The sequence below is a fragment of the Rhipicephalus sanguineus genome, chromosome 3 (genome assembly GCF_013339695.2).
Source record: "Rhipicephalus sanguineus isolate Rsan-2018 chromosome 3, BIME_Rsan_1.4, whole genome shotgun sequence".
In the NCBI taxonomy this organism is placed as follows: Eukaryota; Metazoa; Arthropoda; class Arachnida; order Ixodida; family Ixodidae; genus Rhipicephalus; species Rhipicephalus sanguineus.
In genome coordinates this window covers 78,427,206-78,489,330 of record NC_051178.1, presented here as the reverse complement: position 1 = coordinate 78,489,330, position 62,125 = coordinate 78,427,206, and the positions used below count along the sequence as shown (strand labels likewise).

At 48.1% G+C, this 62,125-nt stretch overlaps 2 protein-coding genes across 2 annotated transcripts in view; one reads left to right on the top strand and one right to left on the bottom strand.

The window, feature by feature from the left end:
- Positions 1-5,295: 5,295 nt before the first annotated feature.
- LOC119386768 (xaa-Arg dipeptidase) lies at positions 5,296-30,421 on the bottom strand. The gene is made up of 6 exons (XM_037654042.1): positions 30,201-30,421; positions 23,629-23,798; positions 19,901-20,050; positions 16,100-16,229; positions 6,661-6,906; positions 5,296-5,669 (listed from the first exon to the last, which is right to left on the bottom strand). Exons 1-6 carry the CDS (start codon positions 30,406-30,408, stop codon positions 5,374-5,376), a joined length of 1,200 nt encoding a protein of 399 aa, XP_037509970.1. The 5' UTR covers positions 30,409-30,421; the 3' UTR covers positions 5,296-5,373.
- Positions 30,422-59,048: 28,627 nt separating this feature from the next.
- LOC119386767 (N-acetylneuraminate lyase) overlaps positions 59,049-62,125 on the top strand; it is a 26,004-nt gene continuing 22,927 nt past the window's right edge. Inside the window, exons 1-2 of the mRNA XM_037654041.2 lie at positions 59,049-59,289; positions 60,692-60,747. Of these exons, the coding sequence (XP_037509969.1) occupies positions 59,269-59,289; positions 60,692-60,747 (77 nt within the window). The 5' untranslated portion in view covers positions 59,049-59,268. The remainder of the gene's footprint in view (positions 59,290-60,691; positions 60,748-62,125) is intronic.

Here is a 62,125-nt window from a genome sequence, read left to right as displayed (position 1 = left end):
GGGCTTGTTGAAAAAACACATCCTGCGGAAAGCTGACACGGCTATGAACTGCTCAGCCAAATATTGCAGTCGTGCGCGCCGCGTAAAGGCTACAAGCGGAACGCGAAGTTGCTGTTTTCTCAGGCGCCCTCTTTTCAAACACAGGCCGGTTCTCACTCTCGTCGGTGGGCGGGGCGTCTGCCGATTGACGTCGCGATCTGCATCGCCGCGTCGCAAAAGACATAGCATCCTCATTGGCCGATAGTCGACGTAAATCGAGAGCGGTGTTCGGATCAGATGCGCTTCTTGCCACGGGGTGCCGCCACTTGCCGGCGCCGCACTCCTCAATACACGGTAGCCGCGCTCGCGCACGCGAATCACAGCGGGAGAGCGATCTCGTTTCATGACGCGTGCTGACGTAACTTCTTTCCACCGTGCCATCCCTCCCCGTGTAGCTTCCAGTGCGCTCGTCGGCACGAGCAAAGACAGAAAGCGCTCAGAGCGTGCGCGCAAACCCCTTAACTCGGCTCATTCTTGACGGATTCGAGAAATTTTTGTGGCAATCGATTCGGGAGGCAGTAAAATTCGATACGGAGCTCATTAGATTATTACTCGGAAAAGTGATCATGACCCCTTTAACGGTTGCCTTGGGTTGCAGTGTCCCGTGATTTAAGACGAAATGTTTTGGCCTTGAGTGGTTTGGTTCTAGCGCACCAGAAATTCGAGGTTAAAAGAAATAAGGTCTGTGCGCAACTGGTTATAATGGTCATCTTCACTTTCACCACCTTTATCGTTGACTGTGAAACGACAACCATCATTCTAGCGCACTGCGGGCGCTTTGTCAAAGGTAGTAGCAGACGCTCTCCCCACCCGGCGCTGGCGCAAAAAACAATGAGTGTGCGCGGCATGCCGTCGCCGCCGTCGAAGATCCCAGCCGCATCACCCCTCTCCTACCTGTCTCCCTCTCCGTGCGCTGCGCGCGTCGCACTCACTCGCTCAGTTGTTCCCGCCACCGAGCGTAGCAGACGCTCTCCCCACCCTATCGCCTTCATGAAAGCAAGCAACGAGATCAGGCGCATAGTTGTTTGAGTCCCATTTTTAAGAAGCTTCGCTCATTGGTTGTATTCCTACACGAAACAACTGCTAGTTTTGCTATTGCTTCCAGTGAACTGAATTATGGGGCTATGAATATGACCAGTGAAAGTAGATCAATTCAAAATATTGACAGTTTTGCCTCATTTGCCAGGCTAACACGTTCTGTTTACAGACCAGGAAGCATTTTCACTGTAAAAACACGTCTAAAAAACTCCACCGTAGACAAATCAGCAACAAAATACCTGGAATTTTGTGGGTAAAAAATTGTCATTATGGGATTTTTTTTTAAATTTTCAACAAGCATAAATAGGTATATATAATTTATTACACGCAAAGCTCTATTTCGCTCAGCAAAAAAACAAAACATGCTAACAATAATTTTTGGAGGGCACCTTGTACACAGATGAGCGAACGTTGCGCAGGCATCACGTCACGACAAGTTTTATAGATGAGAAGCAGTTTCTTCTCGGGGCTGTGCCCGTCCTTCCAATGGCGACGGCCTGCTCGGGAACTATGTGTGCTGGCACGCGCTAGCGCGTTCGGGCCTGTGTAAGGGGCTGGGTAAGACGCTGTGGACTCTCCCCCTTAGAACCATGTGTGCTGGCACGCGCTAGCGCATTCGGGCCTGTGTAAAGGGCTGGGTAAAACGCCGTAGCCTCTCCCCCTTACACTCTCTCAGCAATCATGTGATGGCGTCGGGGAACGAGATTCTGCAGACGCGCGATGAACCAAGGCGTTATATCCTAGTCAGAACGCGCTGGCACGTGTTAGCGCGTTCGAGCCTGTGTAAGGGGCTGAGTAAGACGCTGTGGCCTCTCCCCCTTACACGTTCCCCGACGGGATGACGTCGGGGAACGATATTCTGCAGACGCGCGATGAACCCACGTGCTCCCGCGTGGCGTGGCGATGAACCCGCGTGCCGTGCTCCAACAAGAGTTCGGGACGAGAAACAGCAACTACAGTGAATTCATGGTATGCTCCCCTTGCAAGGACGCGTTAACATCGGGCAAGGTACCCGTGACGAACGGTACTTTAAGTCGACCCATGCGCTGCTTCGCATCCCTACATAGTTCCGTTTAGTGGGAGATGGTGTAATTTCCTTTCCTAGAATACACATTGAGAGATTGCACTTCGCAAGAGTGTAGACATTCTTCAAGCATATGACAGATGGTTGGTGAAAAATCTGGGACGTTTTTCGTGGAATGAATTAGCGTATATTTGTTCAATAAACGATGATAGTTATAAGACCATAATAGTCAAATTAATCAGGTCTAGGAATTTTTTATTGGTTTGTTAACAAAGTATGTTGAATACTCCAAAAACCACCGGTGCGACAGAGCCTACATCTTGACAAGGATAAGGGCAGATCATTAAGTCATCCGAATGTTCTCTGAATACGTTCTTCTATACCCTGATCCCGTAGGGCATACACACCTGCTGACATTTCGAGCAAATCTCAACTCTTTCCCGTAACCAATGAAAGCTCTTTATAGGGGATGGTTATGTTTCACGCATTTCTCTATCACTTCATTGATAGCTTGAATATGGTGTATTGTTGAGTAGGCTGTACGAAACCATGCTTCCTTCTTTGGCTGATTTATTTCTAAGGTGTTCCTAATTCTATAAGAAATTACATCTGTAAGTAGCTTGTAGGCAACGGAGCGTAAGCTGATGGCTCTAATTCTCAAGTCCTTGACGTCCCTTTTCTTGCGTATTAACATCATGCGAGCATTCTTCCAAGGTTCTTGTACGCACTCAGCCAAGACACACTTCCTATACTGGGTGGTCCATTTTTCTAGAACCGCCTATGCAGCGGCTTTCAACAGATCGTCTGTTACCTAATCCTCCCAGCGGCTTTACCTGTTTGCATTCCCTCCAAGGCTTACTTCCCTTGCCTTGTCTTCATTGGTGGGATAAAAGCAACGTGCCTTGCTGAGTTACACTGGGATCGAATTGCAAATCATGGTCACTCAATTGGACAGGGAAAGCTGAAAGGTAGGTTTGAAAATTAATACGCACAAAACCGAAGTAATCTGCAACAGTAGCGGAAGAGAACAACACTTTGCGATAGGTAGCGAGGCACTGGAATATATAAAGGAATACGTCTACTTAGCGCAGGTTGTAACCTCAGGTGTGAACCTTGGCACTGAAGTAACCTGAAGAATAAGAATGAGGTGGGGAGCATTTGGCGGGCATTCTTACATCCTGAATGGTAGTTTACCACTATCCCTCAAGAGAAAGGTATCTAAAAGCTGCACCTTACCGGTATTTATCTACGGGGCAGAAACAGGGAGGTTTACGAAAAGGGTACAACTCAGGACGACACAACAAGCCACGGGAATAAATTATAGGTGCAACAATAAGGGACAAGGAGATAGCAGAGTGGGCCAGGGAACAAACAGCTGCTAAGGACATCTTAGTCGAAGTGAGGACGAAGAAATGAGCTTAGGCAGGGCGTGTAGCGCGAAAGCAAGATAGCCACTGGTAATTAAGCGTAACAGACTGAAGTGCAAGAAAAGGTAAGTTCGCGGAGATAACTTGACTGCAGCAAGCAGAGGACTGGTTAAATGGCGTAACCATTGCCCTGCGGTGGGCGTTGTCAGGCTGATGATGATAATGATGCTATAGATATCAGAAGTATTGTGAAACCCATGTAACAGTATAGATGGTATTTGATGACCGACACATAATGGCTGTTAACGATAGTCCTGTTTGAGAGTAGGTGTCTGCTACGTCGACAATCTATGCACATTCTTTAAACATTTTTATAGGTCTGAACAGCCGACTATCTTCTAAACAAGCTTGGCTTATCCCCAGCACCGTGACACGATGGATAGAAAGACATCCATCAAGGAAAGGCAGGGAGACAAACAATGACATTGAACACGGAATCGGGATGAATACGGTCATGGTGAAAGTCTTGTTCTCAGATCACTCGAGGAACTCTTCTTAAAGGGCCCGTAAACAGGCTGCGACTTTTTTTTTTACACCCGCCAAACAAGCTCGCTAATCCGTACAGTAGACCGCGGCGATCACGTTTTCCGAATATTACAGCGCTGCGCGCCGCGCAGACCCTTCATTTCGAAAAACAATTCCCGCGCTTCTTTCCTACGCCTGACCAATCCTCCTCGTACGCGCAGTGACGTCAACTCGGCGATCGCCGAGTTGACGTAGCACCGAGCTCGTCGATTGGTCAAAACCAGGTCTCAACAAACAATTGTCATGTTAACGTCAGTTCCTGTTCCCACCCACCGCTACGAAACTGCGCCTTGTTTTTCGGCCCAGCCGTGATGCGGTTTAGGCCACGCAGTTGTCGCGCGTATATTCCTCGCACTGCATAGCACCTGCACGCACTTCGGCGAAGCGTTGTTCAGTTGCCGGCTGCAAATCGAGCGGGGAGAGGGGAATCTCCGGTAGCTCGGACGGGTCGCGCTTGCTCGCGCGGCAAGTGAGGTTCTCCAAGCTTTTCTCTCGCGCCCCTTCGACGTCTCGGAATGCAAGCACGCATTCCTGCTGCATTGTGAACTGTCACAAAGGTTTAAAAATAGTGAAGAGCCGAAAACTGCCCGTCAAGTTACGGAGCACGTGCGACAATATAAACAATAAACAACCAGGAGCCGCAGCAAGCGGAAGTGCATTGCGACTGATCGAGCTCGCCCATGACGTCAATTGTTGACGTCGTGTCACGTTGCCGAAGTGGGCGGAGTCACGACGACGGGCTACGACTTTTCCTCCATGTGGCGGAGAAGGGTGGTGAGGCCGCGCGAAAATTTGAAACCAGCTGAAACTGATATTCTAACCCCTGTGACTTCCTTATTATAGCACGTACTCGCAAAATTCTTGCGGCAGCATGTTCACATAGCAAAAGTGCGCATATTTCTTTTCATTACAATTTTTGGACATCGGGGTTGTTTACTGGCCCTTTAAAGGGCATGCACATGTATTTCTAAAAAAGATACAATATGTGATTGCCGTCCAGCTCGAAATGTTTCATACCGCCTTCTGCGATGCCACATACCTATCACGGTTCAATTGTTACAAAAAGACAGCGAGACGAATTTATTTGTTGTGGCTCCTCCTAGGCAAAGGCAGTTAAATTGCTGGTTCTTAATAAAGTTTATTCCTCCTCCTCCCCCCGGTTCACCCAGATGTCTGGAATACTCTATCCGCGCGTTGTAAAGATCTCACCAAATGAGTATTGGAAAGGTGTGGAATATGAAATCTACATATATGTCGCCATACTGCGGCCCCACAGGAAAGAAAACAATACATTCAACATGTGCATGCGTGACGCGGCATTCATACATTGTGCTTGCTACAGCTGCGTTCAAAATCTTCTCTGGCCGAATCCAGGAGTGGGCGGTCGCAAAGAAGTTCAAATGCTGTGAGCGCCAATGCCTTTCCCACCACAAGAGACGTCTCCTGCGACTGCCTGGTGCCAGCGGCCCGGCAGTATTCCGCGGTATGATTCATAGCTGCTGACTCGATGCGATACATAGGATGAATGGTGGGCATCGCGTGAGACACATTGCCAATGTCTGACGTTGCGCCGGACAGCTGTGCCCGGCATGTATGGGCGTCTTCGAATACCAATCCTGCGCAAAGGACACGGAATTTGGTGCACATGAGTTAGCACAAAAATGGGATCTGTAAACGATCACATTAGAACGACTACGAATCTGTCATCTATTCTCTGATGATGTTGCGTCAACTTTTGCAATCGTCCACTAATTATTGATATGAACACGCGTCAACAGTAGCAATGTCGCAGGACACATTGTGCAAGTGTATTTCTTCTACTATTGCCTTCAGAGAAATGAAGCTGTAGAGGACTAGCATCTGGCACTTCTAGCTCATCGATATACTTCCGGATCGTTTCAAGTTTTATCACAATTAACCGTTATCTGATCAGCCATTTTCTAAATTATCAATATTAATGTTGTAATTTAAATTGACTAAATATTAATATTGTTGGCTGCTCACTACATCGATACTTGTGTGGTATATTTTCATCATCTAGAACCGCGATCTATGGCGGGGCCTTACTAATTAGGACATAAACTCAAAGACATCAAACACGACATTGCTCTTAGTCTGAAATAAACCCTTGAAGAGCTTCAGGTTACTCTGTGTATCCATGACAAAATTGTTGCAATTTCGCAGTGTCATAGACACAGCAACCTGTAGTCAAATCACGTTAATTATGGCGAGAACTATGGTATTAGTATCGAAAACACTCAAGAAACGGATGTCCTTTTCTGCGACGAGAATTTCATCTAAACGGTCCAGCACGCGGATTTTGAGCAGAAACGTGTTCTGAGTAAGTTTTCAAGTCAAAGGCATTCGCTCATTTCCATGCCGTCAAGGTGTAAATGAACTCCATGCCTTTTTGGCAGCTTTCGTGAACCATACTTGGGAAGGTGGAAGAAGAGGTGGACAATACTGTGCACAATTGAGGTAAATCTCGAGTAAAAATTTTGGATTGTTCACCGTTTGGAATACATATACACCATCTCTAATTTAGGCTTCACGCGTACAAGAACTTGATTTTATATACACGAAATATGCGCCGCGGCGCAGGTATACCTTGCGCCTCTGCGTGCCGTTGGAAGATTCTCAGCAGTGGTTCGTTCAGGTTCATGTGCTTGCAGAAGATTTCCTTCTCAGCGATGTGGACGTTGCAGCCCGTGGCCTTGGCGGCCGCTTCCATGCAAGCCTCTAGCTCAGCGCGCACTTTCAGGAGCCTTTCGGTGCTCGGAGCCCGCACACAGAAATGTAACTGGCTGCGACGAACCTCCAGTGCAGACGTCGCCTCAGAGCGCAGGAACACGCCTGTGATGAGGATGACGCAATTTAGAGTAAGCTTAGAGCGGCATTATTGCTAAAAAATACTGCTATCTAGAGTAATTAGCATGATGACTCATAGTGGATATGCAAAAGATACAAAGAAGAATGAGGGAACAGCCTCGTGCTGTCTGTTCCCCCCTTCATCCTTGTGTTTATTGTATACCCAATAGAACGCATATTAAACACGAGTCAAACATTCTTTCAAATGGTTATACGAAACACACCAGGGAGATGTGATAGAAAATGGTTACACTTGTTGCAATTTGACGTTTAAAAAACGCCCATCGCGCAAAATAGAAATGAAATTGTTAGATGAAGCAGCACACAAAAGGACAAAATTACACACACATCATCATCAGCCTGTCTACGCCCACTGCAGGGCAAAGGCCTCTCCCATGTTCCGCCAATCAACTCGGTCCTGTGCTTTCTGCTGCCACGTTACACCTGCAAACTTCTTAATCTCATCTACCCACCTAATTTTTTGTCTCCCCCTCACGCGTTTGCCATCTCTTGGAATCCAGTCACTTACCCTTAATGACCACCGGTTATCCTGCCGACGTGCTAAGTGGCCGGCCCATATCCATTTCTTCTTCTTAATTTCAACTATGATATCCTTAACCCCCGTTTGTTCCCTGACCCACTCTGCTCTCTTCCTGTCTCTTAAGGTTACACCTATCATTTTCCTTTCCATCGCTCGCTGCGTCGTCCTCAATTTAAGTTGAACCCTCTTTGTAACATTGCATTGATGAGTAACGCGGGAGACGAATTACAGCTCATGATTACTGAACTGGATACGGAAAGTAGAAGAGTAGGTCTGAAAATTAATATGCATAAAACTAAAGTAATGTGGAACAATCTTGGCAGAGAACAGCGCTTTGCGATAGGTGGCGAGACGCTGGAAGTTGTAAAGGAGTACGTCTACTTAGGACAGGTAGTAACCGCGGAGCCGAACCATGAGAGTGAAATAACTAGGAGAATAAGGATGGGATGGGGCTCATTCGGCAAGCACTATCAAATCATGAATGGTAGTCTACCACTATCTCTCAAGAGGAAGGTATATAACAGCTGCATCTTACCGGTACTTACCTACGGAGCAGAAACCTGGAGACTTACACACACATAAAATGACACAAACGCAAGCGCTGCACTGCAACTGATGCTTTATTGGGTCACCTTATATAGAATAACACGCACATGCGCACTGAGAGCAGTGAACATGATCAAGAAACCCAAAACCACAAGAACATCAAAAACGAAAACAAACTAATTGCACAGATATGACAGGATTCACGATAACAATTGCAAACAATGTATGATTATAGATCAAGGTATAGCGCGCTTTTTAGAGAATGATAACGAAATTCTAGAAGGTTCACCAAGAAATGGGCAACAAGAATGTGGGAATGAATGCCTTTAAAGTGTATCGTCAGCGCACTCGTGCACAGTATCTCTGTTTTGTGAGGTTTCACCATATCTAATGACGCCAGACATACAGTTCGCGCAACCAGATGCTGCACAATATTCGTAATGCATATTATTGAGCTTTCTTCCTATGACCCTGAGGGGTCAAAGTAATGAAGCTCACCTCCTGATGCACTACCAGGAGTGCGGGTGTTCTGCCCTCTTCGATGATGTCATGTTAAGGGCTGGCTGGAGAAGGATACTCTTGGGGCGGATAGCATTTATGCAGCTGGAGATACGTGTATCAGTGTACCTTTTGTACATTCAAATATGAATATTGATGGCTAGATAGACTTGATGGCTTTCGGTGTTGTTACTACTTTGTCTCCCTCCTCTTAGTGTGTCCTGTTTTTATATCTCTGTTCACATCTTACGCCATCTCTACAGAAGGTTCCATGTCACTCTCAAAAGGAAGCATCTGCAGGGGCCTACATTACGAATTGTTGAGTTCACTTTTCAAAGTAATATGTCTACATGAAATCGCAGCTTTTTTTCGTTCCTTTTTCTTTTCCTCATGCTTTGCATTTTGATTTGCACGTTTGAATAACAGGCGCGGTTGTCGTCCAGAAGATTCTTCGGGCCCATCCAGCTCATTTGCTAGTAAAGCGCCTTTCTTGCCACTGCTGCGTCCCTTTCATTGGCGTAGTTATTCACCGGCACGTTTTTCGCCCTTGATCTTAGAAACGAGGGTACAACATTCTTGACGCCATTACGTTTCGCTTGCTAACGTCGCGACACTCTACTCATGCCCGTAAGTGAAACTTCAGCTGAGGCAGCAGCACAAAAATGATAGAAAATTCCTCGCGTAGTGGCTCCAAGAAAGGTCAGGTTTCACGGATTAATTCCTGAAAACCACCGAGTTTTGCACCGTATGTTTGGCCTGCATTCCTTGCACTAGTAGGCGAACAGGAAAACTTGTCACAGCGAGGTAAGTCCTCGCTGAAGCATTGAGGCGCCGGGAAGCGAAAGTAATTATCATCAACTGAGGTCACATGCGTCATAAATATTTCTGTTAGTATGTGTCAGCACCAATTTCCCGTGTTTACGGAATTAGAGGCAATAGTGTGAATTTGACCTTAGGCACGCACTGCAGAATAAGCGCCAGAAACATGAAGTCTAGTTAGATTGAATACGGCAAACAACACCACTTCTAGACCATCACCTTGTCACGAACTTTGAATAAGAAAGTGTAGAATGACCGTATAAAACGGGTGCCTATATATACATGGCGATGAAAGGTAGAAGTTCACATATAATGCTGAGTAATGTGGGAACCACGCGCGCTAGCGCCGCGTGCTGCGCAGTGAGGCTGCGCCTGGCCCACCTGCGCGGTTTCAAAGGGGGCAGCACGCGTGCAACCTGGGGAGAGGTTTCTGGGCTTCCGCGAATGATAGGCGCTGCCACCCGCGCTGACCGATGGCTGCTGCCCCAGCTCATGGACTCTGCTTCCCTGTCCCGTGTCCGTCGACCGTGCTTTCCTTATGAGCCGTATTCCTAAATAAATTATTGCTTGCTGTCCTTTGAAGCCTTCGTCGTCCTTGCTTTGTCTACGGACGGAACGCAACAAGCCCAATACTCACAGTAAGGACTGGTGACCCCAAGGGAGTGTATGGAACTAATAACAATAAGCATGACTGCAATTAAGAATAAAAGAGTGGCTTAAATGAAGATATAGAACTCATATTCATAGATAGTGTCGCGAAGCGCCAGTTTTATGCATGCCGATAGCCGCCTGCATGCGGCCTTATCATCTCGGATCGTGATGCGAGACGCGTCGCGATTATCTGGGATGACCGTGGCCTCGCGCGTTGGCGATGAGATAGGCCCATACTGCTGGCGAATGTATTAGCTGATCCGATACGCTGAAGCAAAGCCTCTACCGAACGGCACAGCAGTAGAAGTCGCCAAATTTTTCGTCGAATCAATTCTCCTCCGGCACGGCGCACCTGAGGTACTAATAACAGACAGGGGAACGGCTTTTACGGCGGATCTCACGCAGGCCATCCTACATTACAGTCATACAGATCATCGAAGGACTACGGCGTACCATCCGCAGACAAACGGCCTCACAGAACGCCTGAACAAGACCATCGCAGACATGCTCGCGATGTACGTGGACACAGAGCACAAGACCTGGGACTTAATACTACCGTACGTGGTCTTCGCCTACAACACCGCGGTGCAGGAGACCACCAAAACGACACCCTTTAAGCTTGTCCATGGAAGGGACGCCACTACTACTCTGGACGCCATGCTGCCTAATGTCACCGACGAAAACAACCTAGATGTAGCCTCATACCTTCAGCGGGCAGAAGAAGCCCGGCAGCTAGCGCGGCTACGCATAAAAGATCAGCAGCGCACCGATGCCCGCCGCTACAACCTCCGAAGGCGCGAAGTAAAATACAAGCCAGGCGACAGAGTTTGGGTTTGGACTCCCATTCGACGCCGCGGGTTAAGTGAAAAACTGGGTATGGGTATGCACAAGACCGATCCTGCAACAGCCACCGCAGAGAACAAGGACACCGAAGACACGGATACTCGAAGCAGCCGCCGTCTCCAAAACTTGCCGCCTGAGCTGGGACTGCTACCGGACCCCACGCGACCCCGAAAAGATTCTTCGACACCCACCATGAGCAGCCCGACGACACCCACTCCTGTCATTCTGCAACAGCCCCGCGTGCCTCCAACCTTCCATGGTTACCCTACTGAAGACCCGGAAGAATGGCTCGACCAATTCGAGCGGGTGGCTACCATCAACAGGTGGGATGAAGAAATGAAGTTGCGATATGTTTTCTTTTCCCTGGACGGCCCCGCTAAAACGTGGTACGAAAACCACGAGACCACACTGACCACCTGGGAATTGTTAAGGCGTGATGTGCTGAGGACGTTCACCAGCATTATGCGAAAAGAAAGGGCCCAACTACTGCTAGAATCAAGGACCCAACAACCTAACGAGACTGTGAACATGTACGTGGAAGAAATGAAACGCCTTTTTCGGCGAGCAGACGAAAACATGCCAGAAGACAAAATGGTCGGTTACCTAATGCGAGGAGTGAAAGAGTCGCTTTTCGCCGGCCTGATAAGAAATCCACCCAAAACAGTCGATGAATTCGCTCAAGAAGCGCGCACCATCGAGAGGACCCTGGATGCCCGGACTCGGCAATACAACCGCCCGCTTCAGCTCAATGCGCTCTGCTCGGAACCAATGACCACCACTAACGACTTGCGGGAAGTTATTCGTGAAGTGGTTCGAGAGGAACTACGCCGACTGCTACCGTCTGCCTCACAGCCCCCCCAAGCAGCATCTCTCTTGGACGTAGTGCGCGAAGAAGTCCAGCAGGCGCTTGGTTCTGCGTCAGCGACGACTGGAACAGAGGCCGAAGCCATGACATACGCCGCTGCAGTGCATAGCAGCCCGCTTCGACGAGACGCGCCCAGCCCCCCGCGACGGGAACCAGCAGCCCCAAACCGCCGCCCTCTATTCCCCGCCCACCCCACATACGAGCGACGCCCGAGCCTAAGAAAATGCGACGCCTGGAGGACTCCCGACGACCGTCCACTCTGCTTCCACTGCGGTGAGGCCGGCCACATCCTTCGACACTGCCCCTACAGGCGAATGGGACTGCATGGCTTCTCCTCCGGGGCACCGCGACCACGCCCTAGGCAGCGACCTCCGGCAATCGAAGATTACTTGCGCCGTACGGAGTACTTGTCCAGCCGTTCACCATCCCCTTCATCCCCACGCTTCGAGTCCCCTGGCCGCAGCCCCACCACGGCTACGCGAGGGAGGTCCCCAAGCCCCCGTAGGGGAAACTGAAACTAGCAACCTTTGGAGGCGAGGTTGCTTCAGGACGAAAAGCCAAAGACCTTCCACCGGCGACCATGCACGACGACGACACCACCTCATGTACGACGACAGCGATGGCGCGACAACGCTGGGACATTAGTGAATCGCCAATAAAAACGGAAGCGGCAAGGCACAACAATAGTCAAAGTATCCGACGAAGTCGTGACCCGAACCCAAAACCAACGCGCAACTCCAGCCCACGTGTCACCGACCTTCAAGTATCTATCGACGGCCACACGGTAACCGCCTTGATAGACACAGGCGCCGACTACTCAGTCATCAGTGGGTCATTAGCAGCGAAATTGAAGAAGGTAAAGACGACTTGGGACGGCCCACAGATCCGCACAGCGGGAGGCCACATCGTCGCCCCATCGGGACAATGTACTTCAAGAGTGACATTTGACGGACGCACATACCTTGTGACTTTCTTGGTGCTGCCGCAGTGCTCCCGTGACGTGATTCTCGGCATGGACTTCTTGACTCAAAACAGAGCGGTTATCGATCTGTGGTCTAGGTCCATCACACTTTTCTCGGATGAGGCTATAAATTCGTCCTCGCCTTTGCACAATCGTACGGCCCTCCATGTGCTCGAGGATGACGTGAGCATCCCGCCCCGATCAACTGCTCTAGTCACCGTAACCGCTGCCACTGCCGAAAACGTCCATGGCATCGTCGAAGGTAACACACAGCTTTTGCTGGACCGAGATGTTGCAATCGCAAGAGGAATTGCGGATTTCCGCAATGGACACAGCTCAGTGCTGCTAACGAATTTCAGCCAAGAGCACCGTCTCCTATCCAAAGGCACGACCATTGCCTTCCTCGAAGAAATTGTCGAAGTGAGCGACGCCCTCGTCCTTTCAGACCCGGCATCCACGACCCCACATATCCAAAACTCGGTGCCGACATTCGACATCAACCCTTCCCTGCCCCAGCACAAGCAGCAACTGCTCCAGAACCTTCTTCAAAGTTACGACGACTGCTTCGCTAGCTCTTCACAGGTCCGACCAACTTCTGTTGCAAAACATCGAATTATAACCCAAGAAGACACCCGCCCTCTCCACCAAAGTCCTTATCGTGTGTCGGCACGTGAACGCCAAGCCATCCGAGAGCAAGTTGAGGAAATGTTACACGACGATGTAATTCAGCCATCTAAAAGTCCATGGGCAGCACCGGTCGTTCTTGTCAAAAAGAAAGACGGAAGCCTCCGGTTTTGCGTCGATTACCGGCGATTAAACAGCGTCACCAAGAAGGACGTCTACCCCTTACCCCGGATCGACGATAATTTAGACCGTCTGAGCAATGCAAAGTACTTCTCGTCCATGGATCTGAAAACAGGGTATTGGCAAATCCAAGTTGATGAAAGAGATCGAGAGAAGACCGCCTTCATCACGCCGGATGGGCTGTACGAGTTCAAAGTGATGCCATTTGGACTTTGTTCCGCTCCAGCAACCTTCCAGCGTCTAATGGACACAGTACTGGCAGGCCTCAAGTGGCAAATATGTCTGGTGTACCTGGATGATGTTGTCGTCTTCGCCGCGAACTTCAGCGATCACCTCAAAAGGCTACGGACTGTATTGGAGGCAATCAAGTCATCAGGGTTGAGGCTGAAGCCAGAAAAATGTCATTTCGCCTACGAAGAGCTGCAGTCCCTTGGCCACATTATAAACAGAAATGGGGTACGACCCGATCCGCAGAAAACAACCGCTATCGCACAGTTTCCCCAGCCGGACGACAAGAGAGCGGTGCGCAGATTCTTAGGGCTGTGCGCGTATTACCGGCGGTTCGTTAAGAATTTCTCGCACATTGCGGAACCTTTGACACAGCTCACAAAATCAGACGTGCCCTTCAAATGGGAAGCTGCGCAACGCGACGCATTCAAGGAACTTCAGCAGCGTTTGCAGTCACCGCCGGTGCTGGGTCACTTTGATGAAAATGCCGAAACTGAGATACATACGGACGCCAGCAGCATTGGCTTAGGCGAGATGAGGAAGGCCGCATCTCATCCGAGATGATAAGGCCGCATGCAGGCGGCTATCGGCATGCATAAAACTGGCGCTTCGCGACAATAGGAATAATATTATCTGAAGTATGTGGCTACTTGCAGCAAGTATCATATGAACTATCATGCATAAGAGTGGCCTAATTAATGCCAAGATGAGGGGAAAGCCTCAGAGCACCGCAGGAAATTAGATGGTATGATGAAATTACCAAATGAAGCATAAATTGCCTGATGTAGACAAAAGATAGTTATAGACCTATGGGGGCGTTAGTCGCTGCGCTGTGTACACAAACTAAAATGGCAATCTACCGTCTAGACATCTGCCGCTTATATATCATCTGAATAAGTTTTCTTGCGCATACCGCAGTGCATGGGGCATTTTTGTATTCTTCAGCGAAACACTCATTTAGGTTTAAATGCTTCCCTTCTGTGGCCGAGTTGCAATACCGACAGCGTAAGAGATGGCTCATTATAAAACGCCGGCGCATGAAATAGAATTGAGTGTGACTAAAATTATTGCAAAGTGATGCCTGATGACGTCTGTGACCGCGTGTTGTGTATTTAGACGTGAAAGGAGTTATCTATTCTCTGTAGGACTTCGTAATGTACAAAGGTACCGCTTTCAGTGTGAATACGCACGGTAGAAACGCCCACGGTGTGAATCATCATTGCCAATGCGAATAGCATAAATGCGACTTGATGGCGTTCAGTGAGCGTTAGAAAATCACACCAAGCGTCCCTATGCGGTGGCTTTCCCAAAGAAAATTTGTGACGTCAGTGTTTTGCAAACGCGTAAAGGGTCTAAACACGTTTCCTTGCTCGCGGCACACTCTCTTAAAACCATGTTCTTTCACCTGATGAGGAGCGCACCTACGGCGTAGGGGTTACAGCTTCGTGTCTCCGCACTAAAAGCCCAAAGATCAAACCCATTCGTCAAAATATTGTTCCTATTTTTACTTATATTTACCTGATGTAACGTTTGCGTAGCGCTGACGTCAACCGCGCACGCGCGTGTATATGTTGAGGTTGTCGGCGTCACAACGGAAGCTGGATTGTCCACCCATCTGGCATCGATCTAACTAGGGAAATGAATGTCATTCGCATTGTGAAAATTTTTAGCATATGTAATGTGTCTCGCTACAATCTTCATACAACGAAACTCTAACAAACCAGGCACGTGCATTCGTACCTTTGGAGCTCCTGGTAGGAGGAAAGAACTATAACTAGCATTTATAACTAGCATTAACGAAATTACATAGCAAAATAATTTGTAAGCGTACGAGAATGACGGTGACAGCCAGTTGGATCCGAGCTCATTAGCTACTGGTTATGCGACGAGCACCTAACTTTATGCGCTGCAACGAGATACGGACGAAAAAAGCACACAACAAGGTACGTGATCTTTCTGCTCTTGTATCTTATCTGCAATAATTACAGAAGTTTAATGAACGTGCTCACGTGGCTGCCAGAGAGCTCGCTTTGCGCGGTGTAATGCACGCTTTTCACTATCCTTACTTTGAAAACCACGCAAAACCGGAGTTACATCCGACGCCACGAGATGGCGTGACGTGTCTGTCTGAATGAGGGTGCCTCGAAGTCAGTGCGGTGACGTGATAAGTCATATTTAAGGCGTCTGCCATAGCACGCGTCTGCCTGCTCCGACACAGAATGACGGTTCTGTCGTTGTTGCCACCCTAATTCTCGCCTACGCGAGTACTTCTTGATACTAGCACTAGGACGGCTTGCTGTAACGAGGCACGGCATTCGAGTTGCTTAGCAAACTGCTTTACAAATACATCCTGAGTTTGGGGGGAGTCGTTCCCTTATCGTACACATTGAAAGCGACGTATTCTGAGCCATTTTTATCTCACCATGCATTCTACACTCCGGGTCCATGCGAGCGCGTATAAGTGACAAGCCCGAGTAGGCGAGTACAGCGGCGTCCAAAGCGCTGGATTGCACGTCATGTTCTTCTCCAGCGCACTCAAAGAGAGCTGTAACCTGCACGCGAAGCAGATACGTTAAAAAGCAGAACCTTTCGATGAACTCCCACTTCTGTACCAAAATACATATTCAAAATACTGAACTGCTGTCATAAATCTATTGTGGAACTGATTAGAATGACATTTGTCGCATTTCATAAAGGGTAAGTTGAGCAATATTTTTTGAAAGTAGAAGTTGTAATCTCCTATTTGACAAAAATAGGCGAAAGTTCGTAAGCATGGAGCAGTCAGTACAAGTATTACGTGTCTATAACTCAGCATCAGAGTCACATGTGCAGCTTTGAAGACTGCGTGACAATAGCACTTAAAGCACAAGCAGAAGAAATTGTCATCTTAGTGAATGGCTTTCTTGCAAGTGCTTCTATCAACAGGAAACCTTCTCAAGGTTGTACTGATGAGTAAGTTGCCCGTCTGCAGTGAGAGTGAAATATAATACCGGAGTTTCGGACTGTGTAGAGTTAACAGACGTTAATTTTATAAAACGTAACATCGCCTGTTAATGATTACTTGCGAATTTTGAATCTTTCTTGTTGATCTTTTTAATTTCGAGAAATCATAAACTTATTGCTGATCAACATAACGGCATAAATGTTTCATGTGTTTTGTGAGGTTACTGAAATTGAATTCTGTTTATATCTCAAGAGATATTACACTATAGGTACAATAGTTGCCGGAAAAAACAAGGCATTCGTTCCCACATATTTACGAACGTTCATTGGCCGAATTCGTTTATACGAACTCTTCTAATATGGCGAGGCTATTGCTTTCAGTATTGAGTGTTTGGCTAGTCAGAAGTCGTTCGCAGTGGTAAATCCGCTCAAAAAGTAATACAATACGCCAATCAACCGCCGAACAGGTGTTTTTATCTAGTCAATGTGATATTATATACACAGTTCAAAAGTATCACATGAAAGAGCAAAAATTACACACAGAAGAGACCATGACCTCGCAAACGCGATGTTGCTCTTATTTACACAGCTCTGCTGAGGGTATTTCCCAATATCGTTTACAATAGTTCCTGTCAAGCTTAGGACGTACAGTCAATAATTTTGTACCTGACTTCACTAAAACACCTCACCTAGTCACAGGTACGTCTACTCAGTGTGACTTCAATATATAATATCCCACCTGTATCGCTAGCCGAAAATGCATATTGTAATATATTCCAATATTTGGCTTTTGAAACAAATGTTGTGTGCATAAGTGCAAGGATCCTCTCTAGATTATCAAGGAAAGTATCGCTGCCCATTTCCATCCCTTCTTTTTACTCCACAGTACACAAGTTAACGCTAGTGGTTATTTCTGCTGACCTTCGTTGTCTGCTCGTGGTCATGAAAAGCAAGCCCTGCCTTATTGATGCGTCTTGATATATTTCTTGGGTAAAGAAGAATTGTCACCGCAGTTAATTGGTCAGCAAAGTGCATAACCTCCTTGAGCAGCTTAGGCATTTGAGTGTTAAAGCATTATGGCAAGTATCCTTGTATCCAGAAATGTACGACAAAAAGACATGAAAGACCAAGAAATAAATAACACAAGCCAACGTGTGCCATAAGAAGTCATAAGTACCGGTTATATATTGCCACGGGCGTTTCGTATTATCACTTTTGCTTTATTCGGTTTTCGCCCACAAAGACTGTCAGCAACGCTCAGCGCCAACCGCGCCTCATTGTTCGAGAAGCTTCCCGATCATAGTAGATCGTTTTGTTAAGATTGCGCGCAAGACGCGCACACTCGAGCTTATTCTAGAATTTGCGCGACAGCCAGCGATAACGCTGGAATATTCGACGGCACATGTTTAAATGCCGACGCGCTTCACCGCTTGTCAGTTGATCGACGGTCGACGCTCTGTCCGCCGCTATCAGTGTATTGCTGTAGTTTGACTTTCAGTTTCTCGGCCACAAGTTCGGCCAAATATACCGTTTCATCTCGGAAGTGCTGACTGCTATCTTCGTCGACGTCACGACCAGGTGACAATATAAGGACAGCAGGCTTCCAACAGCGCGTTCCTGTTTTCAAGTTTTAAATGCGAAGCATTTCTTAGCGAACCTCTGGCACTTTGAGCGTTTCTATCTACGTATCTATCTATCTATCTATCTAGCCGCCTACGTCTGGGTGCTCTCACGGTCGCCTCCTTAACTTGGTGTAGACAAAAATCGGCATGGGAGGGTAAGAGGATTTGACGAATATGATTGTCGGGTCATGACATGAATAACGTGAAAATTCTGTCGCGTACGTCAACAAACCCTTTCCACTAGACAGGTGTGGCACATACCCGTTTGCCACGGGCCGCGGTGTACGGGTATGCGCCACAGGTGATTGACAGTTTATATCTACCCAGGAGCGGCGAGAACAGACATTGGTAACTTAAATGCTAGAGCGTTAAGGAAAACCAACATCGGCAGCATTGACTCGATGAATGGAAAAAATGAAAATTAGGATCCCAGCACGAATCGAACCCAAGCATTCTGCGTTGCAATCAGGTATTCTACCACTGAGCCACGCCAGGTCTATAAAATGGTTTGGAAAAACAGCCTACGCAGGCGTAACAGCGGTGCAACGTCAATTGTGGTTGTGGTGCTTGCTATCTAATTTTACAAGAAAGCAATAAACACTGCATGATACTCCTACGGTATGTACTCCTACGATACAGGCGTCATATCAGATTAACGTCTGTGGTTCTAGTGTTGGGTCCGCTTTTATAGAAGTCTAATAAACATTATGTTTTTATTCCTATGATTCAGCAAGGTATATTGAAGCATTGCTCGACACCCGAGGAGCACATTAACGAAAGTTATATATGATATCCACATCACCGCACCGTAAAGTGCACTTCGTCCGCAGAACGACGCAGTGTCCCCTTCATTTCTTACGAGGCTGGGCGATGGCCTCGTGCTGTCCGAGGATGATGCCATATTGATTGACAGCCGCTTTGTAGACTAGACTACGTAGGCGACATACGCCCAGGTAGTCTTCGAATACGGCAAGCACCATCCACTGATGTTGGACTACGTAGCACTATCCAGGCCTACCAGCCTCGACGGCCTATACCTCACCAAAGCGAAGGGTGGCTTCAGGTTGCGACATCTTACCGGCTCTATCGACAGACAGTTTGTCGACGAAATGACCAAGGCATCCACGAATTCCAACAGCTCTACTATACCACACACCTCACTACACATGGACCCCTCGTCACCACCATCACGGCCGGATCCTATAACAAGTCATGACCAGCTGCTGGTGCTCAGTGATCACGGTGATGATGCCCTTGTTCAAGAACTGTCAAGAACGTCTGCCACACATGAACACTGGTTCGTGAAACGTGCGTGCGTTCCCGGGACACGTATAAGCACTACATATCAGCTTACCGCTTCTGGTGTTGGTAATTCCCACGTTGTCATTGGCAGCGTTACCCAACCGCAAACAACTGGTTATACAACACATATGCGGCTCTTCAACATATATGTGTGCGTATAAAGTTTATACAAATCTTTAGCGTCATTTTGTAACGTGTCGCTCAGTAAAAAAAGTTACGCCAGTCACCTTCCCGCCACATGCTTCACATAACATGACTCCCACGGTACGTGGGATCTGCCGAATTTTTATCAAAACGATTGCTTTAGTTGCTACAATGCACTATGGTCATCCGAACACTTGAGCGCATGTACTTACTCCACATCGCGCAGACAGGATTACACGCAATGCGGTCCCTTTCTCTGGATGCGCCATCAGGGCCGCATCGACGCCGTCAAGGGCACCGGCTCGTAGCAGCAGTTCTTTGCCCATACCGCCTTCTTCAGCGGGTGTGCCCAGCACCACAACCTGTAATCGCGGCGACAGAAACAGTGTTATCTCCGCATATAAGGCCACTGTCGTACGGAACTTATTTCAGCGCTCTAGGGTATTATTATGGCTAACGGTAAAGGTCGTTACAAGATGAATCTGTTTGATCAAAGAATCCCACGCCATAGTCTTCGCATTGTAGTGTCTGACATCGGGTAATCAATTGGTATTGCCATCTAGAAGGCTGCACGAAAAACTGGGAAAAGCGAGGGAGATAAGAACACTGTCAGTCCCATTTTCTTCTGATTTTAGCGAAGTTTGCAAGAAGTGAAAGACTCAGGCGTATAGCAGAAAAGTGTGCCTTGAAACCCTTCTTCTTGTACTCTTTCGAGACGCTTCATCTGAGTGTGATTGAGCTGATAGCAATGGTAGTCAGAAAAACACAAAGAGCGGCTTTTCCCAAGGCTCATACGGTATTTTGATGTTGTGTTTTTACCCACTGTGTCCCCATGTGGAGAATATTGCAAGTCTCAACTTCTGAAAAGTAAAGCTGGTGTAGAACACGGGTGCAGAAAAATTTTACAGTTTACGCCTCTTTCCGGTTTGTGCGTGTGTGTGGCGGGGGGGGGGGGGTGGCCTGCCTGTTGCCGGGAAGTTGTGCAGCTCGGCGAAGACCAGGCCCCATCGAGCCTCACTTACTTTCTTAAAAAATACCGATTTGGCCTGGTGCTTATGGACATTTTTCTATGTGACCACTTACTTGTGTTTACGTCTGTGTTATTTGTTTTGTTTTCTTTTCTTTCCTATTTTCTTTCATCTTTCTTTCCCCCTATCTTCCTTTTCTCTATGTTTCCCCTTTCCCAAATGAGCAGGCAGGCGTTTTGTCCCTTTAAGTGGCAGTTGTCAGCCTGTTCCCTCCGTATTTCCTCTGTCTTCGTGTTTTCTATGTATTCAAACCAATTAAATAAATAAATCAATAAATGTGGAAATATACACTGGCGGCCGCTATTAAGTGCAAGTGTGTTTGAGCGTGGCCGAAACGGCTCCTTGCAACAAATGTCTTTTATACATCAGTTCATACACCGATCTACGCTCGTTAAATTTGTCGAGGCGAAATATAAGATGTGCGACTATCATATATATTTGTTCCCACAAGCCGATCAGCATGAAGAAAAATAACCAATGAAATCAAGAATCCATTTTTTTCTATGGTATTGCATCTGTGTTCTCCTGTGGCGGATAAGGCATCATACCGAGCGCGCAGAATGGAGTGAGTGAACAACTTTATTGGCGCCAGCGGATTGAGGCCTGGGCCTAAGTCGCTCCAGGGGTGATGGACAGACCCTACACCCCGCCTCCCAACCGCCTGCCGTGCTTGCTGGATGCCCATATTTGATGTTGCCGATCTGAGCTGAGCAGCGCGGCTTGCCACCGCGCCCCAAGCTCTTCTCAGGAGACTGCATTTTCATCCGGGGTATGCGCGCATTCTCATATAATGTGTCCTTGCGTGGCGTGCTTTATGCTACATAGTTTACAAAAGTGATCTGGGTGTAGCTCGGGGTAGATGCGATTTAGGTGAACTGCGTTGGGAAACGTCCCTGTTTGAAGTAAGTCACCTCCATTCAACCGCCTAAGATCTGTCTAATTCAGAGCTGGGTGGTGGAAATCTGCGCCTGGAGTTTGCGTAGAATTGGATGACGACACAAGAATTTAAAGATTCTGTCCCTCTCCGTCCATCTCCTCCCGTTACCTCGAGGGAATCTTCTGCGCGAGCACGGTAAACGAGACCTCGCGCGATGACGTTGGCTTCTTCGTTGAGGTTGGGAAGGGGGTACTTACAGGAGGTGTGGGCTGGGAACCATATGATGTATCTTTCTTCCAATTCCTCAGATCAGACGATATGAGCTTGGCCTTCCCGAGGAGTATGTTAGTGTCCTCGGACGATATTCTTCCTCGCGCGTAGTTCCTGGTGGCCGACTGCGAGTCGCGTTGACGTATCTACATCTGGGGGAAATTATGGCCTTGGCGATAGGCGCTTCTGTAATTTCAGAGTTATTAGAGTGTATTGAGCACGCGCCCATGCACTAGCGTCATGGAAGAAACTTTGAGTTATTATATAATGCTTCTCCCACGGATCAAACATGGCTTCTTGTTTTATTGCGATAGCAATTATATGGACAGCCTCGGCTGATTTTTGCCGCCGCCGTCGTCATGCTGCGGATATGTATAAATATGTATATATACATCAATATACCAAAGAAAAATAAATCAGAAAAATGCTTTCGAAGCGCGGAATCGAACCAGCGACCTCTGAATTCGCAGCGCGGTGCGCTAAGCACTACTCCACAAAGCGTACGTCCCTCAGGTAGCTAACGGCGAGGGTTATATACACACCCTTTACCATTTGCAGTCCTCCGAGACGGAGGCGCTTATAAGCGTTTCTTCGTTACCAGCGAGATGGCGCTAGGAGCGCGACGGGCGCACTTAAAGGCGTCGGCCAGCTCTCTCGCCTCTTATATTTACGCAGGGAGAACCTTGCCCTTCCGCTGTCTGCTCGCGCGGGCGCTCGAACAAGCTACCGCAGTGTTCATGATTCTCAGCAGATGGAGCTACGTGGTAGCTCTCACCGCGCGACGCCTATGTGTAGCTAAAAGCGTTTCAGATGTCGTGCACGTAACGTAGCTGTACTTTTCACGGTTGCGTATGAGAAGTCCCTACGTACGTGAAATTAAAACTGTCTAGTAGCTGCCGAGTAGTGATGGACGCACGGTAGTCGCAGTTCGTCCATCACGGGCCGCTTTTCTTGCTATCGCATTCATTGCTTCGCCCTTGCGGCGAAACTGTCACATTTTTCAGTTATTAATCTTTTCTTTAACGTTGTACATTGCGTTTTCAAGGTCTTGAGAATTATTAGCGTGAAAAATTTGGCAAGCGGACACGCAAAATTGTTTTCTTTTTCTGTGTTCTTCTTTGCGTTTGTTTGTGAACGACTGCACTTAGGCTTAAGCATCATGCGCGCAATGATATTCTGCTTGTTATTTATAGTCCTATGACTGCCGGTTTCCTAAAAGGGCACAGTTCGCGGACCGTTCAGCAACAGTAGCCTCGCTGCACGACCAAAACCATGCTGTGTTGGTGTTGTATCAGGGGTGCTCCAAAGTCTTCAATGAAAGTCAACTACTGAATACATTATGCCAATAAAACTATTACTTTAATTCGATCACGTCCAACCGGATCCTGCATGCTGAAATTGTGATTTGAATCATGTGAACACTATCGGTCATGGCCCTTTTTCACACCAACACAGGCCCAGGTCCAGTAGGGTTGGTGCTACTACACTGTCGCGCCGACGTGCCACTCTCGCGCGAATATATTAAATTTATAAGCCTTTGTGCGTCATTGCGAAGGAGAAATATTCCATTCGTCTGTCCTTTTGTTCCTCCATCACGTAAGACGCGACAGAAGTATTCGAAGAAGTTGTCGACAAAGGAATGTCGACAGGGGCAACGTTTCGACCTTCTTCCTAGCAACAACTGACATTTGGCGAAATATTGTAACACATTTTGATCACCAGCTCATCTGCTATAGTCTAACGCTGATCATATGTTATTACTTACCTTTCCTTGTAGCGGCACTCCACACAACTGTTCGTGTGTTTTCATTAGCTCACGCACTACCACTGCCGCGGCTAGAGCACTCTGGGCAATCAGGTTGTGTCCGCATGCATGGCCGATTCCTGGTAGAGCGTCATACTCGCACAGGAGGGCCACAACGGGGGACGAACCTTCTGCGATTCAATAACGGGAAACGATGCATTCAACTTACTTCTTGCCTTCAGCTTCAGCTCTTGATATCAGCTTAATGCGCGCATGCATCAACGCGTGAATTTAATCGCGAGATTTCAAGGGTATAAGAGCAGGCGTCTGCAGAAGTTTGATCTGATTCACAGCTGATAAACACAAAACAACTAGGGGGGACATAACCGAGAAGGGGTGAACGGCATTAATCATAGTGTTATTAAACATGGTTTGCATTTCATCCCCTGAGTTGCATTTCAAGGTAATGTCACAAGTGAATCGAAGGTTACTAAGACATTCAGTGCTTCCTCGCATCCACATGTGTTCCTAATCCAGGACTTTGAATACCTCCACAAAAACTTGGAGGACACTAGAGCTTCGCCTACAAGAGGAGAACGCGAAAGCGTAATCGGGCCCCGTGTGCATCGCCTTCTCAATTTCTTGCCTGGCTTCGGTTTTCGGCGCATGCCTCAACCGTGCCGTAAGTAAACGAACGACTGTGCGTGTAACAGTGGCCGTTTCAAACTATCCTGGAAGGCCTACTGCAAGTACAGTAGTTAAGTGTCCACCACGACATAATTATTCGCTTCGCGAATCAGCGAAGGGCCCACAACGCGGTGTGCGGGAGGTATGGCGTAGACCGGAGTGCGGGAGGTATGGCGTAGTTAAAGAGCTTCGGTGACCTATGTTTAATGATGAAAACTCCATGACCTGCCCCCTTACCTTGTTGGAATACAAAGCAATTCTTATCGAACATCTGCCACTTTAAATCTATCTATCTATCTATCTATCTATCTATCTATCTATCTATCTATCTATCTATCTATCTATCTATCTATCTATCTATCTATCTATCTATCTATCTATCTATCTATCTATCTATCTATCTATCTATCTCTAGCCGCCTACGGCTTTGTGCTCTCGTGGCTGTTTGGTTCACTGAGTGTACGAGTGCATTCGTTAATGAGTATATGACAAACGTAAATGACAGGTCGTAATATGAAAATCATGGCATCATGTCATGTGCGTCATGATTTACATGACACGCTATTGATGGTCTTGCGGACGTGTCATTAACATGATACCAGAGTGGCCAGTTCAGCTTATTATAAGCGCATTTGGGCTTCTTTTTTGGCTGAGTCGTTTGGAAATTCTTAGTGTCGCTTGTCGCGTTTTTTAGATGTGAAGCATCTTATAGCGGAGTCAATACGGTGGTGGTTGTGGTGGTGGTGTGCGGCGTCTTACTTCGCATGCGCAAACCCTCTCCCCTTCCCCCCTTCCCTTTACCTCTCCCCTCCCCCCTATCCATTTCCCCTCTCCTATCCCCTCACCACTTCCCCTCTCCCCTTTACCCCTCCCCAACCCCTCTGAAACGCGGGCTCTACATGCCGAAACACTGCTTCGCATCGCCTCATGGTCCCCTTTAGTGGGAGATGGTCTGACTTTGGGCTTACTCGCGCTTTTTCAAGAAATACTACGATTTTAGTGCCAGCACGTGTATTTGTCGTCAAATACATGATGGCTTGAGTCAAAATATATGAACCCCCTTACCTAAGCACTCATCTAGTGCTCCTAGACCCTTCTTTTCCTCCTGGCGACATATATAGAGGTGCTACAACATGGAGCAAGAAAAACTCAGGAGAGGCCCTGACGTCACTTTCAGTGAAGCCTCGCGAAATCGCCGCGTGTCGAGGCGATTTCGAAATCAACGGAACGGAACACATCACGCCGGGCCACCGCGATACCGTTGGCGAATTTATTTCGTCCGAGTATTCTGCTCTTGCGCTGAGAGAATTGTGTACGAACATTCTAAATCATACTGTCAATTCTTGTTTGTATTAGCTGATATGAAATTAAAGACGCATGTATGGATCCGCAGAACTGGATGACATGGATGACATGGAACTGGATGACATGGATGACATGGATGTATTGGAAAGCAGTGACGATGACTCTGTCTAGTGTGCGGTTCTGAAGTGCAAGAGATAATCTTCAGTGCTTTCAGTCACTGAAGCGCGTATTTTTATTATGTGAAATGGATAAACAATAACGAAAACCGTAATATAAATAAACTTTTTCACCTTCCATATGTGCTTGTAGAATTTTTTCCACACTATACAATATTTTTCAAGAAAGAGAACATTTTTTTGAACTTCCGCTTGTTTTGGGCTTATTCACAGGAGTGCCGCCGCGTTTTTGGCTTCTTTTGCGGTGATTATTAGCTTGTTTAGTCGGCGGCATCTGGCAACACTGCTTGATACATACTGAAATCGGCATGGCATGATATGAGTATATGGCGCAGATAAATGACAGGTCGTAACAAGGCAGTCGTGATATTGCCACACACGCTCCTTGCTTTCTGTTTTCTGTTACCGGCCCATTGCACGTGTAGCTGCTGCCTTGCGCAAAGCGCGCCAGAATGTCAGAGAAGATTTCAGATTGTGGTAGATCATTTTGTTAAGATTGCGCACATGACGCTAATAGTGAAGATTATTCCAGAGCTTGCGCGACCACCAGTGATAAGGCTGAAAAGTTTGATGCGTGACGTATTAAAGACGGCGCATCCCAGCGATGTTCAGTTTTTGACGGTCGACGCTCTGTTCGCCGCGATCAGTGTGTAGCGTGTATTGCTGTAGTTTGACTTTCAGTTTCCCGGCCACAAGTTCGGCCAAATAAAGAGTTTCATCTTGCACACGCCGACTGCTGCCTTCGTCCACGTCACGGCCTCGTGACAATATGTAAGACATTATTTACATGATATGACCTTACTGATCTCGCAACAGTTTCACTAATGGCATATTGTAAAATTGGCATGATGATGTCATAAGTACATAAAGAACATAAATGACAAGTCATATCACGCAAATCATATCTTGCAAGTCATGTAGAACATGATTTACATGAGACGGTCTCCGTGCTCTCGCAGTGCTTCTCTAGCTTGATATATACAATAACTAGCATAGCAGAACATGAGTGTATGGCGAACATAAATGAGCGGCCAGGACATGAATATCATAAATGCACACTGCATGACACGTTCATCGCGCAAGTGCTCTTCTTTAGCTTGATGCATACCAAAATCCGCATGAGGTGACATGAGCATATGACGAACGTGATTGATGCGTCATAAACGCACGAGGGTAATGACTGTATATCTGACCCGTCTGTCTACTAGATTGCGAGGTACGAAAGATCAACCATTTCTTTGAGGTGACCTAAGTTTTCTGCGCAGGCTTGTGTTGGTTTTCGTCGAGTTCTCTTTTTGCTTCATTAAAACTTGATGTCCGCGTAAGGACATGACGGACCGGTGACAACATCAAAGCTGTACGCATACATGTCGTCTACATCATAACGTGAGTAGCGCAAATGTCATGACAGAAACGGTGTGGAACAGTCGGGATCGTTTGAGTAGCACGGTATCTGCTAGAATGCACATGCAAGTATGGCAGACATGTGATAGCGAATATAATGACGTGTCATAGCGAATGACGTGTCATTCAAATAATACCTTGTATGGATCTCCTACCTGCATCATAAAACAGCGCGCACACACGAATACCAAATTCTTATCCGACTGCTTCCCATTACATCGATTCCCATACTGTGTGAGATCTGCCTTTGTTTTGCCTTGAGCTGTTTCCTCGAAAAGCAGGTAACTTCAAAGTTTACTTAATCTAACTCTCCTTAAGGCATTTCTTCTGGCAAAACTTAGGTTCCCAAGGAGAGGCCGATCAGCCATTGACGGTGTCATCAACTTGGTCTCCGACGTTGAGCAGGAAAGATGTCGACGCAGATTAGTGGCCGCAGTTTTTCTTGATATAAAGGGCGCCTACGACAATGTCTTGCATTATGCCATCCTTGATGCGCTAGAGGATTTAGACATCGGCGGCCGAATGTATGCATGGATCGTGAGTTACCTTAGTGGCCGTACCGTGTATATGTCGACGAGCGACGGAGATACCGATCGTTATAATATTATCCGCGGAGTTCCCCAAGGGGGTGTTCTCAGTCCGACCCTCTTCAACATCACGTTGATTGGACTTGGTGCTGAACTTCCTGACACGGTGAAGGTTAGCACATATGCTGACGACATCTGCATATGGGCTTCTGGAGCTACACGTCCTCAATTGCGTGCCCGACTGCAACGTGCAGTGACCATCACAGCAAGGTACCTACGACGTCAAGGTCTCGCACTCTCAACTGAAAAATGCGCACTGCTAGCATTTACGCGCAAACAAATGACGAGGTACCCAATAATCGTGAATGGAACCGAGATTCCTGCGGTAGCACAACACAAATTCCTTGGTGTCATCATCGACCGGAATCTATCGTGGTCTAAACACGTCGCTGCTATGAAGACAAAGCTGAAAAGTTTTGTCCACGTGGTTCGGTTCTTGGCAGGAGCAAGATGGGGTCCGCCGGAGGCTGCTCTCCTACAACTGTACCAATCTTTATTCGTAGGATACTTACGATACAGCATGCCCGTGCTCTCCAACATGAAACCTAGTTGTGTGCGCACGCTAGAAAGCATCCAAGCTCAAGGTTTGCGCACATGCTTGGGACTGCCACGGTGCACATCAACCAATGGTACTATCGCCGAAGCTCGGGCTTGTCCCATGGATGTATATAGGCTCTGCGAGCCCCTTCGAGTCCATCTTCGCTTGCTGACCCGACACAGGCAACATCCCCTATCAGCACTCCCAGTTACCCACCCAGACTGCTGTTATTCTAGAGCTCTATCGCGGCACGAGAACATTATGCCATCAAGATTCTCTCCAACATCTATTCCTGTGACACCTCCGTGGGTTCTGCCTAGACCGCTTGTTAGGCTTCAGATACCTGGGATTACGAAGAAGTCCCTGGTACCATCTATCGGCCTAAAGCAACTTACCCTCCTGCACATTTATACAATGTATGGCGGTGCGGCACACGTATACACTGATGGATCTACCACCTCACGTGCTTCCGCCGCAGCCTTTGTCATTCCGCAAATGACCGTCGCTAGAAGTTTCAAGTTGGATCACAAGACCACTTCAACTGCTGCGGAACTTGTTGCTATTCGGGAAGCAATAAGATTCCTTTCCGCAGAGCCCGCTCGAAGATGGACTATATTCTGTGATGCCAAAGCTGCTCTCCAAACCATCGATTGCATCATGATCCAAGGCCCGTATTATACCTTATCGATAGAAATTGCTGAGCTTCTTGGCAATGCTATGAAAAATGGACATCATGTAGCATTCCAGTGGATACCTGCTCACTGTGGCTTGATGGGGAATGAAAAGGCTGACGCCGAAGCTAAAACAGCTTTACATAATGCCCCGGAAGTGTGCATTGCGTTTTCGCGAGCAGACACTAACGCCTTACTTCGGCAAGTACTGCGCACCTACACTTCGGAGCACTGGAACAAACCAGAACGCCGGCACAAGCGGCTTCATAAATGGGACCCAGAAATGAAGTTTCGTATGCCTCACAAGCTGAAGCGAAATATGACATGCATCATTCACCGCATTCGTCTTGGTGTGGCATTCACAAGACGCTATGCCCACTTGATCGGCTGCAGTGACACAGGTCCCGATTGTGGTCATTGTCGGATACCAGAGACACTTCAACATATATTTTGTGCCTGTCCAGCGTACGCACGAGAACGACAAAAACTGATCTCATCGATTGGGCAGTATCATAGTAGGCCTTTAACCGATGAGGTTGTGTTAGGTCCTTGGCCTGACGTCAGCAGCACAAGTGTGGTCATCGATGCAGTCGTAGCCTTCTTACAAGCCACTGGACTGGATGCACGTCTTTAGATTTGCCCCAGCGTCACGAACTATATTCTCATCTCCCTACCTTACCATCGTCATTCATCACTCTTTCGCTCCCCTGTCCCCCCTCCCCAGTGTAGAGTAGCAGGCCAGAGCAAACTATAGCTCAGGCCGACCTCTCTGCCTTTCTGTAAATAAATTCTCTCTCTCTCTAGGTTCCCAACCTTGGCCCTTACTAGACAAACCGGTCCCCAGCCGACTCCATTTTTTGTCTTGGCTTCTGAAGACAGGATCTGACCGACCCTGCTAAGCTAACAACCGCAAGCACCTACAGTCGGATCTATTTAGACACTTCTATGAAATCCCGAAATTCAGTTGCGCGCAACGTTGTCCTTATGATCTACATTCCTTGCTTTGAGAAAAACGAAAGCAGGGGTAAGAATGCGTAAATGAAATAACTACGAAAATTTATTTCGGTTGCGCTTTTTCTTATCTCGCTAGGCTGTGATTCTCATAATGAATCCTAACTGGCAACATCTTTCAAAAGTACGAACTACAGCAGCTTGTGTGAAGACAGTAGCGTTCAAAAGGTGCATTGAATGCAGCAATCCGAATTGGTGACACTGGTCATTTTACCTCCGTATTCAGCGCGGAAGGCAGTCTGTAGAACGTAGTGCCTCTTGACGTCGAAACCTTCTGTTTCAAGGAAAGTGCAAATGGTGTCGTGGGCCTTATGCTCCTCGAAACGGATCTCTGGGTTCTCCCATAGGAACCTGCCGATGGCGTGTAGCTGTTCTTTCTTTGCCGCCACCGCATTCTCTGCGATCTTCTGAGCGTCTAACATGGCCGAGACAAGGTTGGGCTGCAAAAATCCGGTTTCACAGTAAGCATAATGTAAGACAACAAATTTGTAAAACAATTGCTCTCTGAGAAATGTCAAATATTGATAGGCAATTGGGACTTGCGAATAAATAAAGAGATAGCAGCAATATGCACACTCACGCAACAATTGGGGAACTTCTGCATAGATGCAGATAGATTTTCCTTGCCTTTAGCTATAAATGCATGTTCGTTGTCATAAAAAGTGCACCTCGAAGCAATTATTACCTGCGTATCTTTTCAGTTACCTGCACATCGAAAGTAGTTACAAAGCAATACACCTTAGGCGCGAGAAAATTGCGAGGAAACTACATATTACATATTGTTACGATGACATATGTTTATTTAAAGATGGGATGATGGAAAGGGGTTTAATGGCTGCCGCGCCGACACCGACACGCTCTCGACACAAGCGCTCTTCGTTGTCCTCGTCTTCCGTCCTCCTTGTCGCTTTGGCGTAGCACTACTGTATACGTGCTTCACAGTGAAGCCCGCCAGGCGGTTAACGGCTACGCGAACACAGAGTCACGGGGATATCAGCGCTTTAGGCGGGCTACGTGAACAAGTTGCGTCCTCCTAGAACGGTTGCCGTGAGAAAGAAGATGAGCTATCGAATACGTCAGGCCACTTAGGCGATCGACAATGACGAAAGGGACGGTGTAACTTTTCGCACAGGCCGGCATTGCGAAGTGGTGTCCACAACCAAACTTTGTCGCGTTTGTACTACGAAACATCCTTGTGTCGTGCATCGCAGCTGATCTTGGAACGGTCCTGGGATGCCAACGTAGGGAGCTGAGCTACGCGACGTGCTTCCTATGCGTACCAGAGGGTCTGGGCAATAGAAGAGTTCGCATGAGCATTGAAAGGCAGAATGGTATCAAAGAAGCTGCGGGGTGGTCTAACATATAAAAGGTAGAAGGGGCTGTAACCAGTGGTTTCATGCTTTGCGGTGTTGTAGGCGTATGGAATAAAAAGGAGGATGTGATCCCAATTCTTGTGCCTTGAATTGACGTACATGGAAAGCATATTGGTCAGAGTTCTGTTGGTACGCTCGACGAGACCATTTGTCTGCGAGTGGTAGGAGGTTGCGTGGCGAAATCGACAATTTCAGAGACGTAAGAGCTATCCGACTGCGTCGGCAACAGACTGGCGACCACGATCACTCACAAAATTACGAGGCAGTCCATGACGCAGCATAACACAAGACAGGAGGAAGTTCGAAACATGGATAGCCGTGGCTGTTGGCATCGCCTTAGTCTCAGCATAACGCGTCAGATGGTCAACACATACGATGACACAACGGTTGTTGTTTGATGACGCGGAAACGGGCCGACAAGATCCATAGCCACCATTTCGAAAGGACATGAGGGTGGTGTCAAAAAATAAAGGAGCCCGACCGGAGGAGCATTAGGGCGCTTGAATCGTTGGCACATCTCACAACTGGATCCACATGCTTTTCTATGTGTGCCGTCACATACTAGGCCAGTAGAATCGTCCCTGAATGCGGTGGTATGTTTCGGCGAAACCCATGTGCCCAGCGGTCGCGTGATCATGCATAGCCTCGAAAGGCAGTCGGCGTCTGCATGCTGGCGGCCACTCTTGTGACGAACTGCGAAGTCAAATTCCTACAAGCATATTATTGATCAGGCAGCTCACGTGATACATGATTAATGTATGTAAAAAAAGTGACTTCTTTCCTTCAGTTTCTTCTAATAAAAACGTTTCCTTTTTATCGTTTAAAAACATTCAAAGATGTTTAACAAAACGCCGTGGTGTTTTCCTTTTGGTTTTTACTGCATATGCTGGTGTGCGCAGTTCACAGAAGCAGTGCATTTATCTTCCTGTAACAATAATCTATTCCTGCTGTAATATTGTTTTCAACGTTGTGATCAAAACAAAAAGAGTGTTAGAGCGGCTTCATTGTCTGTTGGATTTGGTACGCTGTGTATGACAAAGAAACGGGATGATTGCAAGTGCGCGTGATAAAATATTTATCCCCGAACATCAAGACTACGTGCGTGAACACTTTCTGCAGGACCTGTGGTTTGCTGCTCTAAATTATCGCACATATAGAAGATCTTGCGCTGTGAAAGCAAACAAACAGGAAATCAATAAGTAGGTGTTTCGACATATTCTGCACTTTGTTTTTATAGCGTATCAAGACCTCGAGCACTGTCGGCGAATCTTCTGCGTAATAAATTTGAATTGGGAAATCTTCTGTAGCACCACAAGTAAACGTTTATTGCGTGTGAAGGAGGTGTGTGGAGAGGAGGCGTGTGGAGGGGGTTTCCGCATGGGCAGTAAGGGTGGTCACGCCGCGCACCACCGGATTGAACTCCGCCATAGGCTGCTTCGCATCTAAAAACCGACTGCTTGTGCTGTCCGTTGACCGGCCACCCGTATATGTAGGCACTGGATCTTGACCTGCAATGTAGTGCCGCTGGGAGATTTCTCTTGTGCGTGTTGAACAATAAAGATTCGCAGCGTGCACGTTAGCTGAAAGTGGACATCTCTTTGTCTAATTTTTCTTCTGTCTCTCATTGCCCATTAGCAGTGACATTGGTGTGGGAAACACCGGCGCACACTGCATGCTTCGCCCCTCCACAGCGTTTACGTTAGTGCAGCTGAAAGACCCTTCCCTACATGCTTTGCCCCTCCCCAATTAATATAATCTCAAGCTTTGTATCGCTATCCGAAAACACGGTGTTTGCAGTGCCTTCCATTCTCTTTCAGCGCACTAGGAATACTGTACAGTGTGGTCAGTGTCTTGCAACGCACTGAGAGGCACACAACACATTGTGCATCGTCTGCCCGGGCACTGGGAATGCTGGCGGCGTATCAGGGAATACAAGACGCCCTGGGTGGACGCTTATAAAACTTGATATCGGGTCGCGGGATCTCAAGTTCATGATTTATTGAACATTTTGAAAATATTATTCTATTATTTGTCGGACATTTACCTACTTTAATTTTTATTTACGCGCCGGAGCATACCCTAAAACAATCATCTATAGAGCGCGCTCTGAAGTGTGCTTTCTCTGAAGTGCGTGATTAAGTATTGTGAAATTAGTTGACATAACTGTATCGAAAGAACATATCATTCGCAACACGATATGACAGTAGTGTTATGTACAGCAACTGATATGTCAATCTTGCAGAATAGACAGCGCGGCACAGCACGTTATGCAACTACTTCCTCCGCCCTCTCTCCGCGCGGTCTCTGCGCGCTTATCACTGGAACGCAAGCGGTTACCTTCAAACACGTCACCTCGTGCGCTGCCAGGCACAACCTCTCCGTGGCTTCGATTAGATTACGGTGCTACTGCTTCCTGAAGGCAAGCTCGGGTTGAAGGCCGAGGCGCGGCGACGCGCGGTCCGAATGTGAGGGGAGCGCAGGATGTCGGAACGGAACGAAAACCGAAAATGAAAAACGAAACAAACGATATTTTCGACCGGAACGAAAACGTAACCTAAACTTTATCTATTATTTCGTTCCGGAGTGAAACCGAAATTTTTTCAATCGTTTTTCGGTTCACGAGAAAACTTCGCAACCCGAAGCAACTGAGCTCATGCAATGTGAGCATATCTCAGGGTACAGTACTAGCGCGTGCCTCAGGCAGGAATCCCAAATCAAAGATATGCTGAAATTGTGCGAAAAACGAGAACAGTGGCAACCAGAGATGTTTATATTAACGCAAGTGGACTTCTGCGCGCCTGTCACGCAGACCAGCATAGAGAGGGCATTGTCGGCGCTGAAGTTTGTTACAGCGAAAGCTGTTATGAGATCACAACAGCTGATTTTGGTGCCATAGTTGTCCGCCGCCGCCGCAGCCGGTGTCCAGGACCGCTATCGCGTGATGTAAGAAAAAATTAAATGAGAAACAAATTTCTAGGATAGGATGGGATTTCCACCGGCGCCCTCTGCGTGGCAGTCGGGTCTTCCACCACAGTGCCACGCTGGTGCTTGTAACTACATCGCAAAAATACTCGATACAGGCGTCATGTCGGTCATGGAATCGTGTTAACATATGCAATATAGCGTGGCAGAAGAGTAAAATAACAACCAGTCATCATACAATGCTAATAGCGCAAAGAGTGTGTTGTTTAATGCTTCTCACCAGTGTTGCGGAGTTGCGCCACCAGAATTCGAATGACTCCGGAATCATTCCACATTTGCGCGACCCCGGAATGGAATGGGGACAACGCTTGGGGGAATGGAATGGGAATGGAATTAAGCGCCTTTTGCCCCCGAATGGAATGGGAATGGAATTACGTCTTTTTCTGAAAATAGAGCACGTTTTCATCTACGTGTTGTTTTTCAAACTTCAAATATTAGCAAGTCAGAGCCTCGAAATTAACAATAAAGCAGTATTTTTAAAATGCCTTGCCTGATTACAAGCACGGTACATTTATAAGCAGCATGCCTACTAGAAACCTAGGCGTAAGTTAGTGCACAAACAAATGAATTATATCAGCAGATACCGAAGGGAGAAACAAATTACCCCTGCGCGTTGGTTCCCATTGATACCCCCACACAAAAGTGGCGAATACACTATGCACAGCCTGATCTCTATTTCACGAGCTGTTTGGTACCTGACGCGCGTAAGTAACCTTTGCGACAAGGAAGACATTGCACACCTGCGCACAGGCGAACACAGAAAGTTCTCACCCATCCATGCTTGCGAGGCGCGCTTGACAAGCGTGAGTGCTAACTAGCAGTGCGACCCAGTGTTCCGTATTCGATACAAAGGCACAAGGTGCCCGACCGTAGCACCGTTGCAACTAATACCAGCAGATCTAGAGGGTCTGATTCCCCATTAACCAAATCTTAGTTTTCTCCATATTCACGACCGCTCCAGACGCGTGGCAGAACTGCTTAGTCTTCTTGAATACATCTTTTCTCAGCATAACACTACGCTCTGTCGTCATTTTAGCATTAACACCTTTAAGCATAAACAATATTAAAACACCACCATTCGTTCAAACATGCTGAACATGCACTACAGGTAGCAGGAGAACTGCCCCTATGGGAATTAGTTGGGTTTTTCTACTGCACGAGATACGTCACCAAGCTACTATCCCTCGACATTGGTAACGTGTTTTGCGTACTTTTGCAATTCTTAATGCATCTGATGACATCAGGTTTATGGGGCGTTCATTCTTAACTCGATAAAACTATCAAGATGCCTTTCCTACGTTGAGGAATTACAGGAGTGGAATTGAACTGCCCGGCCACTCCCAGAGTGCGAATGGGCTAAGTTTTTTCATTCCGAGGAATTGAAAAGAATAGAATTGGGGCAAGTTCTAATTCGCCGCAATAGAATTGAAATGGAATGGAGGCGCCCATTCTGCAAAACTTCTTCCGACCCACTGCAAAGTGCTCAGCCATATTTCTTTATCATCATCAGTCATAGCACAAAGTGCACATAATGCCTTACAGATGTGTAGCGTGTACCACGAGACTTCGAAGAATGACGAAAAATGGCATAGTAGGAAGTTCTCTACTTCGGAAAAATTTGGATGATTTATGGCGCAGTAGGTACCTTGCATGTTTATTTGTATTATTGCCCCAAGAGACTCTCCAACGGGCTCTACAAAGTCCGCTCTTCCAGCTTTCGTTGTGACAATACTGCGTGTTCCGCGCAGTCCTGTCGATCTTTTAGGGGCGAAGCTCCTTAAGGCAGCACCCGTTCTTCCCTCGTAGTCGTAGTAGTGCGTAACCAGTCGTAACGCTAGTACCAGATCTTGACCTCCAAGGTGGTGCCGGTGGGAGATTTTTCCTGTGCGTTGTTGAACAATAAAAAATTCGCAGCGTGCGCGTTAACTAAAAGCCGAATTCTTCTGCCTCTCATTCCCCATAAGCAGCCATTGGCATGTTCCAGTAGGAAACGTTAGTAGAAGTAGAAGTGTAAGTGTTAGCTAAAAGCCGACTTCTTCTGTCTCTCATTCCCATTAGCAGCCATTGTTTACCTCCAAGGTAGTGCCTGGTGAGATTTCTCCTGTGCGTGATTAAACAATAAAAATTTTGTTCAAAACGCCGTTGATTGATGAAATAAACCAACGAAAGACGCCAGATGTTTTCTAAAAGCAAAACGAAAGAACGCCAGATGTTTCTAAGGAAAACGAAAAGACGCCAGCTGCTTAACGAAAGACGCCAGCTGTTTTCTAAAGCAATGGTTTTCTAAACAATGAAAATTCACAGCGTACATGTAAAATTAAGGTGAGCTGCAAGTCGTCATAACTCATCGAACCTTTAGCATAAACGCGCCCGATCTCACGTCGGTGATGATGTACTGGGCAGAATTCACGGAAGATACACGGTTTACCGAAGAACCTCCGCAGCTTCGCCCACTCATCATCATTCACTCCGTGGATATGCTGTGATTTTTCCTGTGCGTTGTTGAACAATAAAAAATTCGCAGCGTGCGCGTTAACTAAAAGCCGAATTCTTCTGTCTCTCATTCCCCATTAGCAGCCATTGGCATGTTCCAGTAGGAAACGTTAGTAGAAGTAGAAGTGTAAGTGTTAGCTAAAAGCCGACTTCTTCTGTCTCTCATTCCCATTAGCAGCCATTGTTTACCTCCAAGGTAGTGCCTGGTGAGATTTCTCCTGCGCGTGATTAAACAATAAAAATTTTGTTCAAAACGCCGTTGATTGATGAAATAAACCAACGAAAGACGCCAGATGTTTTCTAAAAGCAAAACGAAAGGACGCCAGATGTTTCTAAAGAAAACGAAAAGACGCCAGCTGCTTAACAAAAGACGCCAGATGTTTTCTAAAGCAATGGTTTTCTAAACAATGAAAATTCACAGCGTACATGTAAAATTAAAGTGAGCTGCAAGTCGTCATAACTCATGGAACCTTTAGCATAAATGCGCCCGATCTCACGTCGGTGATGATGTACTGGGCAGAATTCACGGAAGATTCACGGTTTACCGATGAACCTCTGCAGCTTCGCCCACTCATTATCATTCACTCCGTGGATATGCTGTGACTTTTTTTATCAGAACAGCGGTCTCGCACATCAGATAGTACACTCAATGACGTGCTGCTTCTGAGATCGTGCTCAATCCCTTGACACAAAGCCTTGAGCCCGCTAAAAAATTCCTATTTGTCTTTTGAGAAAATGAATACTATGACTTATTAATACTGGTTTGTGCTAGTTGATAGGAATTCGTGGTACAGTTACTTCCGCTACATCACAAGTAACTACACCACAAATGCAATGTTCATTATGATTACCTTAACTTCAAATTTTTGCATACAAAAAAAAACGTTACGAACCGTTACGGAACATTTTTTTTCGTTCCGGAACAGAAACGAAACAGAACTTTTTGCGGCGGAACGAAACTGAAACCGAAACGAAAAACATTTCGTTCCGACACCCTGGGGGAGCGATTACACGCAAACACCTGTGGCTAAAGTAATGTGGAACAATCTTGGCAGAGAACAGCGCTTTGCGATAGGTGGCGAGACGCTGGAAGTTGTAAAGGAGTACGTCTACTTAGGACAGGTAGTAACCGCGGAGCCGAACCATGAGAGTGAAATAACTAGGAGAATAAGGATGGGATGGGGCTCATTCGGCAAGCACTATCAAATCATGAATGGTAGTCTACCACTATCTCTCAAGAGGAAGGTATATAACAGCTGCATCTTACCGGTACTTACCTACGGAGCAGAAACCTGGAGACTTACAAAGAGGGTTCAACTTAAATTGAGGACGACGCAGCGAGCGATGGAAAGGAAAATGATAGGTGTAACCTTAAGAGACAGGAAGAGAGCAGAGTGGGTCAGGGAACAAACGGGGGTTAAGGATATCATAGTTGAAATTAAGAAGAAGAAATGGATATGGGCCGGCCACGTAGCACGTCGGCAGGATCACCGGTGGTCATTAAGGGTAACTGACTGGATTCCAAGAGATGGCAAACGCGTGAGGGGGAGACAAAAAATTAGGTGGGTAGATGAGATTAAGAAGTTTGCAGGTATAACGTGGCAGCAGAAAGCACAGGACCGAGTTGATTGGCGGAACGTGGGAGAGGCCTTTGCCCTGCAGTGGGCGTAGACAGGCTGATGATGATGATGATGACCTGTGGCTTCTCGTAGCCGTTCGAGCGGTGAGCGGCGATCTGTTCATCACTACTTTGACTGGCACGGTGGTTCCGTCTCGCTTTGTGCGCGCCCGGGCAGACGGTGTGAAGGCGCCAGGACCACAACACCGATATATCTTGGGCGTTGTATGCGAGCTCGCTCTCTTTTCTGGTGTTCTGTGAGAGTGCTCAAAAACGTCAAAACTGATTTTAGAGACATCCACGCAGAAAGTAATCGGTAAGAGCGCGGGAGCAGAAGAGAGAGCGCCATGATGGAAAAGAGTGTCAAAACGCCTGTATAAAGTGTAAAAATACTGCTATCAAGATTAGCTACAGCCCAGTAAAGAGTGGCGTAACTTGAGTGGTAAACGGATGGGCTAAGGAAATATCGAGGTGGACCAGCAGTGGCCACCTCCCCTTTTCTTTGTTTACCGCAAGGCATTAAAGACTGTATGGAACTCACTTTCCTTCTGTCTCGACTGTAATCACTGAACTAATCAACCAGTAAGACTCCGTGCGATGTAACTTTTGTCTGGGCCATTAACCTACTGGTGGTCGCCGAGTGAGGCTCGGTTCGTGGTATGTTGTAAGTGTTATAGGCTCTGACCTAAGAAATTTAAGTAGAACAGTAAAATGCTATTTTCGTTGTTGTCTTCAGTGGACTTCGAAAAGCTGTACATCTGACTCTCTATATATTTCACTACATTATATATTCAAGTTTTGTTACCTCTAACCTGCCACCTGTTTCATCAAAGTGGGGCATCTCCTTGTCGGGACCCAATCAACTTCAAGGAGAACAAACAATAGCAACATAACTACTCCATCACATTTAGAAAAACACGTCGATCCACCTGGTAACGCTTGGCTCAAAGCCAAAAAATGCAGCTGTAGTGAAGGGAGGACGACGACCAAGCAAGCAAGCAAGCAAGCAAGCAAGCAAGCAAGCAAGCAAGCAAGCAAGCAAGCAAGCAAGCAAGCCGGAGTGTCAACAGTAGCATGGGACACGAGCTCGCGTTGACCCGGATTTTGGATTCTTGACGCCCCCGCTCCCCGACGCCGTACTCTTGACGTTTTTCGACTTTGCCTAAAGATGCGTCAATAAACCACGTCACTTTTTGTGGAGGTACGTGGATTCCCACTACCAACCTGGGTCTTCGCTCCCGGAAACTCCCTCTCTGCCCCGGTTTGTGAGCACATTGCCAACATGGCCGAAGGGACCCCTCTGCAGTCTGGACCTTCGGCAGTCCACGTCACCTGCTGCGCCATGAATCACCAGTGAGATCCCCCCATGTTCACCGGCTCAGGTGACTCGAACGTGGAAGCGTGGCTGTCAAAATACGAACGTGTCAGTGCCAACAACAAATGGGACGACCAAATGAAGCTTGGTTACATGCAGTTCTACTTTGCGGACATCGCCCAACTGTGGTATAACAATCACGAGAGCAACATTCCCACTTGGTCCGTCATTAAGACTTCCATTACGGACGTCTTGGTCGGTCATCAGCTCGCAAGCTTCGCGCAGAGCAGCGCTTGCATGAACGGGCACAGCAACCCGGCGAGAACTTCACGAGCTACATTGAGGATGTGTTGAACCTATGCAACCGCGTGAACTTTACCTTGAACGATGAGGAGAACATGAAGCACATCCCGAAGGGCATTGAGGGCGATGATTTTCAGGTGCTGCTTGCGACGAATCCCACCACAGTCGCTGGATTGGTCTCATTGTGTCAGTGTTTCTACGAGTCGCGTAGGCAGCACTCGATCGCACGCCAAGCCCTCACGACGGCCGACACACTATTGAGCTTGTACGTTACTCGCCGCCTTGCCGATCAGCAGCCGCTGCTATCCACCTTCAAGTAATTTATCAGTGAAGAGCTAGCGCGTCAGCTTTTACTACTACCTCTCACGAACGAGCCGACGCAGACTTTGGCCCCTGACGTTAAGCACGTCATTCGGACCGAAATTGCTGAGGCCCTACAATCTATGCTCCAAAAACCACCCTTCACTGCACCGCTCATTTACGCTGCTATCACTGCTCGGCGTTGCTATCGCTGCTGACGCCCGCCGTTACCTTGCTTCGTGGAGAATCTTTGGGGCACGTACAAGACGTCGACCTCCTGCGTTCCCTGAACTTCTCTGAAAGCCAACCCTACCTTCAGCTGAACGCCATGACGTCACCTGTTCCCAACTCTTCCGCCCCAGATGTTTTCCGCCCTTCAATTGCCGACGGTCTACCGCCATGGCATCGCAGCGATCTTCTCGCTCTTCTGCAAGACCTCTACTCGCCATTCGATTGCGCCCAGCCAACCTTGGGCCGCACGACAAACGCCACACACCTCATCGACAGCGGTTCCCATGCTCCCTTACGCCAACGACCCTATTGAGGTTTCGTGGCAGAACGGCAAATTATCAACGAACAAGTCGACGACATGCTTAAACTCGCAGTTATTCAGCCGTCCCAGAGCCCCTGGTCCTCTCCTGTCGTACTTGTGCGCAAGAATTGATCAATAAGGTTCTGTGCCGACTATCGCCGCCTGCCGCGCATCGATGATGTTCTCGATTGCTTACAAGGGGCAGAATATTTCTCGTCTTTAGATTTACGTCTGGGTTATTGGCAAGTACTGATGGCTGTCACCGATCGTGCGAAGAGTGCTTTCGTCACTCCTCATGGACTCTATGAGTTGGACGTCATGCCGTTCGGGTTGTGCAACGCCCGAGCTATTTTCGAACGGATGATGCACAACATCCTTCGCGGCTAGAAGTGGAACACCTGCCTTTGCTACCTTGAGAACATCATAGTTTTTCTAGAGATTGTCTTACTCACCTTGTTCACCTTCGTGAGATTTTGACGTGCCTCACCTCAGCTGCTCTTCAACTTAACATCAAAAAGTGTCACCTTGCGGCGCAACAGTTGACAATGCTGGGTCACGTCGTCTGCAAGGAAGGCGTTCTCCAGGTTCCAGTGAAACTTCGGCCCGTTGCCGAATACCGCAATCCCACTGGCATGAAGACGCTTCGAAGTTTCATTGGGCTGTATTAACATTTTCACCGATTTGTCCGCCATTTTGCTTCCATCATCGCCACTGTTACCAATTTTCTCTAACCTCTAACGGCCTTCCTGCTTGGTCAAGAGAGTGCGACACATCTTTTGAAACGGTACGGCGCCTCCTAACAGCGCCTCAAATACTTCCTCGCTTTCACCCTGATGCGTCAATGGAAATCCGTACTGACGCCAGCGGCGTCGACCTTGGTGCAGTATTGGCTCAAGAGAAACCAGGATATAAAGATTACATCGTCGCTTACACGAGTCAAACTCTCAAGAAAGCCAGTACAATTATTCAGTCGCTGAGAAAGAATGCCTTGCCATAATTTGGGTTTTGGCTAAGTTTCGTCCGTGCCTCAACGGCCGCCCTTTCGATGTCGTCACGGACCACCATGCTCTATGTTGGCTCTCATCGCTGAAACATCCGGCGCGACGCCTCGGTCATTGGGCGCTTCAGCTGCAAGAGTACAATATTCCTGTTGTGAACCGATCAGGCTGCAAGCGCTATGATGCTGATGCGCTCTCTGCTCACCGCTAGCGTGCGACACAGCTTCTCCGTCCGCTTCCTTGTCGCCAATCGACGTCGCAGATATGTCGTCGGAGCAACGCAAGGATACGCGGGTTTGCCACATGCTCGACGTTTTAGCTGATCCATCAGCTTACCCCGCATCTCGAACTCATTTCGCTATTCGAGATGGTCTCCTCTATCCGCGGAATTACGCGTCTGATAGCCGGAGGTGGCTGCTTGCGATACATCGCCACATGTGCACGCAAATTTCACACCGACCCGCAAAGTGCTCACGCCGGCGTTCTCAAGACCTACAACCGCCTGCGTCAGCGATACTATTGGCGCGGATTGTATACATTTGTGTGCAAGCATATCCGCACTTGTACAAGCATATCCGCACTGTCAGCGACGAAAGGCTCCACCTCAACGTCCAGCCGGTACACTTCAGCCTCTCCCGTGCCCGACGCGTCCATTTCACCGCGTTGGTATTGATATATGCGGCCCGTTTCCCTCGACCACTTCTGGGAACACATGGATCATTGTCGGCGTAGACCACCTCACGCGTTATGCAGAGACTGCAGCTTTGGTCACAGCAACAGCCAGAGAAGTTGAATTTTTTTTTATTCTACGCAACTTCGTCCTGCGCCACGGCGCCCCGCGCGAACTTTTGAGCGACAGAGGACGTGTTTTCCTGTTCGAAGCTATTGAAGCATTGCTCCTTCAGTGAAGCATCGTTCACCACATGACGACAGCATATCGTTAGCAAAGCAATGGCCTAACCGAAAGATTTAATCGCACTCTTGGTGATATGCTGACGATGTGCACCGCATCAGATCATACCAATTGGGACACCGTCCTTCCTTTCGTGACATATGCGTACAACACTTCTACGGAAGCGACCGCAGGATTCTCACCGTTCTTTCTTTTACACGGACGCAAGCCGTCATGCATGCCGGACACCATGCTTCCTTACACACCTGAGGCATGTGAGTACAGTCCAATTTCTGATGTTGCCAGGTACGCAGACGATCGCCAGAAGGTCGCCAGAAGCCAAGGTCGCCGGAAGCTTAGGTGCGACGATCACCGATCTCTTGATACCTTCAACACAGGTGCCCTCGTCTGGCTTTGGGTCCCACCGAACACTCCTACACTTTATTCCAAGTTAATGGCCAGATATCACGGCCCCTATCGCATTTTTGCGCGGATTTCTGCCGTCTATTACGAGGTCGAGCCCTTGACACCATCTGACGACTTGGGTCGTTGTGGCCGAGAAATTGTCCACGTGTCTCGCATCAAGCTATATTACGACCCCACTATCTTGCCAACGCCTTAAGTCGCCAGACTGGTTCCGCTATTCCCCGGGGGTCAATGTAGTGAAGAGAGGACGACGACGAAACACACCAACGAGCAAGCAAGCCGCAGTGTCAATAGTGGCATGGGACACGAGCTCGCGCTTGCAATGATTTTGGCTGCTTGACGCCCGCCGCTCTCCGACACCCTACTCTTGACGTCTCTCGACTTTCCCTGAAAACTCGTTAATAAATCACGGCACACAGCATAGAACGACTCGCTCACTGCTTCGCATGAAACCGATTCCGACAAGGCGTGAGATCTGACAAATGTATTATTTGTTTTTTTGTTCACTAGCTGCTCTCAGTTTGTGGTTAGTCAGCCGTAGAGAATAAAGCCACAACAGTAGGACACAAGCAACCACCGAAGCTCTGAACAGAATGCTTTTCGGTCTTTCACTAGCCGATGTACGCATTAAAGTCCAGCTGTCTCCAAAGCTGCACTATAACGGGTACATTAAACACAAAGTAAGCGCATACGAACGCATTTATACGAGCGAAATGCAATATTTTCGTTCAGGCCGGAATGCTGCAAAAGTACACCAATAACTTCAACTTGGCGCAGTTTAACGTCGGCGCCGCGGAGCGGATGTTTATAGAAAACGAAGGATATCCTCACTATTATCAATGCATTATCGTTTTTTCAAACTCAAATACTGATAGCAGCGCCATTATTTTAAGGAGTTGACAGCGTCAGCGTTTTTGTACTGTATGAAGGTTTAGTGGACGGCACTCGGTGACAATGCGCAATGGCGGCAGTCAAGGAGGAGCACGGAATTCTAGCACGAGCGGCGTTCTTTCTGAAAGGAGCCGAAGAGGACGACCCAGCAAAACGCGCTGGAGAGGACGACCCATTAGAAAGTTCCAGGGCTCCACTACAGTATGAGCAGTGTATGATTCGGAACTGGTCTCACAAAAACGCTTTCAGCGTAGGAGAAAATGTTGGAAGACCTACCATTTCAGAAGCCACAGACCGTGCGAGACCTTTCAACGTAGCCCCGACAAGCGTTCTTCCTATACCGAGACGCGAGGTGCTGACTTTGGCGGCAGAAATAAAACTGCGGCTACAAACTGAGATAGCTGTGGCATTACCAGCACTGCATGACTGATAACAGCAACGCGCGCTCGGCACCTCCGTGAACTTTTCGACGATGATAACATTGCCTCCTTGTGCTGCATTTCGAGCTTATTATTTTTACCCCGGTAGTGTTTGCATGCTTGCCCTTCAACTTAAACAGGCATGCGACTTCGTTAAGGGCCAACGAACTGCCTATGTCAAAACAAAGAAACGTGCGATGAAAGAATTCCCATTGTGTGGTACGAGAGCCGTGTTCCAATGAAGGCAGTATCAGTTTTTGTAACACGTCTGTGTGAGGGAGGCAAAAGCACGCAGCGAGATGTAAACCATTGGTGTGTAGTGAAAATTAAAGGCTGTCGACACAAACATAGCTACGCTTCAGAAAATTACGTAGACACTGCTGTTGCTAAAAAAAAAAGAGTCAAAAACTAATGAAGTGAACTGCACATTCGAGATGTATTAGGTACAGCAAACGACGTGAAGCCCTCATTGCAACAGATTACTAACATAGTGAAAGCACATATGACAAAACGAATATAATTCCACTGAGTCACGAGTCAGCCGCGATTCAGGAAGATCGCGCCATAGGAGCTCGGAAAAAAAGTAAAAATCAGAGTAAATACATTAAAATTCAGAAGGGAACTAATGTTGACAATGTTACGAACAGAATGGTTAAAAACCTTTCGATGAAATACTTAGGTCTCACTGATGCATAGATTCAAGAGCTCCCTTTGAAACGTTTATACCTATTGGCTGGAGCTTATAAAACTGTGAATAATATATGATTCTATATTTTCAGGCTCTTGATGATCGGAAGTTTGACTCACGTACATGAAATGTCATCGGATAAAAGTTGTGACCTGCCACGTCACGCTATAACACTACTTTCGATAATTTTGTTGCTGTGTGCGTGCGATAGCCGTTTATTCTAACATTAACAGCTTGTCTCGTTTCGCCGAAGCACTGCTTGTGACAAAGCAAACATTCGTGCATGTAATTAGGGAAAATTCTAGCCGGTATCGAATGCTGGTATCCTGCGCGACAGTCAAATATTCTAACATTGGTCCACGCCAGCGCTTGAAGCTGATTCTGAAAAATACCATATACAGTCGACATGTCGTGCAAGAAGTCACGTTAACACACGTAAAATTGCGTTGGCAGAGGCGTGCAATAGCGATTCATGGAGGCGGAGTTTGAGAAACACTGAACGGCGAACAAAAGTTTGCACACCGTTGACGAAGAAATAAAAGAAAACAAATGAGGCGCTCATATAATAATTGCTGGGATTTAACGCCTCGAAACCCCGATATGATTATGAGGGACGCCGTTGTGGAGGGCTCCGGAAATTTCGACCACAGCGGGTTCTTTAACGTGCGCCTAAATCTAAGTACGCGGGCCTCAAGCATTTTTCACCTCCATCGAAAATGCAGCCGCCGCGAGCGGGATTCGATCCCGCGACCTTCGGGTCAGCAGTCGAACACCGTAACCACTATACCACCGTGTCGAGCCATGAGGCGCTCAAAGTGCCCATTTAATGCCAAACATATCTAGTGCTCGTTGCGGCTCATCCTTCTTTCACGAGTGGAGCTATAGACTTTCGCCCTTCTTCAATGAAAAGGTTTTAACAGCTGCCAAACTTTTAAGCGAAGCGTCTATGAGCGAAGGATGTCGGTGGCGGTGGCGGCTGTGGCATAGTTCGCCAAAAACCCGGCACGGGCGAGTGTGCAGAAATGCGCGCGTACTCAAAAAAAGGTCCCCTAAGGTGAGCCGCTCACATGCGCAGCCGTATGCGAATAAACGATGCTCTCTCGATCGTGGACTTCTCGGGGACCAGCCGTTCCTGACATGGAAATGTGATCATTTTTCGAGGTGACTTGTCGTTCAGGTTGTCACATTACATTGTTACTTTTCATTCTTTCACGCATGACCGTCGCTGTTGCCTGTTGCAACAGAAGTACTGCGCAGTTAAGTACATCGGTGAAGGTCCAATTCCCGGCATGGAGAAAGAAAGAAGCTTGGAGGGAGCATTAAGCAATGTGATAGAAAGGAAGAAAAAAAGAGGGAAAGAAAGCGCCTGTGTTCCGTTTCCGCTTGGCGTCGTGAGAAAGAAACAAAGCAAGAGAGAGAGAGAGAAATAGTAGGTATTGCCCGCACGCACCAAGCATCGCTTTCCCCCATTTTCCCACCAGGGGTCAGGCTCCTAACTCATTGCGTTTAGAAAGCCGCTCTATCAGCGTTATTTATATGTTAACCTGTTAACACGAAAATGTTTTATGCCGGGGTCCACCTTGACTTTCACGACGTATTTCCGTCAGGAAGTAATTCAGCAAAATTACAGCCATCAGATGGCAAAGAAAAATAAAACTATAAGAAAAAGTTCCGACGACGGGAGTCGAAACCATGACGTGTCGGTCCGCGAAGATGCCTGGCGGACGTTTAGCTCACTGAGCTACCGCCAAACACACTACGGAAACTGCATGAACGCGCCTTATATCATTCTTCTCACAGTGCTATTGGATGGATGTATGGATGTTATTAGCGTCCCCTTTTTAACGGGGCGGTGACATCTGTGCCACCAGGCCCGAAAAAAAAAAGAACGCGCCGTTGCTATACGACCGTGCCATTCGGCGCGTTTCCAATACAAGTTTAATTTTGTCAACGCTTTGACATACCATGAGGTGGCGGCTTTATTCCAAGCCTCGCTCATAGCATCCATCCATATCGAAAAATCGCTCTCCGACACTCGCCTGGCTGTCGCACCGCGTTCTTCGCTCGCCCTGTGAGAAGTAACGGCCAGGCTAGAGGAAAGACACGACACGCGTAACGTTTCTCTTCGCATTTCAGGACTCTTTGAAAGAGTGCATATCGAGTACGAGTGTTTATTACGTGCTTGTTGATGCCATCTTTGCGCGGGATTCGCCATATGCGGTGTCGACGCATATGTGAAGAGCTTCAGCTGCCGCAAGGGTTAAATCATGATCATGGGTGTTAGTCGTCAGCACAGAGATGTGCCACAGGCGTCAACGTGAGTGCGATGCGTCCACCGGTGCTATATCTGCCAAACAACAGTAGACAATGCAGAAGGTCTCATATACCAATGCACTATAAACAATAAACCTCTTCATTGACGAAACGTTTCACGTTCGTGTTATACCGATTCCTGTGGCGGAGGGATCAGCCATCTTTTTTCTTTCGTTCTAGCATAATTGGCAAGAATTGGAGTGCATCAGGCCAGACGAGCATGCAGTTTTTTTTTAAAGGCGCAATTGATGATGCCACGTTCAGATGGTGACTGATGATTATCCTTGTACGCATGCCAGCTAATACTAATATTACGCATAACGAAATAACTCTTGACATTCGATCGATTGTTCGGACGACTAAATGGCTTCGTAAGTACTTCGGAAGTTTTTACCTGTTGTGCACTAGCGCGGCGGAACGAAATTTCAAAGGGGGCGTGGGTCGTCAGGACAACCGGATATATCCCTGTATCTTATCATTGCGGCTCTGCGCTTCTACCAACACCAGGCTATATGCATAGCAATATAAAGCGCACTTCCTTCGCAGACGTTAGAATGCAGCAATGGAACACGCCAGTGACGAGCAAGTATCATACTTTCCAATGCAAAGAAGGCTCCCATATGATTGCAAGTGACACCATTGTTCAAACCATATTCAACCACCGCTTCATCGGCCGCACCATAAGCTTTTCTTTCTGCTTACGGAAGGATTTTTTTTGTGCCGCCACACACGTTTTCCCAAACAGTCGAAAAGCAAAAAAAAATGCAGCCAAGTCACCTTTGAAGAGCATGTCTGCATATCTTTTGTATACGGTGCCGCTAACACAACTTATCTCTTTTGTCAATAACTGTGTGTGTAGCAACCTGACATCGGCAAAGCCTATTCTCCTCTGGTGCGGAATTCTTTACACCAATACACATATAATGAACATAGTTATCTCAATATTTTGTGCATAGTCTTACGCAAAGAAACACAAGAGTTCAATATATTTATATTGAAATGGAATGCATTCATTATACAAAAAAGGGGTGGATAGCTCGTACACACAACGGCAACGTCTTCTTCGTGGTCACCGCGATGGCGACAGGTCATCCTTTCGGAAAGTCAGTCTGGTTGGTAGCCGCCATGCTGGCTTCGTGGTTGCGGTGCTCGGCTGCTGACTTGAAATCCAGGGGTTCGATGCCGCCTGTGCAGGTCGAATTTCGGTTATGTCTGTATGATAATAACATGGGGAGGTTACTCCGTATACCTCCCATAGGATGCTTGAATTCATGACGTCAGCGCTGGCAGCACCAACGTCCCTTCTGTTACTGTCATGGCGGCTGGGCTTCAGAGACTCAAACTGCAGAATGGCGGCGCACACGGTATGCGTCGTCATGGCAACACTAACACCAGCCGCGCCTCCTCTCCTAGATCTCGCGCGCGCGCCGTTTGTTTTTTTTTATTTTCTTCTTTTTGTTTTGTTTGCGTGCTCGGGCTCCCTCTCGCACTCCTTTTTTTATGACCCCCTCGTCCGCGTGCTGCGCCGTGCAGCGCAGCATGCGGACGTGGGGGTCATAAAAAAGTGCTGCGCCGTGCAGTGCGCCGGGCGCTGTTTTTTTTTTTTTTTTGCGTCTGCTGCGCGTGCTGCGCCGCGCGTTAGATGCGCGTTTGAATGTACGCAATTTGCAGTCAGGCATTCTGCAAACACTGCAGTCGTGCAGCACGTGCCAGGACGCAGAAGAATGAATTGCACTCAACACAAAATAGCTTTGGTCTTGTCGCAGAAGTGTAGAAGAGCTTCTGATATATGCGCACGATATTGCACAAAATTATCATAACTAACAAAATTGAACATTCACAGCAATGCAAAAACAATGAAAGCAGTTGAAATACCTAGAATTGGAATAATACTGTAAATATCATTTTAAAGATGTCAAAATGGACTCCACATGTAACACAACTTAGTACTGACCGCACTTTATCGACTACATTTCCAAAAAACGTTGACTTTGATATAAGTGGTGATGATAAACGCGGAGAAAATGAACAGATGATATCGGAGGACTCAAGGCATCTCTACTTGAAATACGCCGATTCTGCAATTCTTCAGCTTTTCACTGGGCGCACCGATCAGCTGTGTGGCGTTCCGGAATACTTTAAAAACGCTTACACCCTGAAGAAAAGGCACAAGTTCCACTCAGATAAAGAGCGCCGTCGACTCGTACAAAAGTGAACTCGTTTGTTCGTCTCAGAGCAGCACAAGTTTTCATACATGTACTTAACGTCTCACACACGTGGTTATAGGCGATGGTGAGTAATTAAGCGGAGACAAATGCAAAGCACACACTCAAGCACGCGGTTCTGTCAGAGTTGTAAACCTGAGACTATAGTTTGTCGCATGGGCTTCATGTCCACTGCTTGTTCGTATAACAATTTAAACGCAGCATCGTGCCCTTTTCAAATCAGTCATTTTTGAAAACATTAACTATAGCCCCACTGCAGAGAACGGCTACTCGGTATGAACGTCAATTCAAATTGACACAATGAAAACCGCGACTCAAAAAGCACGCTCACCTGTCGTTCTTTTGGGGGCCGGCACATATATTCCGGGACTTGTTCTGGAAGCATTCGAGCAACAAAGCACTATGCACGAACAGCGCGAGTCGTAAAACATCGCGTCGCACAAGCACACAGCGAGCGAGCACCATCAAACGGACGAGCGACGACGGCTAACGCACGCCTTTACAACGCCAGACACGAAACTTTCTAACGGATTTCAATGTCGGCGGTGTCAGCAAGGCGGCGGAAAGCGCGCCCCCCGGAGGAGAGGGAGTTGATCCCGGCAGAAGGGGGTTGAAGAGAGTTGTGAGAAAAGAGTCAGAACGCAGATTTTAACTCTGATCCTAGTCCATATATGGCGCCCCAGTTTGCCATACCAGTCACTTGGGTTTCTTTCACTGGCCTGCTAATAACCCGTGTACGAAACCTTCAGAGACTGCTAGTCGCAGAGAACATTGACTTTGGATGGACCGTGCAAGGCCGGATTGCGCTGGCAGCCTCGGCAGCGTGTTGCTCCACGGAGGCCGTCCAACCAGTCAATGTGCTGGAGCCGGCGCCGAGCCTTTCCAACGTGTTCCGAGCCTTGTGAGAATGAGCGAGCCTCGGAATCTCGACGAAGGATTGCCAGTCGGGAGACGTCAGGCAAGCTTTTATCATTCATTGAGCTTCATCGATGGCGCTGCGAGGGGATTCTTCCTTGGAAGCCTTTCGACGGGCCTTTAAGAATAGCGAGGCATTTGCACGATGACGCCCAACCCTCCTGCGAACAAGAATCAACAACTTATACCTCTAACGAATCAGCGCAACGGTGGAAGTATCGCCGGAGATGTATGGCCTGGCTTATTATTGAAGCGCTGCCGAGAAGAGCGCTTCTGCGCTTTGAGATCTCACCACCGCGACACTCTGGCAGCAGCAAGTGACCCACGTGACAGCTGCCTGGTGCTCCTGCATGGAAACTTTCACCCACGGCAAACCTGTAATGTTGGCCGAATTATTGAAGTTTTTCCAGAGCTCGATGGACGCACCCTCTCCTGCACGATGCGCTTGCCTTGGGGAACCAGCGTGCGGCGGCCTGTTTAACTCGTCTACCCGTTAGAGGCAAGAGTTCGATGAGCTATGCTAATTCGGCGGGGAGGATGTTAAAATAATCCTTTTCGCTCGGGTTGCGATGTCTGTGGGCGACACCTGCGTTGCCACGGGGGTGTCAGGGTCGTTTGGATGCCTGTGCATGTTGTCTCTGAACGCGATTATGGCCAGGCTCGTACAGCCCCTTGCTGGACCAGACGGCGCCTAACAAGGAGTCTTGAGGCTCAGCGGCCGAGCAAGTACGTTCGAACAACGAAATACGAAGGATCCACCTTTCGCTCCTATCCAAATTGTAAATATGTAAAATAAACTTCTAGCATTAATTTAGAAATCACTGTGTCATTGAGTTATTGACATCGACCACTTTTGCATCGAAGTGTTACGGAGAGTGAAACATGCTTCACATTTGTGTTTTAATATTGAACGTCACTGATTATAAGCGGTTGATTGGCAAAGACGGTTTTGAAAGCTGCGCGAATGTTAAGGGAACCTAATATATTAAACGTTATAAGGCACATGCAAACAAATAACCAGTGCCACCCACAGGTTAATTTGTGGCATGCGAGAAAAGGAAATAGAGGATGAGAGAGAAAAGGAAGTGCATGACATCACATGTGAAGGGAGGAAATGAAATGATAAAATCTTTCATACAGAACGAAGTGAGAACATTGCGCTGAATAACACACGCTGTTTATTGAAACTCAAGAGCGTTATTTAGGAAGAGAGTTTGCGTGGACGAAAAAAACAAGACTGCGACAGAAAGGCAAGAAAATTGGAGGAGCCGGTCCACACGATCAAACTGAATTACCAGGGACGCTGTTTAGCACGCGGCACAGAGGTAGCACAAAATGTCGAGCCATAGCCGATCACACACCCTGCAACAAAGTATGAAATTTCAGTCCAATGAGTCCCGCTTGAATTTAGCATAGACTCCTGTAAAGTTTTCCATTTGAGCGTCTTTTTGCCCCGCTACATACGTCAATTTCTATGGCATGCGCCCCCGGCTAGAGCGGCCGGTGCTGCTGCTCTGTAATGCGGCTGATCTCAAGACAAACCTTGCTGCACCTTTTTGTAAACTATTTATATTTCAGCCCAATTATCAAGTAAAATGGAGTGCGATAAAACCGCGAAAATTATTTTAAAAGGCGAGTGCAGTTATTGTGAACCGAGTTTTATTGTCCCCAGTTAACTTGTTTGCAGTGTCAAGACGTTTATTAGCGGGCACTCGGCGACGACGACAGTCAAAGCGGGGCTGACTCTCTGCACGAGGGGGCGTGCTCTCAGAGAGGAGGCGACCCACTAGAAGGCGCTCGAGAGGACGACCCATTACCGACTACGAACGCTTCGCTACAATCACCCCGGGTACGAATAGGGAGCCGCCTGGCGACCTAGCAGCTTGTCAGTATGAGCGGGTCATGATAGGGCTTCAGGCGCTCCACATTGACAATGTCGCGCCCTCGACGGCGCATGTCCGAAGAAGGTTCGACGGGTTCGATCAGGTAGTTGACCGGGGATGTGCGTTCCACGACACGGTAGGGGCCTTCGTATTTGGGCAGTAGTTTTGAAGAGAGGCCAGTTGCAGTGGTCGGGACCGAGAGCCACACGAGCGCTCCAGGGAGGAACGTGGACTCAGAAGTGGTGGTTCCACCGCGAATGCTCTTCTGCCGCTCTTGTTCGTGCGTTGTAAAGGTCTTCGCAAGCTCGCGACATTCTTCAGCAAGCCTGGCTGTGTCCGAAATAGGCGCACATTCAGATTGATCTGGCTTGTAGGGAAGGATGGTGTCGATTGTGTGCGACGGGTGCCTGCCGTACAATAAGAAAAATGGTGAGAAACCAGTAGTGCTCTGAGAGGCGGTATTGTAGGCGTACGTGACGAAGGGCAGAATGGCATCCCAATTTGTGTGGTCGGCGGCGACGTACATCGAGAGCATGTCGCCGAGCGTGCGGTTAAAGCGTTCGGTGAGGCCATTCGTCTGCGGGTGGTAAGCAGTAGTTTTGCGGTGAACAACGTTGCACTCTTTGAGAATGGCTTCCACGACTTCCGACAAGAAGACACGGCCTCGATCGCTGAGAAGCTCTTGGGGTGGTCCGTGACGCAGTATGAATCGGTGAAGTAGGAAGGATGCAACATCGCGCGCTGTAGCTGCTGGGAGGGCGGCGGTTTCGGCGTATCGCGTTAGATGGTCAACAGCGACGATGGCCCAGCGGTTACCAGCCGAAGTCAGAGGGAGTGGTCCATACAAATCGATGCCTACGCGCCCAAACGGACGGTTAGGGCAAGGTAATGGTTGTAGACCTGCTGGCGACACGTGCGTTGCAGGTTTTCGGCGTTGGCAATCGAGGCAGGAGCGAACGAACTTCTGCACGTAGCGGTACATCCCTCGCCAGAAGTATCGTTGTCGAATGCGGTGGTAAGTTTTGGATACCCCAGAGTGCGCGCATTGCGGGTCAGAGTGGAAGGCCTCGCATATTTCAGAACGCAGACTGCGGGGTATCACTAGTAGCCACTGGCGGCCGTCGGCGTCGTAATTGCGTCGGTGCAGTAGGTCGTCGCGAATGGCGAAATGGTGGGCTTGACGACGCAACGCGCGAGTGGATGGTGTTGCGGACGGATCAGTGAGCAAGTCGATCAGCGAGGTGATCCATTTATCCTTGCGCTGTTCGGTAGCGATGGTGCGAACGTCGATTGAAGCAACAGCTATGTGAGATAGTGAGCAGGGGGCATCGTCGTCAGGCAAGGGAGAGCGCGAGAGGGCGTCGGCGTCAGCATGCTGGCGTCCGTTGCGGTACAGCACGCGGATGTCGTAGTCTTGCAGGCGAAGTGCCCAGCGGGCGAGACGGCCTGAGGGATCCTTCAGGGACGACAGCCAGCACAGTGCATGATGGTCGGTGACGACATCAAATGGGCGACCATACAAATAAGGTCGGAACTTTGTAAGGGCCCAGATGATCGCCAGGCACTCTTTTTCTGTGACCGTGTAATTGGTCTCGGCTCTGGTAAGCGTACGGCTTGCGTATGCCACGACATACTCGGGGAACCCTGGTTCGCGCTGCGCAAGGACAGCGCCGAGGCCTACACCGCTGGCATCCGTGTGTACCTCCGTTGGGGCCGTAGGATCGTAGTGGCGTAGTATGGGAGGAGACGTCAACAGACGACGGAGCTTTGCGAACGCGTCGTCACACTCGGACGACCACGAACTTAGGGGTCCGTTACCTCCAAGGAGCTTCGTCAGCGGCGATATGATAGTCGCGAAGTTTCGGATAAAGCGCCGAAAGTAGGAGCATAATCCTACAAAACTGCGCAGTTCCTTGACGGACGTAGGTTTGGGGAACTCTGTCACGGCCCGAAGCTTGGCTGGATCAGGGAGAGTTCCGTCCTTGGACACGACGTATCCTAGTATCGTGAGCTGCCGTGCTGCAAATCGGCACTTCTTTAGATTCAGTTGTAGCCCGGCCTCGCTCAAACGCGTCAAAACATGCCGCAGGCGTAGAAGATGCGTGGAGAAGTCCGGGGCAAAAACGACGACGTCGTCGAGGTAGCACAGACACGTGTGCCATTTCAAGTTGCGCAGAACGGTATCCATCATGCGCTCAAAGGTCGCGGGCGCATTGCACAGCCCAAACGGCATGACGTTAAATTCGTACAAGCCGTCGGGTGTGACAAACGCTGTCTTCGGTCGAGCGTCATCAGCCATGGGGACTTGCCAGTACCCTGAGCGCAAATCGAGCGATGAAAAAAATTCTGCACCTTGCAGGCTGTCGATGGCGTCGTCTATTCGAGGTAGGGGATAAACGTCCTTACGGGTGATCTTATTGAGTCGTCGGTAGTCCTCCACACAGAACCGCACAGAGCCGTCCTTCTTCGCAACGAGAACGACAGGAGAAGCCCACGGGCTGTTGGAGGGTCGAATAACATCGCGGCGAAGCATGTCTTCGACTTGCTCGTTAATTACACGACGCTCTGCTGGCGATACGCGATATGGACGTTGCCGCAGTGGTGGTTGGGTGCCAGTGTCGATGTGATGCGTGACAGCAGACGTGCGGCCGAGAGAAGTTTGCGCGACATCGAACGAAGAACGAAATTCTTCCAACAGGCATAGAAGCTGGGAACGCTCGACCGATGTAAGGTGGTCAGCAATCGAGGAACCAAATACATCAGCGGGTGACGAATCAGTTGTCGAAACAGCGCTGAGCGGACGGGAGCTGGCGCAGTGCGTGTCACCCGGTGCGTCCATAACTTGTGCATCTTCGAGGGCTTCCGCTCTACCGAGACATTCCCCACGCACCAACGTAACAATGTACGGGGATGGGTTCGTAACAAAAATGTCGGTGTCGCCCTGAGTGACTTGGACGGTCGCAAATGGCACCAGCAAGCCTTTCCTATTGAAAACGCGGTCCGAGGGAGAAAGGAGTGCAACGGTGTCAGCGAGACCGGTGCAATACACTGACACAGCCGTTGACGAGTTTGCAGGAAGTGTGGTGTCGTCTTTGACGAGTACCTTGGTCGCAGCCGGTAGGCTGTCCGCCGGCGTCAAATCTGGGAATGGTGAGAGCTCTATTTCGGCTGGTGCGCACCGAATTACGGCGTCGTGCCGTGCGAGAAAATCCCATCCCAGGATGACGTCGTGGGAGCATGAACAAATTATGATGAATTCGACGGCGTACAGAGCGTCCTGAATCATGACACGGGCTGTGCACACCGCTGTCGGGTGAATACTTTGGGCGCTGGCTGTACGGAGGGAGAGCCCGGAAAGTTGCGTCGTCACTTTTCGTAGTAGTCGGCTAAATTTAGCGTCCATAACGGATACGGCAGCTCCAGTGTCTACAAGGGCCGATGTGCGCACACCATCTACAAACACGTCTACTACGTTTGATGGGCTTTGCTGAGGGCTTTGGCAGTTCGATAGCGTCGCAGCCCTTGCCTCTTGGACTGCGACGACTAGTTTTCCTGGTCTCGTGCGACCGGACGAGGCCGCATCGGCGACAGTGATCGGCGTCGTGGGGACGGTGAACGGCGGGTAGACGAAGTTGGGTGTGACGTCGTTGACATAGGCGGCGGGTCGTAATACGGGCGGCTGGACTGGTTGGTGACGGTTGATCCGACTCGAGGCGGCTGCATGCGGTTGCAATAGCGGGCGACGTGACCGGCGCAACCGCACGCAAAGCAGATTGGGCGGTTGTCGGCAGTGCGCCATCGGCTGGCCGGGCTAGGTCCCATCCATGTCGCAGGACGCGAGGGACGGGGCGGCGGCTGATATGACTGCATGGTGGTCTGCAGTCGGGGCGTATGGATGACGTCGGCGTACGCAGCCGGCACACTCGCTTCGAAGGCCTGAGGCCTGGCGACGGCTCCGGCGTAAGTTACCGGGGGCACCACAGGGAGCGCTGGGGGCGGCCTGGCTACAACTTGCGCGTAACTGAGAGGCGCAGGCGCCGGAGGGGGCTGGTGGTATTCCGGCATGACCTCCGCGATTTCCTGCTCGATTGCCCGGCGTAGGGGAGGCAGCAGTGTGGTCGACGGCTGTTCAACGTGCTGCGGGTGAGCGAAGGCCAGTAGAGAAAACTGGCGGGCAATTTCCTCGCGCACGAAGGACTTGATCTCAGCGAGTAAGACGGAGTGGTCCGACGTGGCCGACAAGCCAGCGAGATCGGCGTCGCGTGATGGAGGTCGACGCGTCATCAGCCGTTGCCGGCGCAGCTCCTCGTAGCTTTGGCACAGTGTGATGACCTCTGCCACAGTGCGAGGGTTTTTGGCGAGCAGCATGGTGAAGGCATCGTCGTCGATGCCTTTCATAACGTTCCGGATCTTGTCGGACTCAGACATTGTCGCATTGGCTTTCTTGCACAAGTCGAGCACGTCTTCAATGTAGCTCGTGAAAGACTCGCCGGCCTGCTGGGCTCGTTCACGTAAACGCTGTTCGGCTTGCAGCTTGCGAACGGCAGGGCGGCCAAACACGTCGATGATGGCGGTCTTGAAAGCCGACCACGTAGCGAAATCAGATGCGTGGTTATTGTACCATAGTCCGGCAACACCCGCGAGGTAGAAAACGAGGTTGCTCAGTTTGCCTGCCTCGTCCCATTTATTGGGGACGCTCACACGCTCGTAGATCGCGAGCCAGTCCTCGACGTCAGTGCCATCCGCGCCGGTGAAGACAGGAGGGTCGCGGATGCGGGGGACACCTGGACATGGCGTCGGTGCAAGAGGAGGCGTTTGCTGGGTGGCGTCTTGAGTCATGGTAGCAGGCACGGTACGGGATCGAAGCTCCAAGGGCATCGAATGGGGACCGTAGTTGTTGAAAGGGCACAGCACTCTCCACCAAATTGTCAAGACGTTTATTAGCGGGCACTCGGCGACGACGACAGTCAAAGCGGGGCCGACTCTCTGCACGAGGGGGCGTGCTCTCAGAGAGGAGGCGACCCACTAGAAGGCGCTCGAGAGGACGACCCATTACCGACTACGAACGCTTCGCTACAGCAGCAATAAATTCCTGAAATGCAGGTGTTTTGTCCTGTTTTCCATGTTTGTTAACTCTTTCCTCAAAAATTCTTAGACAGTAAGAAATATAATTTAATCATAAGATTCTACTTCCACTGTTACTTAATGGGAATAAATATTGTGACCAAAAAGCGCGCCGTTTTTTCCCTGTGTGCGCTCAAATTTCAGAAATCGCGTAATTTGCGCAAAAGTGTTTTTGCGGTCAAAATGTATGGACATATTCTTTTTTAGGCGGACAAACTCTTTTTCACAAAACTAGCTTCGATACCGCTGTTCTGGGCCTAACACGTGTGTATACGGTAAATTTCCTCAAAACTGGGAGTGGTGAGCAGGACTTCGTGTTCGATCTGATCTGGACACACCCAGTCGCTCTTGATAAAGACTACTCCGCCCGCTCTCAGGAGGAGCGATGGCAATATGCCGTGAGTATATGCGCTCTGCCTGCATAACATGCTCAGTCGTACATAAAGGGAACCGCTCGGACCCATAATTTCATTTTACTTATGAACAAGGCTTCCGTGAGGGAGCCGGAAAGTACTTTTGCGTGTGTAATAAATGTTTACTTTGGTCGGCGCAGAGCCTCGGTTTTTCTGACTTCACCATTTGTTATCCCGACCGGGAGGGCTTCCATCAAAATTTAAACGTCAGAGTGTCCATGTAAGTGCTATCGCAATAAAATAATTATTGGGATCTTACGTTCCAGAGCCATTCAGCGTGTAGTGAAAACGTGTGCTAATCGGAAAGGCAGGGGGTACCACGCAGGCAAAAAGAAGATGACGTTTGGTCGGCTCGGTGCTCGTTTTGATTTCAAATTTTCTAAATTAGCATTATTAATCTATTCTAACTATTCTAGAAGTCATTAGTCATACAGTTCAATGACACAAAAATAGATGTTCGTAAGCACTTACTAGCAATTCGCTGCTGCTTTTCGGGTTGAAACCGCTCTATATCTAATGCAGCAACATAATGAAGACCATAAAACATTTCGCTTCTTCTAAGCAGGCGCTAATCAAATGCCTAGAAAACATTGATTGACTTCGTAAAACACGGCGGGTTGATCATTACAGTTTAATATAATTAACTAGCTGCTTCGCTCGCAAATGGCGCTTTGCAGGCCTCCTTAGTCGTCTTTATGAACATTTTCAATGCTTCGTTAAAGCCCCGTTCAAAATACGCGCCTTTCCTCACCTCCTTTCAAAGCAGCTGCGTTACCCGAGCAGAAATGTCTGCTCGGGCAACGCAGCTGCATGTAGTGAGTCACTGAACGATGTAGCCACTCGCAGGGTCAACGCATGATAATGCGCGCCCTGGCTCTGCTTGTTTTCATAGTTCAGTCGTAAAAGTGAGGACGTCTAAAAAGGCCATCTTATCTTCTCGGGCGATGCGGTTTCATTCGCGGAGCTAGCGAGGACAGCTGCTACCCGTTATCTTAAACGGCGGCGGTAGAGATTGTGCGAGCTGCGTGGTCGAGAGCACCGCTCGGTGTTGTCTCGCGCTCCCCCTATCAGTGTCTTGCTCCAGCACAAAAAAGAAAAAGGGAAACAGCGAGACCTTTCTTGCGGGAGACAGTATAGCTACTTGTCCGGAATCACCGCGAGACAGTGCAGGGGATCAGAATGGAGGCAAAGATAGCCAAGGCAAGTACGCCCGTTTTCTGATGTAGTAAAGCCACGACCTTTGCGATATTCATTCATTTCAGCCTATGCAGCGCCTTGGCATTTTAATGTGAAGTTACGGAGCAGCTCCTTTTTTTAGCATTCCTGACTTGAACAGAAATGAAAAAAAGCGCAATATAGTGGATACGTTCATAGGCTTAAGATTCTCCTTGTAAAACTTCTTTTTCATCTTTTGGAATGTCATTGTGAGACTGTTCCTTTATTACATTCACAAAAACGATAAGCAAGAGCTCAGTCGCTTTTATTGCTACAGCGGAGAATGTTTTCGGACAATGGTGCACTAAATAGCTTCAAATAGTCTAGTAATCGCTGCGCGAAATTGCTAAAAAGAGCGCTTGCCTTTCGTGCAATGCTTGTACGTTACTAAAGAGTGATTACGTCGCAACATGCGGGCGAGAGGCGTAGTCTGGACATCTTGCCGACCAGTGATCACTGTACGCAGCTGTATTATATCCTCGCGTGTCTGACCAAACCCCTCATAGGGGTATCATAACAAATATTACTTCGAGATCACTGTTACAAAAAAGAGGGGTTTAAAATTTCGCATTCATGCATCTTATTAAACTATGTGCCTTATTAACCACAAGTGTCAAAGGCGCGGCGCGCTCATCATTCGCTAAAGATTACCCTTTCCGCCAAACATGTCTTCCTGCCAAACAATATGCTCCAAGTAGTTTATCATTTACGACATCTGCTGGGCGTATGGCTTACGGTACATGGCTTATACTAAACTATGGCACAAAGTTATGTGTAGTAATAAATCTTGAATTTGGAAGGCAAACAGCTTCACTGAAAAAATTGAAAGGGTATATTTTTTCTTCGAATTTTGACACCTCCAGCGTTAAGTTACTTCATTTGATTATTTCTTTTGCTACACAAGAAACTTTCATAATTGGCGATACGCTTTACTGTAGGTAGTTGTCCATACTGATTTGCACGTGTGAATCAATTCTCTCTTTTTTTGCAGAGCAATGCACACATTTAGGTTCAGTAGGCTATATATATACACTTCTGATCAAGCATGTTTTAGTGTTTCCTCAAAAAAGATATTCCACTATATTCTATTCTGAATGTATTTCACGTTTCCTGATAAGCTTAGGCTAATGAGTGCTGCTTTTAAATCACTGTGTCCGTAAGCATCCACAACGTTCGACTATCGGCCCAAATTTTCTGCGAGACTGCTGTATTGTCTCAAAATAAAATGTGCTATGAAAAAAATTACCCTACACGTTTCTGATTATCTAATGCCGGTCGACTTGCATGATACTTCCGTGGGAGGAGAAGAAGACTCAGGCCGTGCCAAAAACCGTCGTTTTTTAGATAGAAGCTACTTAACTTTAACTTTATTTTCTTTTCCTTTCAGATAAAAAACTACAGTGGTCTTTGCGTTGCGCCATTTACGCCATTCGACGGCAAAGGGTAATAAGTTGCAGCAGCAACTTTCCTCCTCTTTATGAAAACACTCGACTGGGATGGCAATTAGGCGCAAATATACCAGTGAAGTAAAGCCTCTACCACTGTTATTTCACTGCATGTACGCGTTATCTAGAAGGTGCGATATGTTGTGTCCTCTGATTCCTTATCGCGCTGCACCTCAGTTGGCGGGGACGCGGAACCAACTCGGGAGCCCTGTCGAGATACCGTGCCCCAACCGAAAGTTCAGCTGCTCCTAAAGCAATCGGAGTAGTCACGTGTTCTATAGGCGTCCGATCTCGCTCGTCATCCGAGCTAGGAAGTGAGATCACTGTTGGATGATTCTGGCTAAGGCATGGGCAGCTCTGTAAACCGGGCGATTCAATTTCGAGTAATAAATATTGCCGAGCGAAATATGACACCAGGCGATGACCAGTAGAATGCATTATTATTTTTGTGCGTGTGATGCTTTGCAAGTTCTACGTTATTCGCACGGAGTGTCTTGCATCTTTTATGTAGCTGCTCAACTCTGTGATACATTTAATATTAAATCTGTCCTAATAAATACATATCTAAGTGACCATCTTCAGCTAGAGCTGCCCCTTGTGCCATGCAAATGCCTTTAAATTTGTAATTTTTCTCATGAATCATGAGTGCCCATAGCTGGATAATATGAAGCTAGCCGAAACGTTATACTCCATATGCAGCGTAAGCAAACTTAGGTTTCATGGTTGCCTTAAATCCAGGTACTAGTTGGTACATGAAGACCATCTCAGCAAATAAGTTATGTTAGACGGGCTACACAAAGAGAAATGATAATTATTTCTCCCAGCTGCGCAGCTAAGGCTGAATATTGAACCTATTAGTGAATGCAGTAAGGAGGTATGTTTGTGCTGAAAAATTAAAGCTACCAGTGTTAACGCACAGTTCCACTTGACATGATTCTTTTAGAATGTCTGTGTTCCTAGATATTCGTGAAGGCTGAACTTGTCGGCTAGTTGGCTGATCATATCGAAGGGGAAACAGCCTAAAGACCAGGACAGAAAAGGCACACATACAACCACACGTAGTGCTGACTGGCAACTCTGAATGGCAAGTTGGCAAGTTGAGTGGCAGTTGCCGCTGACTGTGAAGTTGCCAGTCAGCGCTACATGTGGTTGTATGTGTGCCTTCTTTCCTGGTATTTGCGCTGTTTCTCCTACGGGATATTCGGCTGTAAAGTTGAAGGGGCGTTTGAATCATTATGTATGCTAAACATGGAGGACTGCGAAAACGTTTCTGCCTTACTTTAGGCGGTTGTTGCGTGTGTGCTTCGTCTGACAACTAGACGAAGGCATCGACAAAGGCGTTCATTGTTGCCTTTATGTTGGATGAGTGTATACGT

Coding starts and splice junctions, on each gene's coding strand:
- LOC119386768 (XM_037654042.1), bottom strand. CDS start 30,408: ATGTTAGACGCTCAGAAGATCGCAGAGAATGCGGTGGCGGCAAAGAAA. Junction 23,799..30,200: donor CTTCCGCGCTGAATACGGAG/GTAAAATGACCA, acceptor ATTGAATCGCAG/AAGGTTCGTCCCCCGTTGTG. Junction 6,907..16,099: donor CCCGGAGTGTAGAATGCATG/GTGAGATAAAAA, acceptor TCCTCATCACAG/GCGTGTTCCTGCGCTCTGAG.